Genomic DNA, 50868 nt, shown 5'->3' on the forward strand with positions numbered 1-50868 from the left:
CAAAGTTGGAAAAGGATAATGACCACACATTTTAAGCAGCAAGAAGGAAAAATGCCAGGAGATTGGAGTAGATAATTTCCAATGTTCTTTCCATTTCTTCCATTCTATGATCCTGTGAAAATTATCTGTAAATAGGTAATGAAATAATTTATCAAATGACAGCCATTTAATTCAACAGGGCTATATATTATCTCAAATACAGATAAAGCATATGACAGAATTTAAACTATTTCGGATGCTCTCAAAAAGAAAAAAACCTTAGCAGACTTGAACCCAGTTAGTAAGTCAATAGAAGATGGCAAGGAAATTGCAGAGGTATAAGGCAGTGGGTCTCAACCTTCCTAATGCCGTGATCCTTTAATACAGTTCCTCATGTTGTGGTGACCCCCAAACATAAAATTATTCCTAAAACCATTGAAAATATGTGTTTTCTGATGGTCTTAGGTGACCCCTGTGAAAGGATTGTTCGACCCCCAAAGGGGTCCTGACCCACAGGTTGAGAACCACTGGTATAAGGCAAGGTTAGTGGCTATCCTACTGTTTTCTTCATGTTAGACTAATACCTCCCAGCCTTTGAACATTTAATTTTCTTCATATATGCTACAAAGCTTTTAATCAGCCTCATCTTTGTTTTAATTCTGATAGTTTGATAGCTTTAATTTCTCATGTTTGCCTATGGATAATGAATTGCTTGTTAACATCTCAATGGAAACTGCCACTGGAAGACAACTAGTAAACTGTTAATAAAAAAATAAAATAACTGACTTGGCAAAAGACAGTTTTTTATGTTCCTCAAAAATAATTACTTGGACCCCGAAATAAGTCAGGAGAGTTTCCCTAATCTTTTCTAGATTTCAGTCTGATTTAATCTCCCAGGATCAGTGAGACTCTGTTCAGATAAATATAGCTCTTCCCAGGGCATCTGAATGGCATCTGAACAAGGTATGTATCTCAATGCTAAAAAAAGGGTTTTTTTTTTTCAGATTTCTACCAGCTGCAGTTGTGAAAAAATTTGCAGCTATTTTAGAGATCTTCTCTCTCATAAAAAAAAGTTTCAGAAAGGAGAAAATAGTGTTGTATCCCTTGGCCTAGAAAGAGAGACTTCAACTTGACCAGAGCTGTCAAACTCACGACCCCTGGCAAGATGTGTCATGTGCTGTCACGCCCACACTCGGTTTAGTGAAGGGGAAAAAAGTTGTGATATGTCATGTGACGACATAAATTTGACACTCCTGAACTAGACAGACAGTGTTCTGCCCCAGGTACGGACCCCAAAGAACACAGCACACACAAAGTCTGTTCAAAACTTAGTTTACTGAATAAACCAGTGTTTTACAACAACGGCTGTTAATTAATTGCATTAACAGCCTCCAAGAATTCAAAGAATAATAACTGAAAGCTTACTATGGTTGGCAGAATGCCCAGAAGCAATTTGCAGGAAGCTGATAAGATAAGCAAGACAAGACACAAAGGTATGTGAACTAAGTTGTTCCCTGCAAATTGCTTCAGTCTGCAGTCCTCCTTAAATAGGCTAAGGGAGTGGCCAATTAGCCCAAGCCTTACTCTCGAGGAGACCTCCTCCTGAGGAGCCACTCCTGCCTTTTGGCAGCTCTGCGCGCCCGTGCATCGAGAAGAGGCTCCTCCTCTTCGTCCCCTTCATTTAAGGGAGCTTCTGGAGGTTCTGAAGGCCCTGGCTGAATCCCCGCCTCTGGCACCACATCTTCTCCAGCCTCCTCATTGTCCGACTCGAGTGCCAGCTGCACAGGCTGCTGGAGCAGCACCACACTAGCCTCCTCGCTGTCTGAATCAGCTACTAGCTGCACAGGCCACGTACGGGCCACAACAGACAGAAAATTGGTTGATCAATATAAAGTATCTCTATTTAATCCAACATATCCTTAACTGGAAGCAAGTAATAGTGCTGGTTCAGAATCAAGTACATGTCACAATATAACAATGAGTCACAAAAATGAAATTCCGATTTTTTTTTTAAAAAAAAATCTTACTTATCACGCAGGAACAAACATCAGATTCCCTGAAGTTGAGTTATATCTTGAGGTATAATTCCCATCATTCTAGGCCAGAAATGATGCAAGTTTACAACACCTGGGCAACAGATTGAAAGAAGTTGATGTAGATCACGGGTGTCAAACTCACCACGTCATGTTGCCATCATGGGACGTTTCACAACATTTTTTCCATTCACGAAGCTGGGGTGGGCATGGTCTGCATGTGTTGCATCCAGCCTGCGGGCTGCCAGTTTGATACCCCTTATGTAAATCATTTGACTAAAGGGGAAAGGGATTTTGTCGTTTTTGTCACATGATGAATTCACATTTTAGAAACAATTAACATCACATATTAACACTAGCATAGGATTTTTACTATGGGTTGTACAAATCTCAGTGGACATTCAATGTACAATGTTAAAGAAAAAGCAAACAAAATGGAGATGATCTGATTGGGGCTGCGGAACTAGATGGCCTCTACATGGGCAATGAAATGGGGGTGGGCAGTGTATCTGCTGGCATATCTAACGGTGGCCTGGAATTTTGCAGGGCAGATGTGGCAGGTTCAAAGATATAGAGAGTATAGCTAAAGGAGAAAAAATAGTTCTGCCGATCAACAACTATCCCACCCTTTGGCAGCTCTTCTAAGTGGAAAATTATCTGTACAAACTATCTGGTCTTCTAGTAAAAATGACCTCTATCCTGTTTCTTTTTCAGAGACACACAGGCACCATTTTTCTGCATTTCCAAACTATAGTACCGTAGTTAGTCTGGATTCATACATCATATGCATCATGCATTATATTGTTTGTTTGGTTTTACTGGAGCATGATGCATAAATCCAGCCAACTGTGGCTTGTTCAACAAGCAATACTGTGGTTAAAACAGCTTATACATTCAGTTTATTTTATACACGTACTTCATGTAATTGAGTTAGCATATTCCAGTAAACTATAACATGGTGCATTTGATTTTGGCCCAATCCATTTTCTGGTTTGTAAATTGTAACTTTTGACCAGATTGATATATATGTATAGACATGCACATAAAACCTCTGGTGGTTGAATGAACTGTACTAAATACTTAGGTTGGAGAGTGAATTTAGCTATCTTTTAAAGAGGCAGCTGCTTAACAGCTAAAGAAAGTTCAGTGACTTTACTTGAAAACCTAGATTTTTTTTTTGTAATTAAAAAGTAACTATGAGGTCTTCAGCAAACCATAAAGATGCAAAATCATAACACATGATTTGTCATCAAATACTGTACTATCTTTACTTGCTTTGTCCCAACATCTGGCATAATTACATATGGTAAACCACAGTATTTATATGATAAGATTATCATGTAGGTATCATCTTCTGCCCTTTGCTCTCAATACCCATGAAAGTAACCTCAGAATACTTAGAAGAATTTTGTCAATCTACTTCTAGTGCCATTGGCAGACATTTCTGCTTTTGTTTAAAACACGGGTAACCCCTTGCTTAAAAAGAAAATAGTTTCTGCTGATGTGATGTTCTGCTAGTTAAAAATATTAAGATTTTGCGCACAGGCATTCGTTAAATTGCTGCCAATAACTGTCGTATAGAACCTCTATATGAGGAGCCAAAGCAACTTATGACAGGGTAAAAATAGATGCCCTGGATCAAGATCAACCCAGTTTAAAGCACTCTGACCCTAAAGACAAAGCTTCTCACAAGAGGATTGTGTGCTTTATAAACAAGAATACGGGTGTTTACATTCTTTTGGAAAAGTGTCCCGAGCTGTGCTGACTCAGTAGAACAAATACATTTGACTTCTTCCTGTAATGCTTTCTAACAATCAGCCCTTTGTTGAATACTGATACTCAGCTTTTTTGTCCTGGTTTTTTTTAAAAAAAAAAACCAACACCTGCTCACATACAAATAAAAGCCAAGCGAAAGACTGAGATGGTTTTAAGAGTTTAAAATGGCTTTATCTCATTTTTCCTAATATAACCTGCAGTAAATTACCACCCAGTCACTATTTAGAGTTGGCATACTAATGTCTGGTTTGTACGTGAAGGACAGAATTTCCATTCAGTGCAGCATGTAAGGCAGCAAATTAAAATTCAAGGTGTGTCCGAAATTTAAGAGCAGCGAAGGAAGGCTTTCTTGGAAGAAGAAGGTTACAATCATTAAGCTAAGAAGTAACAAAGAAGTGAGGAGGCTTTTGATTTCCCAAGAAATCTTCACTAGGTGAATGCTAAACTGAAAGGATAGAAGAGGGAAGGGCACCAATTTGTTTTAAACTACATACATACATACATACATACATACATACATACATACATACATACATACATATATTAGAAGGACTCTGTGATTCAATTGCATGCCTCTAAAATTTTGATCATTTGCTATTAATATAATAAACTAGTTTATTAATTAGTCTTGCAACCTTAGTAATAAAGAAAAATAAAATACATAATCTGATTCCAGGATAAAAAAGATGCTAATATTAAATGTGATCACTTTTGCCTCTATGTGTCTTTCTTCAAAGATGCTTTCCTCCAGTCCTTAAATCAACAGAGAAGTGTAATAGCTTACTTTGCAAGATATTTGTGCAGAACCAGAGGGACGTTTCACCATGATTAAACCTGTCCCTCTGAGCAATTATCAAAACTTGTCTCTTCCCCAGCTCACTTTAATGCATATTTTTGCTGCTGGCTGATGACCTTTGGTGGGAAGGCAAATTAAGGCATCTACCAATTGCTTTAACTTGTCCAGCATCAAACAATAAGGACAGCATCACTCCTTAACTTCATCACTCAGAAAGGACAGGACACAATGATTAGTTTTGTTCTGTGTAGTTAATTGCATGTTGGACTCTCTCACCTTCTCTGGATGAACTGGGGTTGAGGGGTAGAGAAGCAGCTCTTGAAGCTTCTAGCAGCCTAACTGAAAAATGTTGGATAGGGAATTCTGGGAGCTGAATTCCACACACCTTCACTTTACTAAGCTTGTGAACCACTGGTCTAAAGCTATCCTGCTAGGCAGATGTCACTATGGGAATATACCATTCATTGCATCACCAATGAGTACAGAGGTAGGATAAGCTTAAAAATGCTTTTAAAATGAAACAACTAAGAACCAATCTAATATAGTCTGTCTCCACAACAGGCTGGGAATGAGACAAAGGCCACCGCACACAAATGGGTCTGTCCAAATCAGCTAGTGAGGCATTATTTTGCTACACTTAGCAAAGTATGAGGATATGTCCTGTATCATTATTTCAGTAGCAATTGTGTTTCCCTGTTGCTAGCTAGTTAGCTGTCTGTCTGTCTGTCTGCCTGCCTGCCTGCCTGCCTGCCTGCCTGCCTACCTACCTACCTACCTACCTACCTACCTACCTACCTACCTACCTATCATTTATTTATTCTACTGCCATTTACTCTAGTTTATTTCTATTACTTCTGCTGCTATTTATTCATTTATTAATGAAGTTTCTCTATAGCAGAAGTGTCAAACTGGCGGCCCGTGGGCCGGATGCTTCATGCACAGGCCACGCCCACCCCAGCTCCGTGAAGGAGAAAACCATCATGGAACGTCACGCAAGTTTGACACCCATGCTATAGACTACAAATAAGTGTTGATATCCAAATGGATTACAGAACTAGCAGTAGCATTTTAAGAACAGTTACAACACTGGTTTCTAGCAAGTCTCTCAGATTTCTTAGTGGCTGTGTTAACCAGCCATTCCCAACCAGGTGCTAGACTCCTAGAATTCCCATGGGCAATGGGATTTTGAGAATAAAGTCGAGCACATCTGAACAAGAACCAGCTGTGGAAGCCTTAATTTCCATTCCTAATTTCCTGGGCTCAAATGAGAGACCCAACTCATTTCTCTCAGTTTCAATAGCAGCTATAACAAAGGACAAATCCTGACTGGAAGCTAGCCACACTCTGAATAGATCTATTGGGGTTGCTAAACTGAATTCATTAAGCACCATCAAAAATATATCTATCTATTGCTTTGTTAGTAAACTATTTAGAAAGTAAACGAAGTGCTCATTTTACTTCTATTTTGTAAATTAGATGTACACAACCTGAGGTCCTTGAGGTACAAGTACTTTCCCAAGTTCTTGGGTATGGTCAGAGACGTTCCAAATTTCCATCAAACTGTCTTTAGTGTAAGAGAAACAGGAAGCTTTAGATGTACAATAACTGAACAGGAAACATTCTATTAATTTGACTTTACAAAACTCTAATTTTGTCTGGGTTGAGGTTGTTGTTTTTACACTTTCCGAACATAAGAACCCAAGCCTATAGTTCTGGTATTTCCTGATTGTCTCCCACCTAAGTATTAACCAGGTTTAATTCTGCTGAGCTTTTTGAGGTCAGCCAAGGTCATCTGAGCACTGCCAAGGTAGAACTTTTCTGCAGCAAGCTATAAAGACAAACCTTGGTCTAGAGCTGTAAATAAAAATCTGCTTTCGTCTTCCATTTTCCAGGCCAATAAAAGCCATGTACTGATAAATCAATTATATTTGTATTTAATATAATTAAATAGCTATAAAATAGTTCATAGTTCAGAATTTCCTCCTACACATAGTTCAGAGTTTCTCAAACTTAGCAACTTTAAATTGTATTGACTTCAATTTCCAGATTTCCCCAGCCAGCATGTTTAAATCATTCAGCCACTATATTTAAATTGCAGTTCTTCTGCACTGACTTGATTGTGTTGGAGTCACCATTCAAATTGGTTATATTTGTTCTTAGATTTGCAAGGAAACTGTGAATAACATACTACAGGTAGTCCTCATTTAGTGATTGCCTCATTTAGTGACTGGTCAGAATTATGACAGTGATGAAAAGTAACTTTGCAACCAATCCTCACATTTATGACTTTCACGAATCTTTAAAGCAAAGGAAAGGAAGTAAGATCCTTAGCACTATTGTGGTTTCACTTAGTGAACACTTCACTTAACAACTGAGTTGGTCCCAATTGTGGTTGCTAAAAGAGGACTATTTGTAAAATGCTTCCAAGTTGGCATCCTATAGCTGTACAATGCCTGTTTATGTTTAAGTCTTAGGAAAGTACTTTTAAATGTTGCTGTCATCTATTGTTTGACATTTATATTTACAAAAAAAAATGTTTATTCAGTAATGTTTATTTATTTAGTGCCTTTCAGTCAATCTTGATAGTACTTGGACAAATCTATGTAGTTTTTTCTGGAAACAGTTTGTCTTCTTCCTAGAACAGCGGTCTCCAAACTTGGCAACTTTAAGACTTGTGGAGTTCAATTCCCAGAATTGGAGTTGAAATCCAGTATGCCTGGCTGAGGAATTCTGGAAGTTGAAGTCCACAAGTCTTAAAGTTGCCAAGTTTGGAGACCCCTGTCCCAGAGCCAAAGGAGCTTGACTGGCTCACAAGCATCTCACCAGGCTAGAATTCATGGTCACACTGTTTTCAGCCAGTACACACAGTACAGTAAGTAACCACTGCACCCACTTGACTTTCTCTTACTATTTCCTTTATTTTTTTAGTTACTAGTTTCTTAAGAAACAAGTGTTTCCTATGTGACCTTTTTATGTAAACTTCACAGTTAAACAGAAATGAATTTTGTTAAGTTGTGCAAGTTTTCCAAATGAAAACAATTTAGTGGATGAGAGGAAGAATGGCTGACCCATTGTGAGAGCCAAGAATGAATGAGAATAGTGACTATCTAATGAGTTGTACTTAGAGACAGGTCTCAAGTCACGCCTACAGCATTCTTTGTGTATTCACATAATGTCTATATCTTTCAAACAGATACCTTATTTTTCGGCGTATAAGACGCACCGGAGTATAAGACGCACCTTAATTTTGGGGGAGGACATCAAGAAAACAAGAATTCTACCTCTGCCTACCAGCATTTTGGAACGGTCTGGGGGGAATCTGCCTGGCAGCTTCGGGGAACAAGGCGGGTGCCACGATTTGCGGCTGGTCACCCCTCTGGCTGCCCAGCAGGCAGCTTAGGGCAGGCAATGGCTGCAATGACTTCACTCCCCTGCAATGTAGGAGCTGCTGTCTAAGGCCTCTGCACCCAGGAGCGAGCAGAACGAGAGCTCCTAAAGAAAAACGCCCCTTCTTTCCAGCCACTGCTGCCCGGATTCCCCGGCGCAATAATCAGAGCCGCGTTTCAGGCGGCGGGCGGCCAGTTCCCCTGCAATGTGCAGCGGGGAACTGGAAACCGTTTTGGATTCGGGGAGGAGATTGCAGCACTTCCACCTGAAAGTGCTTTTCTTCCCGTTGGGAATGTGCAACGGGGGCGTTTTTCTTTAGAAGCTCGGTTCGGCTCGCTCGGCTCCTGGGTGCAGAGGGTTTAGGCGGCAGCTCCTACATTGCAGGGGAGTGAAGTCATTGCGGCCATTGCCTGCCCTAAGCTGCCTGCTGGGCAGCCAGAGGGGTGACCAGCTGCAAATCGTGGCACCCGCCTTGTTCCCCGAAGCTGCCGGGCAGATTCCCCCTCCCCGGACCGTCCCGAAGAGGGTTGTTCCTCAGGCTGTGCCCTGACCCAGACCCTGCCGCCTGAAACTGCCCAAAAATGGCGGAAGGGTGGGGGCCGATGGGTGGGCAGGGCTACATTTGGGGTATAAGACGCACCAGATTTTCACTCCCTTTTTGGGGGTAAAAAGGTGCGTCTTATACACCGAAAAATACATAACTCTGGTGGTAAACAGGACAGGTCAATGTAAACTATCCCCAAATCATTTTATCTACCCCATCAATAAAACATCCCCTCAACATAGCATATTTCAGTCAATGTATTCACTCAGACACCATCAACTAGGAATCAAAGTTACCAATGTTCCATTTTCAAATAAATGTTTTAAGTGTTTTCCTGAATGCCAGACATGAGGGGCCATAACACTGAGGGCAGCATATTTCATTATGCTATGGCAATCAGAGCATTGGTGGAATGCTCTGGTTCCACGCTTCTTGGTGGAAGTGTATTCAAATCCTTCCTGGATTGACCGGATGTGACAAAATCATAATCAAGGTGACATAATCAATCTTGGCACTATACTGCTAATTATAATCTATTGGGTGGGTGGGGGTTTATAGGTAATAATTAGCACTTGGGGCAGAAGTGGCCTAATACAGCTGAATAGAGAGGTGGTCATTTCAAGGGAGGTCACATTACCACTTCTTTAAAAAATATGGTATTTTGCCCTTCCTTAGAAAAGCATTAATCACCTTCTGAATTTAGCTCCAATAACATGTTTTTAAAAACCAATTCCAGGAATAGTCTTATTTTAATTTTGGTATTTAGTTTTATCAAGCAAGCAGAAATACCACATACTTCCTTTTCCAGTGTGGTTTCCTCAGTCTTATCTGCACATGTTTATACCATCATTAATTTGCAATAGTTCTTGTTTTAGGTTCCCACTAGAATTAGAAAGCAGCAGCAAATAAAGCAAAGAAAAATATTAATAAAAATGGGAGGTCAAGGGAAATCCTAGTATTCTTATGACCAGACATTAGAACTGATTTACACCAGTTAATACACTGTGCTAGGCCAACGCCTGAACACACAATGTATGATCCTATCTATTTTTAATTGCATGCTATCCTTCATAGTCAAGTTTCCCCAGAATAGTTCTCCCACGCTAACATCACAAAATAAAGATTCAAATTCAGAATATCCAAATACCCAATGAAAATAAATTGTAATTTCCACAATAAAAGTTCAAAATAAATAAAAAACATTTTAAACCATTTCAAGTACTGGTTTGGAGTGTCACTTCACACTTCATTACAAATTGTAACAAACACGAGAGTTTTGCATTAACTGATGTATTAATATAGCTAGCATGAATACATGTGCATAAAAATAAGAAAAGAGAAAATGGGAATGCAAGCGTATATGGAACTGAATATGTTTTTTTTTGTTATGAATTGAGGTCTGAACTATAGTAAGCCATGTTGGAAGTGAAGAGATAGAAGCTCCCAGACTGATGAACACCAACATCTGGCTTGCCTGCATGATAAAGCAAAACACTAGAAATGTCTCTTCTAAAACTCTGATATATGGATAAGTAATCTATGGCTTTCTACGTCTAATTTGAACTACAACTCCCAGCATCCTTTACCACTGGACATATCATTTAGGGCAGTGGTCCCCAACCTCCGGTCCGCGGACCGGTGCCGGGCCGTGGAGTACCTGGCACCGGGCCGCGCAGCGGCCGGGGGACATGAATGCTGCAGCGCAAAGGCTCCTGGGCCGTGCGCAATGGGCCGTGCGCAAAAGCTCCTGGGCCGTGCCCCCACCCCTGCGCGCGCTCAGCGGGCCGCGGCGATAAAAAGGTTGGGGACCACTGATTTAGGGTATTGGAAGCTATAGTTAAGCAACATCTTAAGCTTCCAACTTCATTTCTGGTCTAATGGAAGGTGTAATGCCTTTTAAACTTACAAGGCTATTTACAAATCACTTGAGTCAGCATACAATTTGATAGGCATGTAATCTGCTTTCTTATTACTGCTGTAATCCCTATCTTAATTTTACTGCCAATTTCCTGACTTCTCTTCAAGGTAATGCATGGAATCCCTAACAGGTTGTGTACATGGTGAAACTACCTTTGAATGGGGGAAAATATTACTTTAATGCTAGTCCAACATAAATAAGGATGACTTCAGAAGTTACCAGGATTGTATTTAACTGCAGGTGGGGAGAGGCCCTAGGATGACTCAGCAGTCAAATAGCAGGATATTCTTAAAAATACATTTTAAGTAACAGTATAAAATAAGCAGTGACAATCAGAAATACAAAGTAGTAAGCCTTTTTATACAGCTATATAATTAACATAAAGATTATGTAACCCTGACAATGGCAAAAGCATTATTATTTGAAGTCTTACTAACACAGAAAATGAGTAATTGTAGTGTTTTATTTTAATATTTAAAAACCTCTAAAGGCCATTCATAATTTTGACCAAATTAAAGTACATTTTATTGTATGTACATTGTATGTCAAAGTCCAGTGACACCATCTGTAGCAATTAAATAGTGGAGTTAAAATATGTCACATTATTGGCTATTTGTACAAGCAGTGTTGCTAAATGCACGGCATAGTACATAATTCAAACACTTCATTCTGAGTTGTGTACAAAGATTAATTTAAACCTGTTCAACTGGTATGGGAACAATAAGCATACTTGTATAATGCTTTCAGTAACATCTGTACTTTACACTTGCCTATCTTGTAAGAGTTTTTTTTTTTAACATAACAGGAAAAGAATTTAAACACCGAATTCTTACTGGAATATCAGTTTGGATAAATTGGGTCGGGCAAAACATTCACCATAGTTTCAAAAAGTCGGGTTTTTTAAAAAAAATTCTAGTTTTAAAACTACATAATTCTGCTCTGAATGCCAATGGTACTTATTCGCAAGACCATTCAGTATTTTGAAACCATGACAATCTAATCTAATATTATCCACCGCATTGCTGAATAGGATCTCCGGAAAGTTTTAGGAACTACAGTAACACGTGCTTACCAGGGGAACCCTTGTGCCTTTACCATTATTTTGTTTTCTTCCGATTTTCTTAAAACCCTGACTCGAATTCAATCTAAAGCTCCTCCTCCTGCCCTCCCCCCACCACCCAAAAAACACACCCCTGCCCATGCACAACTACTTTAATCAATCTCTGGCCGAGCCCGGGGTTGCCACAACCGCGTTTGGCGGGGAAGCAAAAGCGCGGGGAGAATTTATTGTTCTTAGAATTTTGTTACACGCCTCCCCCGAGTCGCTTTTCGCTGGAAAATATCGAATATATATATAATATATATATAAAAACAAATACTTTCTCACCCCAGCCGCGTTTCCAGCCCCGGGAGAGCCACTGGGCGGGCGGACCGGCCTCGAAAGCGACCGCTGGGCGGAGCCACCCCTGCAAAAGCCTGACAGGACGGGCCGGTGCAGCCACAGGAATCCTGACTAACCCACCAGACGAAGCCTGCGGTAGCATGGAGCGCGCTCCGCCTGTTTTCGATAAGCCCAAGGTGAGTGAATAGCCGGTGTGAGGTCTGGCTAGGCGCTTCTCCCGGACGCCGAGGAGGCGCTCCTTCTTTGGCGGCGGAGTTGGAGGCGCTAACGACCAGTGAGAGACCCCCAGCTAGTCTTCCCTTGAAGCTGCGGACTTCTCTTTCTGCCCTCCGGTGATTCGCAGAGTGCCGGGGGTTTATTTCTTTCTAATTGGAGAACTGCTTCAGTTACCCTTGCTTCCCTTGCCTGAGCCCACTCCCCATCTCCGAGGGGCGCCTCCCTCTCGTTGCTGATCAGCCTCTTCCCACCGACTTAATGATGACCCACCTTTTGCCAAAAAATTATGTATTTATTTATTTATTGGTTCGATTTATATGCCGCCCTTCTCCGGAGACTCAGAGCGGCTTACAATGCGTTAAGCAATAGCCTTCATACTTTTGTATATACCTGCTTAGTAGGGCTTTCGCCCCCCCCCCCCAAGCGGTGTTCTTTTTTTATACAAAGTCAACTTATTGCCCCCACAATCCGGGTCCTCATTTTACCTACCTCGAAAGGATGGAAGGCTGAGTCAACCTTGAACCTGTTGAGATTTGAACTTGCAGTAATTGCAAGCAGCTGGTGCTATTTAACAGCATTTTAGTTTGCTGCGCCACCAAGGCTCTTTTTTGCAGCTCAAGGCTCATAACGACTGGATAAAACGCTCCCTTTTTACGACCCTGTGGTCCCTATTCCGGGTACAGTAGGGGCGACTGGATGGAACGGACTCTTACAGGTAAGTCCTCAACTTACAACAGTCCATTTAATGACCGTTCAACATGTACAACAGCACTGAAAAAAGTGACTTCTTAGTATAGGTCTCCTGCGTGAGCAGGGAGTTGGACTAGATGACCTCCAAGGTCCCTTCCAACTCTGTTACTGTTACCTGTTTTTCATACTTAATGACCGTTTCAGCATCCTCTTGGTCACATGAGCAAAAATCGGATGCTTGGCAACTGACTCCGATTTATGATGGTTCTGGGGTCATGTGATCACTTTTTGCGGCCTTCTGACAAGCAAAGTCAATGGGGTAGCCAGATCCACTTAACGGCAGTGATTCACTTAACAGCTGTGGCAAGAAAGGTTGTAAAATGGGGCAAAATTCGCTTAACAAATGTCTCACTTAGCAACAGAAAGTTTAGGCTCAATTGTATTTGTAAGTCAAGGACTACCTGTACTGGCTGGCTCCATCCAATAATGTCTGAATCAGATAATCCAAATTACACTTGATTGTCGCCAACCTAACTCGTGGTTTCCCATCCTTTTCACAACAACGCCTTAAGATTGCTATCTCATCCTGTCTTAATTGGCCCAAGTTGCTTACATTATATATTTCACCCTTCGACATTTCATCTCTTTCCTGTCTTCATTGCCTCTATTGTCTTTCTGCTGTCACTTCCCACAGCTATCCATCATTTTACTCTGTTGCAGTTTCTTGTTTCATTAGTAATTCTGCCTGTTTAATTAAAGAATTATCTTTATCATGTGATTCCCTAGCCTTTGTCCAGCCAGGTAGCAACATCTAGATTATTGTGGGTAATCGTTTGCTCCTAAGCTATGATCAATTTTGGATGAGGTACCCCTAGGAAATATGGTTATATGTTAGACCGGGAGATTAAAAAGAAAATCCCACAACGATATTGTACATTGTTGACAAGATGACTGTGGTGTTGAAATTACCTGGAATGAAGTTTGACTTTATCTCTGCAGGCCTTATCTGAAAAACGCAAGTAAATGACAATGTTAAGTATTCACTTTTGAAGAAAACTGAACTCTTTTTAGCCATTGATACCTAAATGTTTAACTAGACAATTACAAAACTGGTGTATGTAAGAATTTTTGCATTTACGTTTCACACTGTAAATTCTATATACTCATACAATAGTCTAGTTTAGTAGCTTTTGATACTGTACTCCTAAACTACTATCTGGATAGCTGTTTCAAAGATAGATGTTTATATGCATTATTTGAACATTTTTTCTTATATTTATTTGCCACCCATCTCACAGTTCAAGGCAGCTCTGAGTCTTTTATTCTATTCGTTTATCAAATTTGGAAACCACCTATCTCACTTGCAGAGCGACTCAGCAGTGTACAATTAAAACATAAAAAACGTAAATATATTCCCTCAGGGGGCAGTTAACACAGAAATAGAATAATAAAAACAAAGTTAAAAAGGAAGTGGAGGCCTTCAAGGTGCTAACAAACCTCACAGCTACGTGTTCTTCTTTGAGCCCCAAGTGAATTGGCAGAACCAAATCTTCAGACATTTCTGAACAGCCAGAACAGTGGGGGCTCACCTCATCTCTGAGAGGGGGAGAATATTCCAAAGGGTGGGGGCAATGGCAAAGCAGGCTGTCCTCCTGGACCCCGCCAGTCAAAATTCTTTAACTGATGGAGTCCACAACATACCCTCTGTGCCTGACCGGGTGGGATGGGCTGATATATTGGGCCAAAGACAATTTTGCAGGTCAATCCATAACTTGAACTGAGTTCCTAGTCAAATCCTATAACAATAAAATACTTCATAGTCCTTTCATGTTGGCTGAAATAGTTGGCAGTTTTTATAGTTGATGAATGTATCTTTTCTTTTATGTACACTGAGAGCATATGCACCAAGACAAATTCCTTGTATGTCCAATCACACTTGGCCAATAAATAATTCTATTCTATTCTATTCTATTCTATTCTATTCTATTCTATTCTATTCTATTACGTCTATTTTACTTATATGACATTATATTTGTCTTCGCCAAATATATGGTTCTAATCCATATAGTGCATTACTGATAAAGCTGAAACCATTTGCTGGAATCTGCTTAATTATTTTCAAACAGGTTCTTGTGAAACGAATGGAATTATTTAATAAAAATCAAGAACATCTCAGTTTTATAAAATAAATTTTATCTCTGATCTTATTTAAATCTAATGTAATTTTGAATGAGAGAACATTATTCTGGGATATAGGATTTTATGTTATGGCAGAAAGAGGTTATTAATATAATCTGCTTTGTCATAGTGAGTAATAAAGTTGAAGATAGATTTTATTTTCGATATTTAATGCTTTGTGAAATGCATGATCTGTTATATTGATTTTATCTGTTTTAACCCAGGTTATGGAATTGGCTATTCTAGAGAACCAGTTCTAGTGGTTAAAGTGTTGGACTAGCAACAGGGAAACTCAAATTCTAATCCTGCCTTAGATACAGAAGCCAGCTGGGCAAGTTTGGGCAAATCAACCTTTCTTTCAGCCCCAGGGAACCCTAACTCAATGGCAAACCACTTCTGAAAATGTTAACAAGGAAATTGCAGAGGCTTGTCCCTGCGCTTGACTCAAAGGAGATTTTTAAAAAAGGACAACTCAGAATTGCTGATGTATCCTAGAAACAACAAAAGCACTGCCTCATACAGATTTAGTAATATCATCTAGAAAATTCTTGATAATTATAAATAGACAAAATTTATAAACATTGGTATTCCCTGCAGAGTTAACTGGGGAGGGACAAAAGGGCCAAAGTGATAGATGCTACTATAGATTGAAGTCTTGTCTCTATGCATGCAGTCCACAATTATACCTCCCATTTACACCCTACCTCCCCTACCCTTGTTTTAGAGATGCTCTGATCGCTTCATATATTTAGCTAAAATATCTAAGCATATTATTAATCTTTGGCCCCTTTTGGTCATACAAAAATTCATTAACTGCCAACAATTGAATCATGAAAATCATATACTGAACTTGTATTAAGATGGGCAGTTGTTTCCCTTAGGAAACTGAGTTTCTTAGAATGCTAAATATGTGGTACACAGCACAGTTTGTAAAAGTTTTATTTTGGTGATTTTAATGCAAACGGGCATTATAAACTGATCTGTGGGAGAAGAGGAATCACAATATTCTATCTTCTGCCCTTATTTTACCCTGCAGTTCTGTTCATTCTTTATATTTTTCTAAGCAGAGACTTCGGGTTTTTTGTGTTTCAATTCCATCTTAAACATTAGAGACATTTTCAGTTGCTGATCAGTTCAAAAGACAATTAATTCTAAAGTGTGTTCTGAGTGTATGTTCTGCAAACAAATGTTTCCTTCTGTCTGTAGAAGGAATTGTAGTATAATGGAACTCCTGAATAATTTCCCCTCCAATTCCTCTTTTTTCTTACAGTTCCCAGACTACCGTCTTTATCGTTTCAAAGTATATCCAAATCCCAACAGTAATTTTTGAACAATTATAATGTTGAAAAGAGAATGTGAAATTCCCATTGCAACATTGAAATTACCCCATTACCAGAACTCAGTTCAAAGGAATTCTGGATTCATGTTTATACCGTTTATGTCAGAGGTCCCCAACCCCCGATCCGTGGACCGGCAGCAGTCGGTGGCATGCCAGCAACCGGGCGCACAAACAAGCAAAGCCCCATCTGCGGGATGCAGACAGCATGCAAAACCACACCCCCTCTGATCCACAGAAAAATTGCTCCATGGAACCAGTCCCTGGTGCCCAAAAGGTTGAGGGCCACCAATTTATGTCATATATCCTTTTAATTTGAAACCAAGGCGTTTCAGGAAAAATAAATGGTTAGCTAAATCTTTTTCCTGTATGAAACTAAACTGAGTTAAAATCTTATGCATGCATAATTAAATATATTCAAGTTTTCCTCACTCTGTTACATTAGTCCCTTGGTGAATAAACCGACCTAAACTATTGGGCTCTTCATCACGTTATTTTTGTATGCTGTGAGACGTAGTCATCCTCTTTTAATGAACTAAGGACTTGAGTCTGTAGTAAAAATGTTCTATCTAATTTCTAATTTAAAAAGAACAAATCAATCTCAATCTATGAATTCTAGCACATTTGGGACGAGAGATGTTCATTTTTGCTTATGTGTGCATAGGTTTGGTACATCAGCTTTATGTAAAGAAGCATTATAGGACTGGTAATGATATTGTGAGGTCAGATAAATTACCAATCTTGTGGTATGATTACAGTGAATATTAGACAAGATATACTCTTGTTCAACCATTAAATAACATTCCAGAAAGGGTTTTCATTCCCTAGTGCAGTGGTCTCCAACCTTTCTGGCTTTCTGGACCGGAAGGGAAAGAATCGGGCCGCAGAAGTAGCAGGTGAGGCATGTGGGTGTGCAGCTCCTCTCGCGTGAGTGATGAGTGAGCATGCATGCAGCTTCCTTTGCATAAGTGATGGGAACATGCGCCTGCCGCTTGCACAAATGGAACTGCACGCTTGCTCACCAGCCACTTGTGCAAGTGGAGTTGCACGCGCACTCTTCCGCAGCCCAGTTCCAAATGGGGTTGGGGACCCTTGCTCTAGTGGTAAAATCCCAAAATTTTACATATATAGCTAAAAGCCATTCCCTAGTGGACTTTATGGAATTTAGTCCCAAGTAAATGTACAAAAAACTATAGCCAGAAATTTTGTTTCTTTTCCTTCCATTGGTAAACAATGAATGAAACTAGTGGTGTCATATTTATTTCATTTAAATAGTTTCCTAACTTTGAAATGTGCAATTACCCATTCATTTGTAGAGAGATCAAATAACGGGGCAATTCATGCATTCAAAAATGTACAGTATTTCTCACCTTTTTGTTGTTAGAAGAATAAAATATACAAAAACCTCATATATTATTGAACTGAATGTTCTCTCTAAAATAAATGTTCAAGCAGACCCATGATAATTTGCTGGCCAGGCTAGTGGAATCATATTGTTCTACATTCTCCTTTAATTAATTAGAAACCATACTGTGTCAGTATACCAGTTAATTGATGAAATTTTCTTGATTTTAGTTATAAAAAGACTAGATGTAATTCTTATTCAGTAGAACTGTGCAAGCTCCATTAGAAACTGGATATGCATTCAATTATAGATTGATTGTGGGCTTCTTACTCCACTAAACTCTTTCAAGCAGAACAGTAATGTTGTATAGAATTAGTATTGTTTAACTTGATAGATTTGGCTTGGCTTCCTCAATACTGTGGCAATGTATGAAATAACAGACATGGTTTATATGTAAGATATCTATGCTTTATATGTAAATTAACTTTCTGTATGTCTGATGAACATGTAAGAAAGCCATGGTGGCCTAATGGTTAAAGTGCTGGCCTAGAAGCCAGGAAAGTGTGAGTTGTAGTCCCAACCAGCTGGGTGACTTAGTAAAACAAACTCAAAAGTACATCTCAATCATATGAGGTCATTTGATGATTATTACTGAGAAGTTAGAAGCTAGCTGGAAAGCCTAATGATAATTCCATTAGTAAATTCAAGAATTTGCTTACAGTGCTGCCTATTTGCTAATAGCTAATAACTAGCACAAGTTTTTATTTGGTGATCAGAAGAAACATGATCCTAAATTCCTATTCACTTAATATTTAGAAAGGTCCATTCATTTACTATGAAATGCGATACGTGCAAAACCATATTTTTATAATTTGTTGTAGGAAATCCAGAAATGTCAAAAGTACTGTTTGTATCTTATGCATGCTACATTTTTCTCTCACACAATTAATACACCATTGTATAGTTTTTCTTTTTAGGTATATATACTTTTTATTTTGGGGAATTCTTTTTATTCTTTTGACATAACAAAAATCTAATTTGCACATGTTAATCTGAAACCAATGGTGAAATCCAATTTTTTACTACCGGTTCTGTGGGTGTGGCTTGGTGGGCATGGCAAAATCCCCATTCCCACCCACTCTGGGGCCAGACAGAGGTAGTATTTGCCAGTTCTCTGAACTACTCAAAATTTCTGCTACCGGTTCTCCAAACTACTCAAAATTTCTGCTACTGGTTCTCAAGAACCTGCTGGATTTCACCCCTGATTGAAGCTTCCTTCATAATTCTGAATTCTGAATTCTGTATATTTTATTATGCCTTTGCACAGTTATGAAAAATCATTTCTATCATTACTAGTCCTGCTTTGTACATGTTTCTTGATGCTATTTATAGAAAATTAATATAAATTTGTCCTCATTTTACCACCAGAAATGGGATTGGTATTTCCATCATAAGTCGTAAAACAACTCATCATGTGACCAAACCTGATTTTACTACCATTTTTATCATGACTATTAAGTAAATTGTGTAGTTGTTAAGCAAAACTGGCTTCCCCAATTGATATTGCTGCAACTAGTTGTAAATGCAAGCTACTTGCCAAACATCCAAATTGTGATAACGTAGAGTGAGGCTGTTGCAATGGTCATAACTTGAAAGACAGGGGGTAAATTAATTTTTCTGAGGCCCTTGACTTGTTGTTAAATGAACAGTGGTAAGTTAAGGACCACTTATAATAGGAAAACAAGAATTCATCTGGATTTGATGTTACTTACATATTCATCAGAATATTTTCTCTAGTCAGCAAATACTCTGTGCAAGAGTGAAAGGAATGAAAAGAGGGAAAAAGACATTTTGTCAATAATGTATGTCACTAAAGCTGTCTTCATATTGGTATAAGATGACATAATAAAATATAGTATGTCAATTCTTCAATTACTGGATCAATTTGGGGGACATATATCGTCTTGATTTAGTGATCAGGTACTTCACATAGTTATTGTATGAATGAAGCTTGGATCACATATCTTGAGTTCCTCGGGGCATTCAAAATGCAATAAATAATGACATTGGTGCAATATGGAGGCACAATGGCTCAGTGATCAAAGAAGTTGAGCTTGTCAGCTGGAATGCTTGAGGGCCTGGGTTTGAGACCCGAGCGCTGCACAACAGAGTGAGTTCCATTACTTGGCCCAGCTCCTGCCCACCTAGCAATTCGTAAGCATACAAATGTGAGTAAATAAATAGATAACACTTTGGTGAGAAGGTAACAGCGTTCTGTGCACCTTGCCGTGTAGTCATGCTGGTCATATGACTGCAGAAATGTCTTTGGACAACACTGACTTCATTGGCTAGGAAATGGAGATGAGCACCTCCCCACTAGAGTTGGACAGGAAAAACCTTTACCTTTTATTGGATACTAAGATCTTTCACAGAATATAGGTACTTTTGTATCTTCAGTTACACATTATTTTTCCCATATAACAAATAGTCATGGATAGTCATCAGCCTCTGCTCAGAACACCTCAGCAGAAGCAAAGCAGTTTATGTGTAAGTAAGTCAGGGAGTTTTGTTATTGTTTTGAACTTGAAATTTTCTGTGTTGTTTCACAAGGTTATTTGAATTTTATTTATTTATTTTATTGGTTCGATTTATATGCCACCTTTCTCCAGAGACTCAGGGCGGCTTACAATGCGTTAGGCAATAGTCTTCATACTTTTGTATATACCTGCTTAGTAGGGCTTTAACAGCACTTTAGCCACTGCACCACCAAGGCTCCTTTCATAAAATTTTAAAAGGGCTTGCATTTGGATGAAGTGGGGGGGGGGAGAACACATTTGTTATAAAGGAGTAAAAATGCAGTTGGATGTGAAAATTAGATGGCTAATTACAGTAGATTTTTATAACTTTTTATCTCTTCAAGGTTGAACTTCATGTCCACTTGGATGGAGCCATTAAGCCAGAAACTATTCTACACTTTGGCAAGTAAGTTAACAACCCTGAATCTTCTTTTTTTAAAGAACAACCATGCCATTGGTACTTTATCATTAATCAATATTGTTTGCAGACTGTTTCTCAATTATTCTGTTTAAATTTAAAAAGGGAAACATTTTGACATTTGATCCCACTTCTTATGTAAATGTTGTTGATTTATGAATTTAGAAGTAAAATTCCATATAGCTAGAACAAGCAGGTTTTATTTCAGGAAGTAAATTAATGGTGTAGTCATAGTTATATTTACTGATCTGTATAATCTGTTTAAAAGTGGGCAGCAGAGTTGTACCATCATGGTTCCCATCATATCTATAATCTCTTCTACCGGGTTTCCCCAAAAATAAGACCCTGCCTTAAATTTTTTTGAACCCTGAAATAAGCGCTTGGCCTTAGTGCCATGTGCTCAAAAGCACAATTGGGCTTATTATCAGGGGATGTCTTATTTTGGGGGAAACGGGGTATCATTTTCTCAGATTTGATCCCCAGGAAGATAGATGAAGGGACGCGGTGGCTCAGTGGCTAAGACAATGAGCTTGTCAATCAGAAGGTTGGCAGTTCAATCCCTAGCACCACATAACAGAGTGAGCTCCCATTACTTATCCCAGCTTCTGCCAACCTAGCAGTTCGAAAGCACGTAAAAAATGCAAGTAGAAAAATAGGGACCACTTTGGTGGGAAGGTAACAGCGCTCCGTGCGTGTTCGGCGTTTAGTCATGCCAGCCACATGACCATAGAGACTTCTTCAGACAGCGCTGGCTCTTTGGCTTAGAAACGGAGATGAGCACCACCCCCTAGAGACGGAAACAACTAGCACACATGTGTGGGGGAACCTTTACCTATACCTTTCAGATAAATGGAAAAATCTGAAAGTTAGGAAAGGATAGCATACAAAAACCTGGGATCTGACCCCGCTACTATATCTGACTGTTTTAAAACTTCTGAACATGAAAAATTGTTTAAAAGCTACAGGACATTTATGAATAAAACAGATTGTATCACAAAATTTTGGCAAAATGCTAGGAAAATGGAAAACAGTGAGAACAGGGCTTATATCCCAGTAGAAACTGTTGCATAATAATATAATTTCAGTAACTAAAAAGTTACTACCCCAATGGTAATTTATGCTGCTCGGTAAGGCTTAGAAATTCTTGTTTGTGAGTTAATAGTAAGACAGTTTTGTTTATTAAAGTGTTTCATGGCACAAGGAAATGGGACAATAGAATTGGTATTAAGACTCAGGAAACAGCTGATGTGCATGGATATAATTTATCAACAAAGTTATACTAAGAAAGGAAATATTTATTTTATTGGATGTTTCATTTTTAAGGTTAGAAGTTAGCTGGGGATACATTAAAAAGTATTATATAATGGTTAGCCAAGACTATTTGACTATTCAGGTTTTTTATCAGCATATACACTCACAAAAGAAATGACTGTTCAAAACTAATCCTAAATTAATTTCAACAGTTGATATACAAACTTTTTTAAATTCCTAGGAAAAGAGGAATATATCTTCCTGCAGATACCGTAGACGGCCTTCTGAAACAAATTAGTTATGATAAACCAGAATCTCTCACTATTTTTCTTCAAAAGTTTGATTTGTACATGCCAGCTATTGCGTAAGTGAAATAATTTGTTCCAATATACTTATTGTAAAAAAGATTTTCAGTATCTAAAAACTGATATTCATTTTGCTAGGTTAGCAATCTGTAACGACATGGTTATCCTTTTTTATTACCTGCCTGTATTAGCTTGTGGGTGTGTTATGTATGTATTTATGCATTCCCCCCCTCTCTCCCTCCCTCTCTCTCTCTCTCTCTCACACACACACACACACTAATTTGCTTCTTTAAGATCAATGCCATTGTTCCAATTAAGAGAATATTAATCTACTGTACATGACTCATTAGTAAATGATAATCCTCTATGCTTATCAATTACCAAGTAAGCAGAACAGTTTTGAAGGGCCTGTAAAAATTATCTAGTTCTTGAAGCCATGTGGGCACTTCTGCTGTCACATGAGATTTCTTAAAATCAGCACAATGAGCTGTCAGCACAACTTGCTGTGATCTTGAGATTAGTGCAATCTTAAAATTGGATGCTGCTCCTTACGCATTTTCTTGCTTTAATGTATGTAATGTCCTAATTTGTATTGCTAGAGAAATATCCTCCTATAACAATACGTTTGTGATTTTATTTTATCTTAGTTTTATCACATCTTTATTATTTTTATAAACAACTCGGCAGCGAACATAACTAATACTCCTTCCTCCTCCTATTTTCTCCACAAGTCTGGAATTAACCACATGAAAAGTTTTATCTTACATGGTATTTTTATCTGTGTTATATTGCTATAGAAAAGCAGAGGAATATTTTTGTCTTTAAACTTTGAACTAAATGATGGTGGGATTTTGGTTTTAAGGAGAATTGAGGTCACAGGTTCACAGCTGTCACTATATATCTAGTTGGTTCCAATGTGGACAATGAATGTTCAACAAATCGTGCTCTTGGCTTAAGAATCCAAATATAGTAGGTATATTAGTATAGATTGACTCCAAAGTGCACACTGCAACGTTTTATTCTTGCTAGAAGATATGATTACAAATTATGGATAGCAAACAGGAAAATATACATTGCATTTATATAGAGCAGGAGTAGGCAATCTGGTATCGTCCAGATATTTGAACTTTAATCTTCACGGTCTTTATCTTTGATCAGACTGACTGGGGTTGATGGGTTTAAAATCCACAATCAGTTGAGAGAACCATCTTTTCCGATAGACAGCATTTCAAACATTTAAAGTGCTCCCCATGCTTACTCAGGGATACATTTCTGTTGAAGAAGAAATTGTGAGGATATGCAGTTTTTATTGAATAAGTTCAGTCAAAACTATGTATGTTTGTATTTTCTATTTGAAGCTTCCATGGCATTTGAATCCATCGGTGCTCTTTTAATTTGTAATTATTTTTTATAGTTGAGTTTAGCATTCATAGGCTATAAAGTTTAAGACAATCTTTTGGGGAGGGGTTGAAAAAAAAAACCCAGGTAGTTAGGCAGCCTTTGTTATATTCATTCACAAATTAAGAGCAAAATGAAGAAATGGCAGGTCTAATGGGTAGGAGAAATCGCGTTTTGAAAAAAGCTAGTTTGTCTGCATTGAATCAAGTTAGATAGAACACCAGATAATGTTTTTGGGGTTTAATTTGTCCCTGATTCCAACTTGCCTCATGATTTTCAGCCAATTAAAGTCTGTTTCATCTGTATGGGACAGCTATTTCTGAAACCTAGGTTTTAATACTAGTTTACAATAGACAAATTATGACTTTTTGAGAATCCAGACCTAAAATGAGAAATTGAGGGGAGAAAGGATATGAGAGAGGAAACACATGACTGTGAATCTCATACAAAAAACAAACAAACCACAAAGTCATGTATTTTGTTATTTTTGGACTAACACTAGCACTGGGTACTAATGCTAATAATAATTTAGATGAGGCACAGTGTTGTGGCCTGTTGGCTGCCAGCCCCTCCAGCAGCCGAATCAGAGGAAGAGGCAAGGGAGTCAGGGCCAGCATCAAGACAACCTGAGAGCTCCGAGTGGGAAGAGGAAGTGGAGCTGGCAGAGAGAGAGACAGAGGCAGAGCCTGGGCTGTCCATCAGCCCTCAGATGGAAACTCAACAGCCCCCAGGTCTGGAGGAGGCTGATGAGGAAGAGGAGGAACAGTTAGGTCCAGTGCCTGACACGCGGATGCGCAGAAGGCAGAGGAGAGGAGAGCAGTGGGAATCCGTGTGCCGATCCTTGGGAAGGAAGAGCCACCGCTACTAGTGAAGCCCCTCCCTAGTTCTGGGGATAAAAGGCAGGGAGTGGAGATGAATAGATGTGACAGACAACTATTCATCTTCTGGATGGACGGACTTGTTAGCCTGCGGTGAGAGAGAAACTTTTTGCCGGGGCTGCAGGCACTCCTAATAAAGGAATCTTTGAGTTAACTTCAGAGGGTTTGTCGTGTTTGGGGAGCTGGGTCAGAACACATAGTATTTAAAAAATGGGAAGAATGAATGGCCTATTTCTTTGGGGCCCATAAACCTCTTGGCATTCCATACATTACTTGGTTTAATATTGACATTGTTGGCTCATTTTTCTCCCCAAAGTACTGATTTGAAACAGTCTCATAGATTTTGGATGCCATTCTTAGAATTTACGCAATCATAAGCAACAGATTTTAATGGCTATTAAAAGAACATTGGCAGTACAAAATGTCCTGTTTCCAGATCAGGATTGATGCAAGGAATATCGCCAATAATTTCTTATTATCCGTTTGTGTATTGCTCTTTTGCACAGCTAGAATTAAAACTATTTTTACTCGATTCTAAGCACATGTAACTTGTGACCTGTACATATGTTAGAGGAAACTTATTGGACTTGGATGCAAAAAGGACTTGAAAGATTCTATGTTTCAGCTAACTGGAAATTTAAATATTCTGAACTTTTCCATTAACTGAATCTATTTAATTCATGTTCAAATAAGGAAAATATTTTCCCTGCATAATTTTGTAAATATAGCTTATTGAATCACATTTTGGGGATTGGATCTGAATCAGAATCTCGATCTTTTTGTATGATTTTTATTATATACTACCAAACTTCTTTGAAAAGCCAGAATATTGGGGGAGGGGGAGGAGGTTATGTTGTTATTTTGGTTGGGGACACATTAGAGTTGTAAACAGTATTTTGCTAGTTTAGATCTTTGTTTCCTGGTACTCTTATAGTTCTGCAGATCCATGTTTTACAGACTCTGAATTAGCCAAGACTTTATAAAACAAGCTTTTTTATTTGCAGAGGTGACCGAGAAGCTATACAAAAAATTGCTTATGAATTTGTGGAAATGAAAGCAAATGAAGGTGTGATCTATGTTGAGGTGAGGTACTGCCCTCATCTTCTTGCCAATTGTGATGTAGATCCTATCCCATGGAACCAGAAAAAGTGAGTTATTGTTTAAATGTATAAGATAGTGCTTCCTTGTCTTGGCAACTTCCTAAACGTACTTCATCTCCCAGAAATCCCCAGCTTGCATGGCAGTTGCTGAGAGGTCTGGGAATTGAAGTTCACATCCCTGGAAACACAAATAAAAAGATATAAATTACAGTATTCTAAGAGGAACAATTAAATATTACTGGATGGCAGGTGAATATGCAGTTTTGTGACTAATGGCACACTGTATTTGCATTCAGTGAACATGCAGTAGTAATGTTGAAAATATAATGACTCTGCATATCTTTTAATTTTTCATAGCATATAAAAGATCAATATACAGTTACTTTGTTCACTAAAAGGTGGACATTTCCTTACTATTTTGTTCTTCTGGTTCAGTACTTAGCTCTGGTTAACAGTACTGTAATTTCCATGAATAATTTGTTTTATCATTTTGCAGAGAATGACAAACAAAAAATATAAATCCAGTGCAACTAAGATTAAGCGTTTTATGTGCCAATCTTGTGAATTTCTTTTAAATATTGCTCCATGTATTGATGCATGATATTATGATATTAATATCTTATTAATATTACTGGGATGTATTTTATGGCTTTACTGTCCAGTTTAAATCTAGTACTTTAAAGGATTTAAACTGGTTCATGCTTCAAATTTCTCACTTTGTGGGATCAATAATCAGAATAACCAAATAATAGGGTTGGAAGGGACTTTGGAGATCTTCTAGTCCAACCCCCTGCTCAAGCAGGAGAGCCTATAACATTTCAGTCAAATGGCTGTCCAGTCTCTTCTTAAAAGCCTCCAGTTATGTTTGAAGGCAAACCCTTCCACTGGTTAATTGTTCTCACTATTAGGAAATTTCTCCTTAGTTCTAGGTTGCTTCTCTCCTTGTTTAGTTTCTTGTCTTGCCTTCTGGCCATTATGTATAAAATTATACATAGTAAGTTTACCCTTCTGGAGAACTTTACAACACTTACATTTTTTTAGATGTAACTGTGAAGCATTATTTGACAACTAACTGCAAATTTAGTTAACTCTCAAACCAGTTTTGTAGGGAAACTTCTTGAAAGGTTAAAGGAGTCTAGAAGATTTACTGTTCCTGTTGGTTGTAAATTCCAGCCAAGGTAGCCTGGCTTGCTATATTTTGTTGTTAATTAGTTTATCTGAAATGTGAGTGCTGTCTCCATGTAGAAAAGAAACTATTTGCCCTATAATAAGAAAGGTTAAATAAAACTGAATAACATTTGTAATATGATTATTAATACCCTGTTTCCCTGAAAATAAGACCTCCCCAGATAATAAGCCCACTCAGGCTTTTGAGTGCATGCTCTAAAATAAGACCCACCCTGAAAATAAGCCCTCCCCGAAAATATTAAACCGCATGTGCAGCCGGTCCCCGCCATTTCCTCTGGTTAGGGTTAGGGAGACAGAGCTGGAAATCAGGTAAGACGGCAAGAGGACCCCTGTCTTGCTCCACGCCCTCCAAAATAATAAGACCTCCCCGAAAGTAAGGCCAAGCGCTTACTTTGGGGTTCAAAAAATATGACAGGGTCTTATTTTTGGGGAAACACGGTATCTATTATGTATTAATGTTAATAAACAATTTCATAACAATTATCTAATATATATAATACACTGATTATTTGTTTTACACAGGGGAGATGTTACTCCAGATGACGTAGTTAGATCTGTTAATCAAGGATTAAAAGAGGGAGAAAAAGATTTCAACATCAAAGTCAAGTCTATTCTCTGCTGCATGCGCAACCAGCCATGTAATGTATAAGAGTTTACCAATAGTACTACTCTCTGGTTTTTTTTTCTGTCTTCCTCCCTCCTCACATTGACTTTTCAAATTTAAATCCTTCTGTAATTTAGCAACAAATATTATTTATCCCTAGTTGAGATAAAAGCAAGATTTCATAATGAAAAATTGGAAACGATAGCTAATGTATCAGCATAAAAGTTGTGATTAATGTTTAGGGCTGTAGTTATTCTGTAGTTCTAGTTGTCTGTGAGTTCTGCTCATTCAGAAGAGATAAGTGCAACATGTGGTTTCAAACTCTCAAACCATTTAAGCTTCAGGACTTTTTATGGACTCCTTACAGTCGCTTGCTAATGAGAGGGGCGGCATTTAAATTTAATAAATAAATAAATTTGGAACCTGCTCGTGGGTGTTTCCAGATTAAAAGATATGCATGATGTAAAAGAGTTTTGTGAATAAAACAAATGGCTCTGAACTGAAATAAGTACCTTAGTTGCTCCAAGTTTCAGCTGGGATCTTGTGGGATGAATTTGTGCTTCTCTCCTCTCACCTCCACATGCCTGTGTGCTGACACACCCACTGATCTTTACATCACTTTTTCCCAAAGTGCTACGCTAGACAAATTTAGCCATTGATAAATAACTTACTCATCATCTCCACCCTTAATTCAGGCACAGTGTAGCCAACTAGCCAACCTATCCATCTACCCAGTTTAGATCTTAGACACAGTGGCTAGGGTATGGTGCTGAAAGAAAGGTAATGGCCAATGCCATGTGGCTGCTGTAATATATCCAACTGGTCAATTGTCTGTCCCCTGATCTTCCCAGTGATTTCCTTTCTCTTCTTCCATAGCACTTCCCATGACCTTGCTTCCCCCCCACACACACATCTCTATCCTAAAACACATTTGTTGAAACAAAAGGCATGCGTTAGAATATAGCCAGTTTACTTAGTGCTTCTATGTAGCAATGGGTTATTTTTTTAAGGAACTTGACGTTGCCCCTTAAAAGTTCTAATTGATAAATTAGTTGTGCCCATATAACTCAATTTAATATATCCAATGATTGCAATGATAATCCTGCTGGATGCTGGTATCTACAAATTATTTTCTTATTTGATTGTTTCTATAACCCTACGTATGCCCCAGTTTTTCAGAACTGCAATTAGGCAGGAATAGTTGCACTTTTATGTAACAGTATGTAGTAAAATTCCCAGAAATGTTTTCTTGAGCTAACGTTTTCTCTAGCTCATATAATTATTTATTTAATAGTAATGTGTTCCTTTGAATAAAGTCTTGCATTTGTACAATGAGCCACTATCAATTAATCTCATGATCATTTATAAATGGTTTGTAGTCTATAGTCAATCATTTATATTGTGGTCAATTTATATTGGCCGCATTACTCTTTGTAATACTGTATATTTTTTCTTTTATAATTAACTATTATATGAACTGCTTTGTTATTTTTTTTAAACAAATTTTTTTATTGTTTTTAAAATTCAAACAAATCAAACAAATCACTTATCTAATTAAACATTTGTGCAACCCCCCCTTCCCTCCCCCCCTCCCCCAACTTCCCAGAAGAAAAACAGGGTATAGGTTTTACCAAACATACGCTAAAATATGCTAAATTAAGGCAAGACATTAAAACTCCCTAGACCCCTTAACTCCCCTTCTACAGATTATTCATCAACCTCCCTTTAAACACAAAATAACATATAATCCTTTAGCCCTAAGAATTTTTTTTAAAAAAAAACAACCAATAACAAACACTAGTAGATAATACATACTTAATCATTTGGCTATTCCTCCTGCTTTTGTTCTCAATATTCAAATATTTTTAACAATAACTAAACTTTAATTAATCATTAATTGAACTCTCAATTCATTTAGTTAATCATTGTAGTTAATCATTAATACATCAATAATTAGACCAGAAAAAATTAATCTTCCGTTCTTCCTTTCTTTCTGTATTTTTTCCAATCTTTCTTCCTCCCTCCTTCTTTTATTTTGAGGAGGTTTTGAATTTTAACTGGGGGTTGATGTATCTTTAAGACTTATCCCTTTCTCAAAATCATTTCCTCTGGTTTAGAGCCCCCATATCGACTCTTCTTGCTTGTATAGACAGTCATAGAACAAAGAATTAACTCGATCAGTTTGCAAAGAAAAATCCAGTTGCTGCATTTCAATTAATTGTGTGAAAGCCTCTGCCAAATCCTCCAAAACCTCATAAAGCTGATCAGTTTCTTCTTCTTTCTGCTCCAAATTATATTTTTGAAAAGTTCTGTCAGTTAATTCCAAAAGGGCAGGAAGAAGGTTTGAAGTTTCTTGAGGGTCAGCCAGTTCCAGCTTCTCTGTCTTGATCAAAATGTCTCCTACATTGTCATTATGCTTTCCTTCAAAAACATCCTCAGCTGCTTTTTTATCCTCCACCAGTTCTGTAAATTTTTGTTCCATGATTACTGTAAAGTTATTAATAATTTCAATTTGGTTATTCATGGCTTCCTTTATAAATTCTGCAAGGTCTCTAAAAAAAGCCTCCTGGCTCTGTGTTTCAGTTCTCTGTGTCATTTCTGACGCCATTAAAGAGCCTCCACTTTCAGAAACTCCTTCCTTGGAAGCCATATTATTTTAAAAGAATTTTTCTTTTCAGAGCCATAAAGTCTCTCAAACAGCTTTCTCAGATTTATTTGTAGTTTATCAAGCAAGATAGTCTTTTCTGGACCCAGCTCTCAAATCCAGCAGTTTAAATCCAGTCTCTGAGCACAAGTCTATTAACAAGCACTTTCATTTCCTACTTTCACTTTCACTCCCACAACAAAGACGCCATTTCCAGCTCCAGCTCAGCAAAATCAAATAGAAACAATGTATCCCAGGAGTTAAGCATATACTTGCAAAAGCTTGTTCTCCTGCTTCCGTTCTGTCTGCTTTTTGAAATCAGTTGATCTTCTTGGCAGCAGAGTCGGTCGCCGGCGTCTGGCTCCGTTTAAACGGAGTCGCCACGGATCCGGAGCTTCAGTGGGCTGAACGGGGAGCTCTCACCCTCCAAGCCCCTGCAATTGCTTCAGGGGCTGCCAGGGAGCTCTACCCTCGCCCACCGGCTCTCCTCTCCTTCTTCTCCCGAAGGAGAGGTTTTTAAGCCGTCTGACAGCTGATTAGCGCTGTCAGAACAGCTCGAACGGAATCGCGTGGCTGGCGGTCCAGAAAGACCGTCCGCGACGCCAGGCGGTGCCAACCGGAACAACTGCTTTATTATTTTGTTACCTTCTTTTTTAGAGTATTGGTGAAATAATTTTTAATTGACGATTAAACAAAGTGAGAAAAGATATATTTGTTACTTTAAATTTTTATATAAAACTTCTTCATACATTAATAACCTTTCAGTGGAGAAAAAGTTAAGTTTTGACAACAGTGCATAAGTTTGGATATATAAACTATAGTTGACTCTATCTTGTATGTACCAAACTGCACAGCATGCAAAAAAAGTGTACCATAATTATGAATCTCCAGGTCCTTGGTTTGATTGTGCACTTTCCTTGAACAATTATCTAATTAGAAATTCTAGGAAGCAGTAAAATGTAATACTTTTAGATTGTAGCATAGTTTATGGACAGTCCTCAAACCCTTCTAGAACTTTCAATAATCATATTGAAATGATAAAAACTAACCAGAAATAAACCAATATATCTTAAACATTGTAATTCTTTGTGGCTATTCTGTTATTTACAACATCTGCTTGATCTCCACAGAAGTTGTCAAAGGAAAAGTCAATAAAAAGAAGTGTCATTTATGTATAACCATTTTTGATTAATGATTACAAGTCTTAGTTAAGCAAGACCTTGGATTCTGCCAAAAATTAAAAAATGATCCTTATTTATGTTTTTCTTTCCAGGCTGGTCGCCAGAAATAGTGGAACTGTGTAAGAGGTATAAGAACGATACGGTGGTTGCTATAGATTTAGCTGGAGATGAATCGGTTATTGCGGCCTGTTCAGACCACCGAAAAGCTTATGAAGTATGTTCAGTTTTATAGTCTGCCTAAGATTCCCAGTAAGGGAGTAGTTCAGGACCAATCATGCTCTTCTTTTCAGCAACATTTAATTTTCCAAATCATTGTTCAGATCAAAATTTCTACTTCCCATGTGTAATACTAGAATACAAATATCCAGATTTGAATTACAAGTAATGTTTCAGCCTCCAATTGAAAAATCTCTGGTTAAAACTCTGAGGAAAAGATTTATATGGTCGCTCCTCTGCTGTAGATTTCCCTTCTATTTATGCATCTTACTGATATGTTTTAGGGGTTGTGTTTATTTAAAAATGATTTGGAAGAAATCCTTTGGCTCTCACATGCCTTTACTCCCTTTTGTTCCTTGAAACAGCCTGACTTTTCCAGATTTCGGCAGAGCCTGAAAAAAAGCTCTACTGGTTTTTTGTCACATTATTTTTAATGAATGGATTTTTCTTCTTTTTCCAAGTCTGCATAGCCTTAGTACATATATCATCAGTAAGAACCTGGGACAAACCTAATCTTTTGAACTGGGAGGAGTAAAGGTTTTTTATTCAAAATTACTTTCCCACATTTGAGGGTAACCTATTTATCATTAGCCAGTCTCTTCTAAGTAATAATTATTCAGGGTGAAACAGCCATCCTTTCCAAAAACTTCATTGATACAAAATGTTTTAATGCGGCCTTCATGGCATGCAATATCTTGTGTTTATTTCCTGTAGAGAAAAGTTGAATTACATGTTATTTTTTATTTATTAGTTTCCAAAAGTACTAAAAATATCAATCTTCTTTCTTTTTCATTCTAATGTGCTGATATTTTCTGCCATGAACTATCAAATTTAGAAGCAGGAGACTGTGAGTTCAAGGCCCACGTTAGCCAGGAAAGCCAGCTGGGTGCCTCTGAGCCAGTCACTCACTCTCAGCCCAATCCACTTTACAGAGTTGTTGTTGTGAGGAAAATAGTCCTCAACTAACAACAGTTCATTTAGTGACCACTCAAAGTTAACAGTGGGACTGAAAGCAGTGATTTATGACTGTTTTTCACACTGAAACTGGGATAGTACTTTGGGGAGATACTGTCTGCTTCAATTCAGAAAAGCTTTAGTAGAATCTGTTCTCACAAGCCCTCTTGAGTGGTGGTAAAATCCATACGATTTCAAACGGTTTCATCCTTTTAGTTTTTGATCAGGAAAGGCTTCAAGGTCACTTAGAATCCATTTCCTTGTATTTACAATCTAAAAAGACATGACATTAATGAAACATAATGGGCTTTGAGAAGGGAAATAGAACTGTAATGGAATCAAAATTACAGGTTTATTGATCCCAGTTGCTTTCAAAACAGTTCAAATTGCTGGTTTTCTAGCTGAGCTGAGAAAAGGTCCAGCTTACGTTCTCTTCTGCTTGGGCGGGGAGTTGGACTAGATGACCTACAAGGTCCCTTCTGTAAGAATATTAATGACTGGGAAGACATGATAACAAGTCAGCCAATAATATGCATAGCAACTAAGTCAGCCAATTGGGAGCTGAAACAGACTGGAGCCAGGGCATGTCTTTGTCTGCAGCTTCTGAGTCTATAAAGAGAAACTGAAACCAGTGTGTGATCTTGTCTGCTGATCTGAGATGAAATGAAACTGTGAATCTGCTGTTGGTATTGTAAACTTACTTCATGTATTATTGTGTATATAAAGAAGTTAATGAATCCAGCTGAATCTGTTATCTGTGTGTGCTTCTGGATTTGATTTTTGCAAGAAACTCTGACACCTTCCAACTCTGTTAATCTGTTAATCTTCCCTTCCCACTCTTTGGCTTGGACAACAGGAAAGAGGCAAATCAGTGACTATCCCAATAGTTTATATATCTTAATACAAAATTGCCTGTATTTATGAAGAACTTTAAATTGCATTAGTGAGCCTTACTCAAGACTAAACAAATAGATACAGAAACAAGTTTTGATTTAAATCAATATTTGTCTGGCTTTTACATCTAATTGAATTAAATACTTTCCCTCATTTTTTGTTAAGACTGTTTAGTTTGAATTAACCATAGTTCTCAATAAAGTGCCAACATTCAATAAGTTCATTACAATTTGTGAAAAAAATGGGAGGTATATATTTTGCCTTAGAATATTTTTAACAGTATCTTGGAAGGATGCAATAATGCACCAATCAGAGAGTACAAAAAATGCTTATACATCTTCTGTATATTTTCCTGTAACCAACATCGTTCATAATAATGTTTCTAGCTTATTGGTGACAGAGAAGCTCAGAAATATTGTGCCAGATGATTGGAAAATAGCAGTAGTAATTCAACTACAATTACTTGGGTTTCTATGTATTAATATTACAGTAGTATAACTTCTTTATGTATCTTATTAAGCAATTGGTAATTTTAAAAAAATGATTTTTCTTAATATATACAGTATGTACTTGCATGGGCTTTTATTAGTAATCTTATTCTTGGTATTTGTTCTTAAGTATAGGTATATATAAGAATATGATTGGCTTTAAAATTCATGCATAAAATGTTACTATAATATACACACATAAACAGTGTGTGTGATCTTGTCTGCTGATCTGAGCTAAAATGAACACACACATACACGGTGCACCAAAAACCTGACCCCATAGAAAGTTCATTATGTAAATTACATTAAATATTTGAATTCATTGCCGGGTTATTTAAATACTTTATGACTTGTTTGATACATGACCTTTGAACATTCCTAAGAGAAATAACTATTTTTTCTTTAAAAAAATAATGTAGCGGCCTATGGAGCCTGGTTTTTGGTATACCATATATATGTATAGTCTTATATATGTACATTTAAATGTGTCTCTCTGTGTGAAACTCAACTAAAACTATTAAAATTCTGAGCTTTGCATTCATTTTAATAATCATTTTTTCCTCTTTAAGAGCAAAAGCACTTCTAAGTAGGATTTATTTGTTTGGCAATTCCATGTTCACCACCAACAGAATATGAAATAGCAGATTCCTTCCTCAAAAATGTGTTGTCTTTAAAAATTGCAAATTACAGTTTCTATTTCCTGTTGCTCACAGGAAGCTGAAAGATGTGGTATTCATCGGACTGTTCATGCCGGAGAGGTTGGAACATCCCAAGTCATCAAAGAGGTAGGAAATTGTACCATAGAATTTGGGTGTCATTTGGAAAGCTGCCAGGTAGAACTAATGTAGAAAACTGTAAAATCCTGTGAGGACTGTTTAACAAAAAAAAAAAAAGGGGAGAGCTCCATTACTTACAATGTTGGACCTTTTCTTTTAGTTTATGGTTTCTAATAGAAATCAGTTAATGGTTTCCGTCAGTTTTAAACTACTCAAGCTTTGCTGTGCTTTCTCTTAAGTTTATGCAAAAGTGGTTTGAGGTTATAGTCTGGAGTATAAACTCTATCATTTGTGAATTCCTACATAAGAGAAATTCAGGTGTAGTCAGAAAAAAAATGAATGTGGGAATAATATTAGAAAGAAGTAATATGTAAGTCATGCTCATGTATTCCTAAACTGTACTCTTGAATTGCTATAAGTGTATCTACATTGTACTTTATAATTTTGTGCTAGATATTCATTAAACACTATCTAACTTTGTTCTTTAGGGATTGATGTGTCAATTGTGTAAGTAGCCTAATCTACGAATAGTGATTTCTTCCTATTTTTTCCCTTTATATCACTATAGGCAGTCAACGTTCTTAAGGCAGAACGAATTGGCCATGGCTACCACGTCTTTGAGGATGAACAGCTTTACAAACAGTTGTTGAAACAAAACATACATTTTGAGGTAATAGAATATCTTCTGAAAATCTTTGTATGTACTGCCTTAACAACTTTTAAAGACAAAGAAAAGTATAATTGTTTTAAACTGAGTCAGAACACTAATCAATCTGCTATTCTCTGCTTTTTTCTGCCTTTCTTAGAAATGCTGAAGTTTGAATGAGGAACTTTTGAAATAAAATCTTGTGGTTTTACCCTGAATTAGTATGAAATTTATTTTGCAGTACAGCATGCATGTCTTCATAAAAACAAACACTTCTAAGCCTGTAATTTTTTAAAAATCAACTTTATTAAGTTTCAAAAAAAGATAAAATACAAATTAAAAAAGAAAACATTAAAAGAAAGGTGAGGAGATTAAGGGGGGGGATTAAAAAGTGACAAAAGAAAAAGAACATAAGGATTTCCAACCTTCTTCAGTACAAATATAAAACATAGTAACCTCTTACTCTAAATTATAACAAAAACATATAAACAGTATAGACTAAATAATCCAAATTCCCCCAAAACTAAAGAACAAAATAACTATTTATTCTAAATTTAACCATAAACCTTAAAATATACAATCTATATATTGAATAAATATAATATACCAATATTTCTATAATCATAACAAATCTAATTATCAAATACTAAAACTTAATTTTTATCTTTCTCAAGCAAAAAATTCAAAAGTGGTCTCAAGTAAAACCAAGTAAATAAACTTTTATCTTTCATTAAAGTAATCAATTTTGTCAATTTTGCCAGTTCCATTAGTTTTGCAATCCACTCTTTATTTGTGGGCAAACAAGAAATAAGGTTAAATAAGTAAATAGTGAAAATGGCAAGTGGACAAATTTGGACACTATTCCATGTGGATACATTGGTTTTTTTTAACTAACATTTTTAAGGCCCCCTTTTAAGGCAATTGATTTGTTAGGCCTGCAGTTAGCTACAGGAAAACAATAGCACAGAAAGTGCAATTATTAAATACAAATAATGTTGCATTTAATTCTACAGTAGTACCTTGGTACTCACTTTTAATTGATTCTGGGAGGTGCAATGAGTACCAAACAAATTTTTCCCATAAGGAATAATGTAGTGAATCGTAAGGCAGCTAACACTGAAAAGTTCTAACTTGTGCATTCAGTACCAAACTAACGAGGACTATCAGAACAAAATTGTGTTGAGTACCAAATTCAATCAGTTTCAAAGCAGTTGAATACCAAGGTTCCTCTGTATTCAATGTTATATAAAGGGTGTGTCAGTTTCTGTTCATTTAGAGGTTCATTGACACCTACAACTTGACAGGGAATATGTAAACTTTTGGATGCTTGCAGTATATACAAGATATACACAATACAAGCCTGATCCTTATTTGTCACACTGCAGATTATAAATATACTGCTCTATGTGTAAACCTGATTGCTTAATGAAAGAAAACTATACTAACATTTCATGTCTTATTGTTTTGCTTTTGGGGATAGCACTGAAGTGTATCAGTGTCTACAGTTTGATACCAAGAGACAAATCCATATGTTAGAGCCATCATATATAACTAGAATGATAAAATACATGTCAGATCCATATTGTTGCATTTTACTGCAAATAAAAGGTGTAAATGAACTCTTTTGACAAACATGATTTGGTTCTTGGTCGGTATCTGACTGATCTCAAATTAACTATCCTTTAACTGGCATTAATTAATTATTGTTTTTACAACTGATAACAGTTCATTCTTAATTAGATAGGTGTACTTTATTCCATAATCTTTCTATGAAGAGTCTGTAGAAATTTACTGCAGCAGTACAGATTAATAATAACAAATGTATCATGTGCATTTTTCAGTTCATATGTTTACTTTACATGAAGTGGTTCAGATGATTCTATAAGCAATATTTCAGGATGAACAAAAATGGATTATTTGGTCTGAATCTATACATAGAATTACTCTCAGCTATTATGAGCTAATTATAGAAAACATTCTCTCTCAAGTATAGAATAAAAATAATAAAGTTTTATTCTATTCTAAGCTCTGTCCTTGGTCCAGTTATCTCACTGGAGCATGTAAAGTCATCTTCGAAGAACATCCCATAATAAGGTAAGTATTGTTGCTATTACTATAATTATTTCAAATGAATTATACTTCAGCTCACTTATGTTTCCTTTGATTACTTTTTGAATTTGCAACTGTGTTATAAATATTTTAAAAAGCTAACAGCACCATTTTAGATTTTGATAAATGTAGCAAATGCAGTAGGAAAGCTGACTATACTATATTTCTATCCATGGATCATTTAACATTTCCATTTTTGTCTTTCCAGATTTATGAAGGATGGTGCAAATTATTCCTTGAATTCAGATGATCCACTCATTTTCAGATCCACAATTGACACAGACTACAGAATTGCTCGAGATCACATGAAATTTACAGAAGAGGAATTCAAGAAATTGGTATGTTGGTCTGCTTTTCATATTGGCAATACTTTGCCCTTCTTGTAATGTCTGGCTTGTTTTGATCTGTTTCTGTTAAAGTAAAATCTTCCTAATAAATTGAAATAGCAGGTGTAGACATTGTTAATCTTTTTAAGGTTTTTAGAAATGGAAATAAAGGCACCAAACGTGGTCACATCAAGACCATACTGTGGAGAACAGAAGGGACATTTTACCATACTCCATTTGTAGAGAAATGCTGATATTCTTATTACCATTTAAATACATCCTCCAGGTAATGGCTTTTTATGTAATCATATGCCCATTGTGGCAAGATATTTCTTAGTAAATAGCCATTTCTGTATGCCATATGGACCTTCATGTATTCACAAACACTGTCAGCTGAAAACGTGAATTTAAAAAAAATCTCACAATTCTCTAGGATATATTTACTCCTAATCTGAAATATTTAAGAAATTGGAATTAAGAAATTAATGCTCAGAAAATTATGTAGACTCATTAGCACACTATTGTTTCTTATTAATTTCAGATGATATTATATTTCATTGTGGTTATTTTCCCTGTCTTTTTACTTGAAGTGTGGGTTGGATTTTTTTTTCTTCCTTAAAATATTTTCATTGATAATCCTCAGATTTCTGTTCTATCCTAGCAATCACATCTTATTTCTGATAAATCTCTGCATATGCACAGACATTTTGTTTTGGTATATTGGATTGTTAATAAAAAAATTAGTTATTGATATACTGTTTTCCATGGCTCTTTGTAATTTATATGGCTTTCTACAATAGATGAAAGGCTAAATTTGACCCCAATTTAATTGCTTTCAAAATTAAAAGATGTAACTTGTTAACACCATATGTTAACTTTGTTTTAAATCACTTAACCCAAGTTTCTGGCTTGGTACAACACACTGAACTGTGTTGTTGTTAGTCGCGAAGTCGTGTCCAACCCATTGCAACCCAATGGATGTTCCTCCAGGGCTTCCCGTCCTCTACCATCCCCCATAGTTCATTTAAGCTCACACCGACTGCTTCAGTGACTCGATCCAGCCAAATTCAAATTCAAATCTTTATTGTCAGTGCACAACATATGTACAATGAGATTGGTTGAGCTCCCTCATTCTCTGTCGTCCCCTTCTTCTTTTGCCCTCAATTGTTCCCAGCATTAGGCTCTTCTCCAGTGAGTCCTTCCTTCTCATTAGGTGGCCAAAGTATTTGAGTTTCATCTTCAGGATCATAGGTGTTGTTCAGGATATGTATAGGTGTTCGGGATGTACATAGGTGTTTTGCAACATAATAGGCTAAAATAGCAATAGCACTGAGACTTATATACTGCTTCACAGTGCTTTACTCCCTAAGCAGTTTACAGAACCAGCATATTGCCCCAACAACTTTATCAACCTAGGAAGGATGGAAGATTGAGTTGATCAGGATCAACTGATCAGGATTGATTGCCTGCAGTCAGCAGAACTAGTCTGCAATATTGCATTCTAACCATCGCGCCCCCACAGCTCAACCAAAATATGATTGGAATAAAGTTTGTAGTTTAATATCCCATGACCTCACTGTTACTGAGTTTGCATTACCACAGCCTTAGAGCATTTTGCTGAGTAATAGGACTTTCAAACTTTCTATTGTTTTGGGCTGCTGCCGGTGAATCTCCTAATTGCTTAAATGATCTTTGGTAGCCGTAACAGAAGAATAAACAGGATGTTGGATTCTGAAGAACGCTATCAGTCTATAAGTTTGTACTGGGTTACTTATTTGCTTTGCCCCAATGTAAAAACCTCGGGTGAGCTTTAAATGGGAAAAGTACTTGCCTAAAACTCCATCTATGGCATCCTTATCTTTGTTAACTCCGTTTTAGACTTTTGTAAAACACATTCTTTTAATTTTCCAAGATAAAAGTACAGCATTTAAAAGTAGCATTGTCAACCATTTAATTAAAATAGTATAGCCCACATTAGTGGAATATGATTAGGCATGCCTTCTTCTTCCTTTCACAGAATATAAATGCGGCAATGTCCTGCTTCTTGAAAGAGGAAGATAAAAAGGAGCTTGTGTACAAGCTACGTGAAGCCTATGGGATGGTAAAAAGCCAAGAATTCTGAACTCTTCTGTACCGGGCATCAGCTTTTTTCTTGACCAATGTTATGCTTGCCCAAATTCTTTGTTTTGCTTCTTGGAAGACAGTGAGCAAACTTCGTATTACTCTTGTTTACTCTTAATAACCACAGAACAGGGCATGTACAAAACAGTATTCTTATGATGGTAGGTATCATGAGTTTAATTTTATTTTTTTAAAGATGGAATGTAAGCTGCTCAGACATCTAGAGATTGGAAATAGGAATACATTTATTGAAATTACGTTCATTTAAGTTCCATCTCAGGTACACCAAATCTGCAGGCCATTTATTATTTCAAAACTTACCAGTAAGTCAAATGAACTGTTTATTTGCAACAGCAGACAAAGCCTATCTCAGACATTTTTTAAATAATGTTTTTTAAAAATTATCTGCCTCACTAATTTATCTACAAGTGATGTCTTCTGTGCACTCCTACATTAACAAAAGGAAAAAAGATCATAAATATTTTTACCATTGAATTTTTTTTTAGAAAATCATATTGTACTCATAAATCTCAAAAAACAAACATACCTTATCATTTAACTTGATTATAGACCGATCTTATTTCTCTACTTTATTTTACTTACACTAAATAGTTCGTGTTTTTTTCTATTTCATTCGTTTCAATGGTATCAAAATATAAAAACAGAGTATTTGATCCAGTTAAAGTTGTATGGGAGAAATTCTTGTAATGCTGATTCAACATTTGCCTTCTCAAAAACCAGTCTTGCCTAAAATGTTTTATGCTGGAGATGTGCCATGGGAAAAACAGTATTTTAAAAAATAGAATTGCATAGCATTTCTGTTCATATAGGGATTGTATAGAAATGCAGATTTAAGTTTGTATTCCCACCTATTTACTGAGCCATTTGCCTTGTTTCTTATCTGTACTATACTGTTTAGTTTAACTGGGAATTATGTGATTTAACTATAGCATACTGACACTTTTGTTTATTTTTTTATTGTTGAGACTAACAGAAAGGCAACATTATCTAATGGTGCTCAGTTTGTTTTAACTGGAATAATACCTCCCAAATTTAGACTAAACGGCTAGTACCAAACTGGCTATTTTGCTGGATTTTGTTCCCTAAGGAAACTAATAAACAAAATGGTTTAAACTGTAAGTATTTCAGTTTAATTGGACTATGAGGAAAGCTGTAACCAAATATGTAGTGTAATGAAATTATTCTGTTTTGAGTAAGAAAATGCAGTAGCAAATGCACATCTAAATCATAGCAATATAAAACCAAGAATTCTCATTCCAAATAATATGCTAGATGCCTTTAGTAATTGTAACTTTTTTATTTTGCATTAGCTATCTTTGAAGTCCTGATTAATATACTCAGGAATTTAGATCCATGTTTTTATATTATAGTGTGAACATCTTGCACATTCAAAGTTTAAATTGGTATATTATGAAATTCACCTCTTAGATTGATTTAAAGTTTTTGTTGCAGAAAACCCTAAATATAAGTTCTTAAGGGCTTAGATCTCAAGTAAGTCTTATGTGCAAATCATACTGTTACTTGTTTCGTATTCCTTGTAAGTAGCAACAACATGAAGTTGGAAGTGAGAAGTCATTGCAGCATCAAAGCACAGTAATTTCTGACAATGAAGGGAGGGTGGCAGCTAAACACTCAACTGCTATTTCAGGAGCCAGGTACACATTTAGCATATTTCAGTTCAGAGAGACAAATCTGTAGCCACTTAAGAATAATTTACTTCATTTTTCTTCTTTTCTTTTTCCTCAATTAACAAAGTTTATTTCATTTACTTGATGGGTTCGATATTTCTAGACTTGAGTACTTGTGCTTGGGACATTATGACAGAGTGCTGAATAAATGAATAACAGAGATTGCTTGAAAAATTAAGCCAAGTTTTGGAGGGGGAAATGAAAGTAGAAATCTGACATTGCTGCCAGAATTTAAAACATTTAATTTGAAATGTTTTCATATAACTCAGCAAAACTGACCAGAGGGTTAAAACATAGAATCCAAGCCTTTCTTGTATTTCTCATAATTTTCTCTCTATCTTTAATTATGTAGTATTTCTTGTAATTTGTTAGAGCTCGTCTCTAAACACAAACTGACACTGTTATTACTTATTTTGTCTACAGAAATGGTTCTGGTTTGATTTGATTTGGTAATAATTTTTTTAAAGTTTGTAATCAATGCTAAGAACTCGTACATGTTTGTGATACCATGTTGTTGGTGACTAAACATCAAAAGTTTGTCTGAAGAATAGTTTTTACATTAGTGTCATGTGTGCAGAAGTGTAGGCTTAGCTATGCATACTACTTATTTCAGAAAACAGCAAGCCAGTAAATACTGGTTTATATGAATGTTCAATAAAATGTTCTTAATGTCAATAGGCATATCGTCCATATTCAAGATTATATAAAAGAATTCTTTTAATATTTTTGTAGTACCAGTAAAAAATTATCCTGCTTGTAAATGGTTTTAATATTGTGATCCACGTTCTTGCTGTGTAACACAATATATCTTCAGAATTCATTTTGAGGAAAGAGCAGAACTTAAGTCTTCATTTAATGAAATAAAGTCCATTTTTACTTAAAGGTATGTTTCATTTTTGTCTGGCATATCAGAAAAAAACAGTCAAGCCAAAATCAGCTATGATTCTACAAATGAAATAATTAGAAAAACATTAAATGAAAAGTAGGGCATGGGTTTTGTTTCACCTTTCACTACAAAATAATTGTTTTCATTGTTTTACTAAAACAAAAAGCAAAAAACCTTTAATTAAGCCAGAAGGGGCCTAAAATTTTAGTATTGCTCTCAGTGACATAATGATACAGTATAGCATCTTTTCTAACAAGACTTAAGCATTTATTAGCATGGCTCACTTTATTAGATGCATAAAGTGCATAATAAAAATTGTAACTGTAAGCTACCAGACTCTGATTCTTTGCTACCAGTCAAACTTGGTCATCTTCCTACAATGTCTAAATTTACAGAAATGTATTTGGAATCAGGTGGTATTCTCCTCAATGAAAAATTTTGATTATGTCGATACAGCCTAATATAAGAATAGCATTTTTTTTGCAGCTACATCAGACTGGTGGCTCATACCATTTGTATTCCGATGGTAATCTAAGGTTTTCATATGTAATATTACCCAGACAAGTGTTGTTCTCCTAAATCTCTGCATTTGATCACTGTTCTCTAAATAAGAATTTTGCTTTTGTCTCACTAAATTATACTATTTCCAGTGCATTTCTCTACCCTAACAAGTTGACCTTGAATTTTATTTCTAAGTCTAATGACTTCTAGGACATTAGCTTTCTTGCCAAATTTGTATTACCATATTTTTCGGAGTATAAGACACACTCCCCCCCCCAAAAAAAGAGGGTGAAAATTTGGGTGCATCTTATACACCGAATGTAGCCCCTGCCACCCACCAGCCTCCACCCTTTGGCCTCTGCCTCCCAGCAATTTGCCCTCTTGCAGCAAACGGCAAACAGCCCATTTCAGTTTCAGCTTCAGCACAGCCTGATCAGCACAAGCAGCTGATTGTCAGTTGGATCCGTTTCACGAGGATCAGCTGCAGGGATTACCATTGCCTATTGCCCATTCCAATCCCCGCTGCCCAGAACAGGCGAAAAATGGGGCGCGTGGAGGCTGAAAACGGAGGCGGCAATAGGCTATGACAATCCCTGCAGCCTGAAACAGCTGATCCTTGGGATGCCGATCCAACCGACAATCAGCTGCTTGTGCTAATCAGGCTGTGCTGAAGCTGAAACTGAAATAGGCTGTTTGCTGTTTGCTGCAAGGAGGCAAATTGCTGGGAGATAAAGGCAGTTTTTTTTTTCTTGTGCTAATCAGACTCTGCTGAAAATGAAAATGAAATAGGCTGTTTGCTGTTTGCTGCAAGGAGGCAAATCGCTGGGAGGTAGAGGCAGATTTTTTTTCTTGTTTTCCTCACCAAAAAAGGTAGGTGCGTCTTATAGTCTGGAGTGTCTTATACTCCAAAAAATACGGTATCTGTAAATTTGATAAACTTTTGCTCCCATCTTTTTATTGAAGTCACAAATAAAAATGTTGAGGATTGAATCTTTTTGCACCCTTCTCTGCCAGTTTCAGAAAAATTTTGTGTTTAAGTTGTCAATATTCATACTGCTAGATTCATATTGTAGTAAGCTGGCAATTAAGTGTATGTTTCCTAATCTTCATACAGAACTGCATTTTGATGTTTATTTGAGAATTTTGGCATATTCCATGGATAGACAGGATTAACACCGGGGGTGAAATGCTCCTGGTTCGGACTGGATCACCCGATCCGGTAGCGATGGCGGCGGGTGGTTCGGAGAAACAGTAGCAAAAATCCCTGCACACACACACCCCATGCCCAACTGAGCCGCATGATCATCAGAGGCTTTTTTTTTTTTACTTTTAAAAGCATTTTTTCTACAACTTCTTCCAACGAAAAAATGCTTTTAAAAGTAAAAAAAAAAAGCATCTGATGATCGCGCGGCTCAGCTGGGATCATCAGAGGCTTTTCAAAGCATTTTTTTCTGCAACCTCTTGGCCGAAGAGGTAGTAAAAAAAATGCTTTGAAAAGTCTCTGGCGATCCCAGCTGAGTTGCCTGATCGGCAGAGAGGTATTTTTTAAAAAATACCTCTTTTTAAAAAATACTTCTCAGCCAATCAGGCAACTCAGCTGGGATTGTCAGGTATTTTTTAAAAAGCCTCTCTGACAATCCCAGCTGAGTTGCCTGATCGGCAGAGGCTTTTCAAAGCATTAGAAAAAATGCTTTGAAAAGTTAAAAAAAAAAAATGTTGGCCACGCCCACCCAGTCACATTACCCCCCCACCAAGCCACCCCCACAGAACCGGTAGTAACAAATTTACATTTCACCTCTGATTAACATACTGGTTTATGTATTTCTACAGTACATATTCTGCATTTCTATTTTTTCTGTATTTGTTCCTGCATATTGCTATAGCAACCTTAGCATCCCAGAATATTTTGAAAATATTTGTTCTATTGATTTTTAATATCAGATTATAAAATCAGCAAAGCACATTGCAAGCCTACAGAGATAAATGTAGGAAACAGCAAAATGCATAATACTCAATTTTATTTGCTCAAAAACAAATTTATAGAATTGCATAATATTCACAAGAAGTGCTGGAAGAAGGCAATGGATTATTATAGTAAGGATTATTATAAGGAAAGCAGCACACATGCATCTATGTAGTCACCAGATTTCAACCTTGACTCAAGAGAAATATACTTTTACCTAAAAAGAAATTGCTATTAACAGATAATGAAAATGTATCAGTTACCTGAATTGTATACAACAAATATTACGCCTTAGCCTGTATCACCTTTTCCTTTTTTTAAAAAAAGCTAAGCAAACCAATTATTAAAATGTTCAGAAATACTGAATCATTTGGTGACACCTATAGCAGGAATGGTGACATTTCTATAGTATTTGTTTAAAACAGAATATGGTGAACTGAACTAGAACTATATAAGAGCACTGTTGCCAGTAGCAAGCTTGATTATTTAATGAGGGTCATACTGGTGAAATGTCTGGTATATTATATGCTATAATTCCCATGTTCACAGCTTAAAAGATCAACTGGATGTTGGATTTTATATATATATATCGTGAGGAACACAATAAACCATCTAATAATTTACAGGAGATAGAAATAAATAGTTTAAATTTACTAAGTGAACAAAATGCACCTTTTACAATAAAATCTGAAACACATATTATGGAAATGTTGTTTAACTGTACAGAAAATAGCTGGTTAACACTCTCTAACTGGCTCAGGTTACCAGAACAGATCTTATTTTGTAGCATTATATAAAGAAATAACTTTGGAGGTACCAGTTACTTGCTACACAAAGTGACTATGACATCCAAATGGCTTCTAAAGAGATCTCTAAGTAAAGATCTTCCTGTTGCAGTCTGATTTATTAGCATATAGAGTACTATCAAGTGTTATTATCCTGTCTTCCACCTTCTGCATCCTAAATCAGAAGGTTGAACTATCATTCTTCCTTTCAGGAATCAGCCCAGGGTTTTTTTCAAAAGCAGCTTCCTTTGCTTGATTTTCTGCAAAAAAAAAAAAAAAGTGGATTTTTTTTTTTTGATCCAATAAATGCATCCAGTAAAAATAATTGAACATAAATGTTATTTGCCTACAATTATTTGCATTGGGAGAAATATTTTATTCCAAACTGACTAATTCAGTATAGGACTTTTATCTACAAAAAAAAAAAAAGAGAAGTCTTGTTTAGAAATGCTCATAAGTATGGAGATTGGATATTTAATTGCCTGCCTGGTGCAAGATTATGGATCAAGTTATACGTGAGATTATATGATAATGGAAGAAGTCCAATACAAGATATGTGAATTAGATTGCTTAGTTTTAAAAGATTTACATATTGAGTATAGAAAAAACATAAGAAAATAAAAACCAGTAGATTATGATCACAAGGAAGAAAAGGATAATATTACTCAGAATTTCAAAGAAGGGATACTGACAAAAAACAAAATAGGAACAGAATCTTCCACTGACAGGTGCCAAAAGATATAATAGGCCCTTTATATAAAGGTGCTCCTAGGAATTTGAATGATTGGCTTAGAAACCTGATAGTCAAGATAATGACATGCCAGCAAATATGACATTGTATAATACAGTTTGCATAAACTTTCAAACAAGCACAATACGAATTATACATTGAGCATTCTTTTACATCTATTTACATCTGAGCTTCCTGAATGATACTCATTCCTTGAAAAGCTTTGAATGAACAAAGAAGAGTTCACCTTCATCTGCAACAGAAATATCCATGGTGTTTGCTGGTTTCTCCAACTTAATGGCAGCTGCATCTCCTGGTAGGTCATGAACTGCATTTCTCCGACCAGTCCGATCACAGCTGATGAAGTCAGCATAGGCAGGCTCAGTCTCCATCATCTCACCAACATTGTATGTGGCAGAATCCCTAGGTAGCAGATACGTGTAGTACAATAATAAGGTATTAATGGGCATAGGATACCTTCTTATTAAACGATATTAATCACATAAAGATCACCTAGGTGGTCACAAGATATGACTGATAAAAAAAATGGAATATATACTAAGTCTTAGGAAAAAAGATCTCGCTGGGAGGAAAAAGGATAGAATATTTGGCTTTAGTTAGCATTAAATCCTACATTCCTATCTTTTTCCTTATCATATGTTATTATTTGTTTTATCAGCTTACCAAGATGATACTGTGTTAGACCATTATGAGTGACAGCATCCTATCATGTCAGTAAATTTCCAAAATTAAAATTTGTCATGTAGAGCTGAAATATTAACATTTTGCAACTGTTTTAGGACAATTTCTATTTAACCTCTGGAAAAGCTGAGAAGGAAGGTCACCAAGACTGAATCCAACGTGTTATACTATAATGTAAAATGATAGTTTAGTCCGTAGTCAGAGGTAAACAACTAATAGAAGTCAGTTTCATTTCTGGAGTTGCAATAAAATGTAATTCTCCTAGCTGCATTGTTTTGAGTTTCTGGGGAAACTATTCATGGAGGCAGACAGTGAAGAATCATTATTTCTAAAGCAGAACATAAATAATTCAAACAGCCATTCAGAACCAAACAAACTTCATTTTTAATATATGCACAGAAGAAAAATACATCCGTAAAAATTTGAAAAGTAGTTTATACGAATATCCTGGTTTTACCCAGCTATACTATTTATAAAGATGGAATGGATATATATGCATCTCTCTCTCTCTCTTCCCCCCTCCCCAAACAATTCAAATAGGGTGCTCACACATTATAGAATTCAAAGGCTTTCACAATTTTTTCTCCCTTGGGAGACAGTACAATACAGATTATCATTCTTATCAAAGAAGACAATAAAATAGTTCAGGAAAAGAAATAAAGAATGTCTTGCCCTAGAAACACCAGTTACGCATCAAAAGAAAGTGAACGGCAGAATGCAAAGAAATATTCTGGAAATTAAATGATTCATACCTACAATTCACAAAAATAGTAAGTCCACAGGCAGAAGGAAAGTATTTGCATTTAGACTGAAAGGAAACCTACAGAGCTCCGAATAAGGAATGCAAACGATTCATCGAACTCAAAATGGAGTAGGATAAAAACTACAAATAATAGCAAAACCATAGATTCAAAGTTATTACATACAATTGCATTTAATTTTTTAAAAAGCACAATAGGTAAGATTAACGTAGTTTCCTTGTACTCTTAGAAACTATAATAGAATAGTTTTAAGAGAAAGATGTAAATGTAAATGTAAATGCTACTATTATTATTATTATTATTATTATTATTATTATTATTATTATTATTATGGTTATGTTTAATATTACTATTATATTCTTATTAGAAGATATGTTAAAAGGGAGAAGTGAATATATTATGTTCAATATTAGTATTGTAAAATCAGATAATTAGTATTAATGTAACAAATACTGTTGTAAACTTTGTGACTTCACAAATATATTTGTACCCAGATAACATACTATTTAATGGAAGATGGAATTATTATACTAAAAAATAAACTTTTTTACATATATATATATACACCAAAAAAAAATCCTATAATAGATAAACAATACAGCCAAAAGACAAACAGAACTAGATGCAAGCATTTAATATATAATTATTATATATATTATATTCTATTAATAGAATAATTGCAAGCTTCATATTCATGTGCACTCTTAGTTGATTCAGATTTTGCAGAGAAGAGAAACAGGTTAATGAAATTGATAAGCCTCTTCCAACTTTCTTCTCAAGGTACTATAAAATGTAGTATTAAAAAGTTAATGTATCTTTATCTAGATATTTATATTAAGAGTTAAATATTTATCAATAGTTTTAAAAAATATTAAAATATGTGATAATACTAGTTTGTGTGACAAGGTACTACCGGTACTTGAAAAACAAGAAACTAATGCATTTCTTTTGGTAGACTATACTGTTGGGAACAGCATTTTTATCAGATGGATAGAAACTTTGTTACCTCTTAAATATGAACTCTTTAAGAGGACAACTGTAGGTCTCAACTTTGAAATCTTGGTTTAGATTGCGTGTTTTGCCAGCAGAGGGCAGACTTGGATTACCATTTCTTCCCCCCCCCCCCCAACCCCTTACAGCCAATACTATAACATATGTGGAATGTTGACTCAATGTTTCATCTCTTGAATCAGAATAAATAAATTGGTTGAACTGCGTGGAACTGTTTTGAAAATAGATTCCCATATGAAATGGTAATATTTTTGTTTTTAAGCAGAAATACTGAATTGGTATACATAGGACTTGGTAATGTCAGAAGCAGAGAAGGAAGAAAATTTACATATCTAGTGCCATGTAGTTAAACACTTTTTCCCTAGAGGCTTGAGATGATAACAAACAAAATTGGTAAAAAGAAGGTAGGTCCTAGAAAATGACTATAAATTGTTGAACCCAAATCTTCGGCAAAGCAAGATTCTTAGAAGATATCTGAAGAAAATAGTTAATAATATTAACTAAATAATTAAGATCTGATTAATATTATTTAAAGTTATTTTTGGCTCAATTTAACAACTTAACAAAATGAAAATCATCGTCTGAAAATCTTACAGGCAAGCCACCTTATATCAATCAGTTTGCAATATGAAATGAGTTTACTCCAAAATAATCATCATCTTCTTCTTCTTCTTCTCCTTTTCCTTCTCCTCTTCCTCCTCCTCCTCCTTCTTCATGTTTTGTCAATATTAATGCAAATGCTTGCAAAAAGCATATCATTTGCACTAGATGATGATCAACAAAGAAACAGTAGATAACTTTCTATCACAAATCCTGTCTTCACAAGTCAACATTTAACCTAATTTATCAAGATTCTTTTGATGTCCTTAAATAAGACCACTCCTGGATCAAAAAGAAGAGGCTTTGAAACAAGCATTGTATGTCAACAATTAATCATTCCAACAGATTTCAAGAATTTTACAGGGCTGGAAAATAACTATTCCTCCACACACACCCATGCCTCCAAAAACTGCTTGTATTTAGAGACAGTATATTGTATAACGGGACAAAAGCAAATTTTAGTTGACAGGGACTATATTTTTACCCATCTACCAAGAGCAATAAGAATTGGAATAATAACATAATGTAGGAATGGGGATGGGAATTTTGGCCCCTTTGACAGAGTATCAGGATAGTTCTTAAAACACTGTTGTATCAAACCATCACATCTGCTTATTAAAGAATCTGAATGATGACCAGAAAGCAATAACTACAAAGACATATGGAGCAATTTAATGTATCAAAATTGGGAAAGGAACATGCCATGACTGTATAGTATACTGGCAATTTATTAACTGCTATGTAGAATGGATTATGAGAAATACTGGATATAAAGAAATAGAAACTGAAATTAAAATTACTAAGCGACAACTTCATATGCTGATGATACTATTTTGATAGATGAAAGACTTACTAAATCCCTTGTTGAAGGAAAAAAAATAACAAAAATATCTACGGTATTTTATTCAATTTCCACCCAAAATCAGTGATAATTATTTAGTGACTTCCAGGAATAGCAAAAATAGGACTTTGGGACTGCATGCAGTTGGTGGGTTGTCCACACCTGATTTAGAGTATAATGTCTTTGAATATTAATATTTGTCCCAATGTGGCCAACAACTACTGAAAGGCAATCTGTCCATATATTTCTTTGTTTATAGTTTGTTTATTTCAAAGGCTTTTTAACTGATCACTAGTTATCACCTTTCTTCTTGTGATGAGTTCTGTAAAATAATCCAAGCCTATTCTTTTACTCTACCTTACCTTCTGCTTTTCTGATTTTTTTGATGCTCCTCTTTTGTCTCAGTTTTGCAGTGAAGACAAACACCTTGTGCATCTAACATGTCTCCATTCATGTCAACATCACACTTCTGACATTGTTTGAGACAGGTTTCCTTTCTGTTTTCAGACATTCTAAATGTTAACTTGGTCAGCTCAGCTCTTGGATTTACTGCAGTGAATGGGAATGTGGAAAATTTGTATCAACTTAAAAGTTATTTTGGTCAAAGCAGTTATATCCATTGTAATAGGTAGGATCCAGAAGATATTATAGTTCACCAGGCTTAAGTCCACTTGCTAGACCATAGTATAGACAACCAGATCATAGG

The 50868-nt window shown here is 36.4% G+C and overlaps 1 protein-coding gene across 1 annotated transcript; it reads left to right on the forward strand.

The window, feature by feature from the left end:
* Positions 1 to 11975: 11975 nt before the first annotated feature.
* ADA (adenosine deaminase) lies at positions 11976 to 39750 on the forward strand. The gene is made up of 11 exons (XM_070941119.1): positions 11976 to 12011; positions 20521 to 20582; positions 22087 to 22209; positions 25431 to 25574; positions 27237 to 27352; positions 31236 to 31361; positions 34386 to 34480; positions 35040 to 35141; positions 37144 to 37211; positions 37435 to 37564; positions 39570 to 39750. Exons 1-11 carry the CDS (start codon positions 11976 to 11978, stop codon positions 39672 to 39674), a joined length of 1107 nt encoding a protein of 368 aa, XP_070797220.1. The 3' UTR covers positions 39675 to 39750.
* Positions 39751 to 50868: the final 11118 nt, after the last annotated feature.

This window comes from Pituophis catenifer, unplaced genomic scaffold (assembly GCF_029215685.1).
Source record: "Pituophis catenifer annectens isolate HBS135680 unplaced genomic scaffold, rPitCat1.0.hap2 SCAF_3, whole genome shotgun sequence".
Taxonomy (NCBI): Eukaryota; Metazoa; Chordata; class Lepidosauria; order Squamata; family Colubridae; genus Pituophis; species Pituophis catenifer.

Excerpts from the sequence above, each read along its gene's own strand:
- ADA (XM_070941119.1), top strand. The coding sequence starts at position 11,976 with ATGGAGCGCGCTCCGCCTGTTTTCGATAAGCCCAAG. Across the intron at positions 20,583-22,086 it reads ACTATTCTACACTTTGGCAA|GAAAAGAGGAATATATCTTC; the intron begins GTAAGTTAACAA and ends TTAAATTCCTAG. Across the intron at positions 34,481-35,039 it reads CATCCCAAGTCATCAAAGAG|GCAGTCAACGTTCTTAAGGC; the intron begins GTAGGAAATTGT and ends ATATCACTATAG.